Genomic DNA, 72,089 nt, shown 5'->3' on the forward strand with positions numbered 1-72,089 from the left:
ACAGCCTCTTTATTAAAAGTGCTTCCAATAATTAACAAACATAAAAATAAATAACAATAATAACCATAACATTAGTTAACCCATTATGACTAGGGAGGTCTGGCAGAGCACCCTGCAGCAGCACCAGTATTCCTGGCTATCCCCCCAGCCGCACCGCGCCGACTCAGGGGCTGACAAATCTGTCATCTGGCACTGCACCATTTCCCATCCACAAGCCACCAAACAAGCGGGGAGTATCATCCCTCTTATGGGTCCCCATCCAAATTACCACCTTAACGTGCCCTGCAAGACCTCCCTACCGCAGGCTGCCATGACAAAGAAAGCACCCAAAGCCCACACCCGAACACCAAAAGCCTGTAATAGGGCGGGCGGGCGGGCTGAATCAGGTCCGGCAAGAACTGTAGCTCCACCTCTTCCTCCTCTTCTTATAACACCGCGTCCGTTGGTAAGTGACTCACCTAGCAACTCCCGCGTTTTCTCCTCAAACCCCTCACCCCCTCCCAACTGGCTCACACTTAACCCCTTACTGCCCCACTTAACCCTTTAAACTACATTCCCAGCTAACCTAGTCATGCTGGGCCTCCGCTAGGTCTGCGCCTCCCGCTCCGTGCCCTTCCTTGACTTAAGGTATTGCTGAGTCCCTTCGTCTATCCCCTACCGACCACTACCCCCCCACTAAAACCCCGTATACCACACACCCCCTCCCCCCTTTTGCCCATTAATTGAGGACACCTCCTTTAACGTTGGAAAAATTGGCCATAACAGCCTCTTTATTAAAAGTGCTTCCAATAATTAACAAACATAAAAATAAATAACAATAATAACCATAACATTAGTTAACCCATTATGACTAGGGAGGTCTGGCAGAGCACCCTGCAGCAGCACCAGTATTCCTGGCTATCCCCCCAGCCGCACCGCGCCGACTCAGGGGCTGACAAATCTGTCATCTGGCACTGCACCATTTCCCATCCACAAGCCACCAAACAAGCGGGGAGTATCATCCCTCTTATGGGTCCCCATCCAAATTACCACCTTAACGTGCCCTGCAAGACCTCCCTACCGCCATACGATCAGGCGTGACCCCTTACGCCTGAGAGTCCCGCCACACCTGCAGCGCCTTCTCGATACCCTCCTGAAGCCCCAAACACCAGATGTCTGTGCCCACCCCATTAAGATGAACCCCATCATCCAGCATATGGCCAGGAGCAGGAGTTTCCAAACACCTATGTCGCACAGCAATCCCCCCATTCCGAACTATAAAACTAGACACGGCCCTGTTAACCTTGCGCCTGGCCCTATTTATGCAGTCCACGGATCTGGCATAACGCCAATTCAGCCGGGCCACAATTTCCGACCAGACTACCACAATGCCAGGGAACAATGACCAGAGGCGGAGGACATCAAACTTAATGTCCCTAATCAATTCCCGTGACGACCTCACACCCAGGTCATTGCCCCCGACATGAATCACCAACACATCTGGAGAGCGATCCATCCTTGAATAAAAATGGACCTCCGGCAGTAGCCCGCTCCACAACAGTCCCCCTATACCTATCCATCTAATGACGGCCTCACTTCTCTTGAAGCCCAGCTGCCGGCCGTCAGGCCTAACGTCGGCTCTCCGAGCTCCCCTCCGCACATACGAGTGGCCCACTATCCACACGAGGCCCGCACCGTCAGCTAAAAGGAGGGGGGGGGAAACGCAAACAAAACAACACAGTAAGGAGAAAGTCACCACCATGCAAAACCACAACCCACACCAAAAGTAGGGAAAGGACAGGAAAGACAACAATCATGCACACACCAAGTCAGGCCGCACATAGAGTCGATACCGCCTGGATTCCCAGCGCCCGATACGCATCACCACCTCCTCAGGCAGATTCCACCTGGCCGCCTCCGTGGCAGCCCCAATCCTAAAGGAATGAGAATTAAACTCCGACACAGGAAGATTCAAACATTGCAACAATCTCCTAAAAATAGCCACAAACTGAAACCGCGAAAGGGACCTCCCGTCCCGATGCACCAACAAAGGACCCCCAACCATGGCCCGAATACCCAAAAAACTAGCCACACAACGAACCGGACAAGCCACACAATTCTCTACACCGTGTAAAACCACCCGAACGCCTCTCCCCGTCCGTACAGTCTTCGTCCGCCTAAGCCAGCAAACCACAGAATCACTACCGCACTGCACATCAGCAAACTGCAAACCCCCACTACTCACACAAGAACGACTAACCAACTCCCCGATCCTAAACGCCCCAAAAAAGGCCAACGAATAAGCTGCACTAAACAAGCTATGTTCATAATCATCACGACACACCCCCGCCAACTGACCCAACAACTCCAGCAAAACCCCAAACGTCACTGGTCTCCGGCCGTCCGGCGGAGAAGCCCTTAAAGCATACCCCTTCAGGGCCTGCCGCACCAAAAAATGTTTGGTGACATCAACTACCTGAAAGGCCTTGAACCAGAAGGCCAAACCCGCTAACCTCCGCTGCATCCCAGACTTCGAAACTGACCTAGAAAAGGAATCCCCAATCCAAAACAACAAAACAGGCAACACATCCCCATACAACGGATCACAACTCACCTCAAGACAAAGCCCTTCCCATTCCCGCCATACCGCACTGTATGCCCTCCACGTCACCTCACTCAAGGAGCGCCGCAGAAGCCCTAACGCTGTCCGAACGCCAGGTCCCAGAGTCGGGGAGGACAAGGCTCGCCATGCTGCTCCGCGTCCGGCGCCAACCGACGGAACCTGTCCCACTGAAACCGAGAGAGGGCATCAGCAACAGAGTTAGACACACCGGGAACATGTTCCGCCACCAACCATACATTCAAAGATAGACACAACAATACCAGGTGACGCAATAACCGCACTACCGGAGGGGAAGACGCCGTCAAGGAGTTGATGGCATAGACCACAGCCAGGTTATCACAATGAAACCGTAACCGTCTATTACCCAACTCCCCCCCCCAAACCTCCAAGGCAGCCACAATAGGGAACAACTCCAACAAGGCAAGGTTAGTCAGGAACCCCGCCTCTCTCCAAGAAACTGGCCATTCCCCAGCAAGCCACCGACCCTGAAAATAGGCCCCGTAACCCACACTCCCCGACGCGTCAGTATAGAACTCCAAACCTGCATTATCAGCCCACTCCTCCTGCCACACCGACCTCCCATTGTACCGTGCCAGAAAATCACTCCACACTCGCAAATCCTCCCTATGCTCCCCATTCAAACGGATAAAATGTAGCGGGCTCCTAACTCCTGCCGTAGCCAAAGACAAACGCCTACAAAATATCCGCCCCATAGGGATAATCCGACAGGCAAAATTCAGCTTACCCAATACAGACTGCAACTGACGCAAGCGCACCTTCTTAGCCACTCTCAACTCCCCCACCACCTGCACCAAGTCAAGCAATTTGTCCTCGGGTAACCTGCACTCCATAGCCACCGAATCTATTTCGATCCCCAGAAAACGGATAGTGGTAGTAGGCCCTTCCGTCTTCTCAGGAGCTAAGGGGATACCAAAACGCTGCGCAACCTGCTCAAGAGTATGAAGCAACACCGAACACACCCGGGACTCTGGAGGGCCGATGCACAGGAAATCATCTAAATAATGCAAGACGGAGTTCAGACCCGCCTCCTCCCGGACCACCCACTCAACAAAAGTGCTGAAACACTCAAAGTACGCACAAGAAATCGAACACCCCATCGGGAGACAGCGGTCCACATAAAAAGAGCCGTCCCACATGCACCCGAGGAGATGAAAACAGTCAGGGTGGACCGGCAGGAGCCTGAATGCCGCCTCGATATCCGTCTTGGCCATAAGGGCCCCCGGACCCAATCGGCGCACCCAAGCCACTGCCCTATCAACCGAAACATATGTCACTGAACACAACTCATCATCAATACCGTCATTCACAGAAAAACCTACCGGGTAAGACAAATGATGTATGAGACGGAATTTGTTAGGCTCCCTCTTAGGAACGACTCCCAAGGGGGATACCCGCAAGTGAGGCCAAGGAGGCTCCCTAAAGGGGCCCGCCATACGACCTAACGCCACCTCCCTCCCCAATTTATCGGCCACTATCTCAGGGTGCATTCTAGCAGACTTTAAGTTCCTGGGGCGAAAAACCGGCGCATCAACCAAAAATGGGATGCGAAAACCAAAACGAAAACCCTCCTCCAAAAACCGCGCAGCGCTTGCATCAGGATATCTACTTAGGTACGGGACCATCTCGTCTACCCTCACCGGTGTCACCCCTCTTGTTAACAGCGTCCGATTGTCCGCCCTTCGGTTTCCTGAAGCACCTAACTGCGCTGTGGGACCCCCCGCAATGCCAGCATTCATGTTTGAAGCGGCAGGTGCCTGGGAAACGACACTGCCCTTCGTTAAATTGCCAACAGCAAGCCGGTCGGCGAGAGGCCGGGGGGCCCTGTGTCTCGGAGACACCCCCGGCCCCGGCCCGAAACGGCTGCTGAGGCAAACGCGCTGCCACCATGAGACGCATCCAAAGACTGATGTCTTTGTGATCCCAACGAATGGCGGGGCGTACTGCCTTCCGCTGACGAAATTGCTCGTCATACCGAAGCCAGGCCGTCCCGCCATACACCCTGTACGCCTCTGCAATAGAATCTAAATAACAAAACAACCCCGAACAATGCTGCGGGGCCTTCTCACCAATAACGCACGCTAGAATACAAAAGGCCTGCAACCAATTAGAAAAGGTGCGGGGGATAAGGCGATATCGCCGCCGCTCCTCCTCCTCCTTCTTGGACTCCGTCACTTTCACCCTGTCCAAGTTAAATTTTTCCAAAGGTAACAGGGAAAAAATCTCGACGTATTCGTCTTTCCAGATTTTCTCCCTGACCTCCTGCTTCAGGTGCGCCCCCAACGGGCCATCAAAACAAACATAAACCTCACCCCGAGCTGCATCGTCCAAACGGACCGGATCCACCACGGGGTCAGAGGCAGATAACGCTGCCACCGGCGCAGGCGCAACCCCCGCGACCGCATCACCCCTTTGCGTGTCAACTACAGCTGCCTGATTCCCACCCGACGTAACCTGGACACCCCCTGGACCGCCCGCCTCCACCCAAGCACTAACCGGGGATGGCGCCGCTGAGGGAGCAGCGACCAGGCGACTAAACAGCTGACCTATACCCGCCAGTAAAGGACCCACCCAATCGCTCTGCGCAGACACACCAGGGACAGCAGAAGAGACAGATGCTAACGAATTCCCACCCATCCACACAGAAGAAGAAGAAGCAAGCGGAAGAAAAGAGGACATAGAGGGGTTATGCTCACCAAGCTGACTCTGGCCAGGCGCCGGAACAGCCGAATGCCCGGATCCGCGATGACGGAAGCCTTCGTCTCCTGACTCTTCTCCCGAACTCTCTGGCGCCCAGGACCCGGTGTAAGCCGTCTGCCGCTGTGCGTCGTCTCTGCTGGGCCCGGCCGCCGCCACGACCATCGACACCGGTCCTGTCCGACTGGAAGGAGGAGCCACCTGGCGGGACGAACTCCTGGACCCTCTGCGACGTCGGGCTCCCTCCGCCTGGTGAGCGAAGGTAGCGGGCGGAGCTCCTGCTCCCCCACGGACATCACTTGCTGCAGCAGCAGCAGCACCTGCGGCAGCTGAAGGGGACAGGCGCTGGGCACCAGGGACATCATGCAAGGCAGCCTCTCCGCTCTGCAGCTCTGGAGAGGCTGCTGCACTGCTCTGGGAGGGGCCAGGGGAAGAGAGGAGGGAGGAAGGGGAGGCCCGGAGAGAGATCCCCTCCTCAGCAAAATCCACCTGCCGGGACCCTCCCCGCCGCTCCCCACGATCCCCCAGCAGCGTCGGGGTTAAGGCGGAGGGGCCGGCAAGTGGAAGGAGGGACAGGAGAGACGGGGGAGACCAGGGGGCGGGGCCTCCCGCAGCAGCACGGCCCCGCGGTGCCGCCGGATTCCTCCCGGCTCGAGCAGCAGGTGAGATCCTGCCCTGCTCCCCGGAGCCGACCGGAGGGTCCCTGGAGGGGCTCCTTGGCCGCCGGGACCGGGCGGGAGCCCGTGTGCGGGCCGCGTTAGGCCGCCGGCAGTCCGGAGGGGGCGGAGAGAGGCCAGGTGAGGGGGGAGGAGCCGGGGGAGGAGCCGGGCCACCAGAGGAGAAGGCCGGAGCTCCCCTGGAAGACGGAGCCAGCCGGGATGCCAGAGGAGGGGGGACAGCCGCATCCGCAGCCCTGCTGCGACCCCGCCGAGCCGCGCGATTCCTGCCCGGCCGGCCACCAGCAGCAGGGCGGGCCCGGCCGCCGGCGCCGACCAGAGGGCCCTGTGAGGGGCTCCTGGCACGTCGGGACCGCTTCGGGCTGGATGAGGGGCTGAGACGGACCGGCGGGCGGCTCCTGCGCGCCCGCACAGCTCTGGCCGTCGGAGGGGGGTCCTGGGCAGGGGCTGGGTGGTGGGTGGGGGCCGGTGAGGGAGGCACAGGTGGGGGCTCCATGGCTAACCTCATCTGTTCCTCCAGCCAGGAAGCCCCGTGCTGTGCCACCAACCCCCGGAGGGACTGAAGAAAGGTCTGGTCTGCCATCCGGATCCGCGACAACAGCAGCAGCAGCAGCAGCTCTCCACAGACGAAACCAGCAGCTCCTCGTGGGCACCTCCGCGCTGAATCAGGTCCGGCAAGAACTGTAGCTCCACCTCTTCCTCCTCTTCTTATAACACCGCGTCCGTTGGTAAGTGACTCACCTAGCAACTCCCGCGTTTTCTCCTCAAACCCCTCACCCCCTCCCAACTGGCTCACACTTAACCCCTTACTGCCCCACTTAACCCTTTAAACTACATTCCCAGCTAACCTAGTCATGCTGGGCCTCCGCTAGGTCTGCGCCTCCCGCTCCGTGCCCTTCCTTAACTTCTGACTAGTAAATTAGTGGTCTCTAGACTTAACTACTGGGGAGAGGGGGGCATCTGGCAGAGAACACTACATGGGTTGTCTATACCAATGGGTCACTGTTTTTGTGGTCAGCAAAACCAGTATGGCTGTGTGTAGGAAACCTAACATTTCAGCTGTGCAATATCAAGGGCACTTCCAAGGTGCCATGGGCAAGACACTATAACCATTGGGAGAAGCCAACTGAGGGACTAACGTCTCCCACAACATCTTTGCAGCCCCATTTTATCACTTTGCAGTGTACGCTGCAGGGATGTCCCAGGGCCAGAAACGTCACTCTAGCTACAGAGATCTGTGTTAATGTGCGTCACTACAGATCCCAGAAGGCCCTATGAAAAACACCTGCTTTCCTTTCTGTTTTAAGCTGCATGTGTCTAAGCTGCAGGTGTCTAATACTACCTTCCAATATGCATTGTAGCTAAGCTATATTCACACACCACAGCTTTATCCTCCCCACACAAAAACAGTGGTATTGAGCCAAACGTTCAAGTGCCACTAGTAATGAGTAAATCTTTTAAAAGTTCTGCTATTCATCCGTTCTCCAAAACACGAATCACTTGGGTTCACTGTGAACGTATCATTCTGAATCACTCCGAATTTCAAAGAAGAAAAATCAATTCTACCATCTCTACTCATAACATTCAAATAAAGAGCCCACTGGGAGGGAGAATTATGAAAAATGAAGGCATTATTTTCTCAATCAGCCAACTGTTACGGCAAAAAAAAAAAAATGTTTTAGGAACTCAAATGTAAGCGGAATTTGGATTTGATTGTCATTCTGAAATAAAACAACAAATGAAAATATCTTCCTGTGGATAACTCAAAATGCAATGCATGGGAACACAAAAGCTCTTTTTAATCAACCTATTGTGATTTGATTTATTAGAAACCGGAATTAGGACTGAAAAACAGCAGCCTAGTCAGCATACTGAAGTAACCCAATGATTGCACTCCGCAGTTACGTATTATTCGCAGGCCTGGATCAATCATTTCTACATGGGCAATTGTTTGTTTCATGTAAGAAAATAATAATAGATTTTCTGACATGAAGTATTTTATTTCACATTACTTCCATAGATATTTTTTTTATGAAAAACTTCTATGGCAACAATGTGCTGATTGTTCATGGAAATTATTATAGAGTTTGTGACTGCCAGCTGTTTTGTTGGAAATGCTATAGAAAAGCTGACTTCAAGAGGTTAAACCACTGAAGAACATATGTGGAATGCATTGTGTCAGTGTATAGTAAAAAGTGACATTGAAGCCTGTAATCATGTAATGGGAAAGACCCATTCATCTGTTTTATATTTCTTTTTGGGTGTTAAAGAGAAAATGACATAAATAATGATTGTTAATGTTACAAACAGCCTTCACAATATGCAGTTGGTAATGGTTCCTATTATATAAAGATATGTACCTTTAGATGTGAAGCCTTTCACACATTATATTATTAGGCAGTTTAAGTAATAGTTCTTTTCTAGACGTTATTATTATGCTAGGAACTGTATAGTTCCACCACAGGATTGGCTGACACCTTCTATTACTGGCAAAGGCCAGCTTCAGATGAGTATACTATAGGTGCCTATTTGCATCCAATTACAGACGCAAACAAAAAAGTGTCAATGTTATTCTCATCTGAGACTGATGTTACATATTAAGAAAGAAACAGTAGTAAAATATGCACTAGAAAAAATTCATTGGTACACTTTCACTTTTGGTGCATTTTTGTGGGTCCTTAAAGGGGTTGTTTGGGATAAATGCTTAATCTGTTGAAATGACAATGATGTGTACTTACCGTAATGTATACTGTACTTACCGTTTCTGCAGGAGATAGCTGATCAGCATGGATAATCAAGCATTTAGGCCAAACAACACCTTTTCTTTTACTTATTTTTTTTCTCTTTCTCTTCTTTCATTTTTCTTGTCCTGTTTCTGTTTTATATTTTGTTATTCTGATTGTTATACTTAAAAAAATGCTGCATGCTCTAGGTATGATTTTTTTTTTCTGGTATTTTTCTATAGGTTTCTCTATTTGACCTTATTAAAGCATGTTAAAGAGCATGAATGCATAGACTAAAATATATAATCTTATAGATGTATCAAAATACTGTATTTTAGAAAAAGTGAAGCATTTCTTTTCTATTTTAACAATGCACAGTGGCAAGAATATTTGTCATTAGAAAAAACTTTTCACAGGTCACAGAGGCATGTCAAAGGTTTTGACTGGAGGAGAGAACAAGCCTGTCAAGAGAATATCTGGTCAGGAGAACAAGCCAGGAGATGTCCACGATCAGGGCGTTCTTAACAGACATTGTGTCATGTGACCCAGCCACATAATGTACTGTAAGTCTATGGAATTGTTCAGCTCACACAGACACAGAGCAGGGAGAGGAGTGCGAGGTAGCATGGTTGTGATCTCAATACTCAGCATATGACAAAGATGGCTATCTAGATGGTGGTAACAAGCTCACTGATTATATGTTGGAAGAGTCCAGTCTGTTAGGTAGAGCCTGTTAAACATAGGGAAGAACTTTTCTGCTCTCACAGATGCAGTTCAGCTGAGCTGGTAGTTGATTGACTTCAAGGAAGTGAAGAAAACTGGCCTCTGTGCAATCCACTCTGTCTCCTGCTCCCTCTGCTGCCCCCCCCCAGAAAATCATGTGACCATTGTCTCACATTCAGTCTGTTTGCTAAGGAGGCTGATGTGACGGAGCGGAGGGTAGGCAGAGAGGGGTGGGGCATGGAAAGGAGAGCCCAGTAGGGACAGGTCATGGACAAGAGGGGCAAGGTTATTGGGGTGGGAGAAACAAGACGCATGTGTGTTATTACTATTGCTTTATAGATGTAATATGCATATGTTTGTATCTGTGTGTTTGTGGGATACATCAGCAGATACTTGTTAGTGACGATGGTGACTATAGCTACTGCACTTTAGGTAATTCTGTATATAATATTTTTCTGTTACAACTTAAATATCCTCAATGTGCATGCTATAGATTTTTTGGGACATAGCGCATAGGGGCAGGGATTTAGCTATGGCTGTCTTAAAGCCTTGACAATTCCTCCTTCTGTGTTTGTTCAAAAATAAAAACAGAAAAAAGTTGTACTCACTGGGTGCCAGCGCTACCCCAATTAAGTGGTCTCAAGACTGACTAAGAAATAAATAAAAGCGATTTTGCGCTTTGGAAGACTGGTTCTCTTCATCAGATAAAGATGCACTTTATCTAAGGAAGGGAACGTGTCATATGTGCATTTGTGGTGCTCACCTCCGGTGGTGAGGTACGGCCGGTCACTTGTCAGATGGTTAAGCGGGATGCCAGTTCTATGGTGGTTGCTCGAGATATAACATAGAAACAACAGGATTCCTTCAGCTCAGATAAACATTCAAGGTTTATTGGAAATTCTTAAAAGGAACAGCCGAAGCGTTTCGAGCCAACTTGACTCTTAGTCATGGCATCTATGTAACATATATACAAGACAGACAAAGTGTTAATATACAATAACAATAGAAAGGGTTAAAATACATATAAATGTGTAACCGTCACTGTGTATGTGCATATATGGGAATACATATATTTTACAACAAGATACATAAAGGATTTTGTCCAAAATATTGCAATAAATTTACAAGAGAAAGCCCTGGCAGGTACTCATGGGTGCGTTTCTCGAAACATGAAAATTAATAAGGCATGAATAAATCATGAATAAATTATAAACGAGAACATAACAGTGGACGCAAACCCAGACCTTCTTATGTGTATGCAATACTTCATTAGTGTGCATCAAGTGTTGTGTATATATGTATATACATATGTGCTACTATAGAAAAGTACTAAGCATCTCAGTTACCTGAAAATATGGTAAATCAAAAGGAAAAATATGCATCCTATTGGCTGCCAACAGAACTGGCTCTGCAAAGAAAGGGCAGAAAGATAGATTTCAATCCCATTCTATAGTAAGTCAAAAGAGGAAAGATGTATATACAATCAGATCATATGTGGTAGGGACCAGAGTGTATACAGTGCTATATTGTGATAATGGAGGAGACAAGAAAACCTTTGTACTGACCTCACAAAGCCATATTAGCAGTGGAACAACGTGCGCATGGCGCCGCTGGGACAGGCGGCGTCCGTACATGTTCACGGTCCTGCCGAACTATATAGCGGCGAGACTGGAAATGCCGTATTAGATCGTATCCGCTACATGGAACGCATACTGCGTTCCACATCGGTCATGTGTTCCAGATGGAGCGCAAACTGCGTTCCAACAATGTTAATGCTTAAAAAATCATGTGGTGTGAATACACAGCACAGTAAAACTTACCAGAAAACTAATATACAAAGGGCAGATGTAAAATCACTATAGAATAGCTAGCAGAATGGACAATATGAAAAGCAATTCAAATTATTCTTAAATAGTCAAAGTAAATGTAAAATTAAAAAAAAATATATATATACAGGACATATAACATCAACTAAATCTAGGAAGTGCTGCGTAACTAGAAAGAACATTATGGCAATGGATCAATACAGGTACATTAGATCACTTTTAATATTTAATCCGTATGGTATACGGGTACCCAATCTAAAAATCCATTCAGCCTCTTTTTTGAGGACTTTCTTCCTCCAATTGCCGCCCCTCTTGGGTTCTAATACCTTGTCTATGGCATAACATGAAAATGAATTTAAATTGCCATTGTGCACAGTACAGAAGTGCTTTGCTGCGCCCGACAACTGTACTCCTCCATGTTTCATGCTATTAATGTGTTCCGAAATCCTGACTTTGAGTTTACGGATTGAGCATCCAACATATTGTAAATTACATTCATCACATTGGATAATGTAAATAATGTGGTCTGATTTACAATTTAACTTATGATTTATATTGTAGGACCTCATTCCATCACTGGTTTGGAAGTTATGGTGTTGGGTTGTGAATTTACACATACCACACCATGGTTTACCACAGGGAGAGAAACCAACTCCTCTAGGGGTTCTCAAACACATAGTCTGTTTTGGACTGATGTATAAACTGGGGGACAGTAGGGTACCCAAAGAGGGGCCCCTGCGGGAGATAAAATGACACCCCTCGTCCAATATATTCGTCAAGCTTTCATCTTGCCGTAGAATCCTTAAGTGTTTTTGTATGATATTCCTAATGCTCTCATATTCCTTGCTGTATGGGGTGCTGAAGAAAACTCCCTTATTATGTTTTGTATTTTTGTTATGTGCTCCATGTTGTTGACTTTTAAAAAAGTCACTTCTCGATTTCTGTGCAACTGTACTCTTCGCCCTTTCTAACACATGTGTGGAGTATCCTCTCTGTCTTAATCTGTTGACCGTCTCTTGGATTTGGTGGTGTGCAACCTCCGGGTCAGAACAGGCCCTCGCTGTCCTAATTAATTCACCTACTGGTATGGACCTGATGGTGTGTTTGGGGTGCTGGCTGGTGGCATGAAGAACCGTATTCCCAGCTGAGGGCTTTATAAAAATTGCTGTATCCACCTGGCATGTGTTAGTGTTACCTGTTAGCTCTATGTCTAGAAATGAAATTTTACGTGGGGAGATTTCATGAGTAAAACGCAGATTTAGGTCATTGTCATTGAGCATGGCAACAAAGGGTGGTATGGACGACACATCACCGACCCACACAATGAGTATGTCGTCGATGTATCGTCCATACCACCCGATGTCGCCCCCAAACCGGTTGTGATCTGAAAAGGCAAACATTTCCTCCCACCATGCCATAACCAGGTTCGCCAAAGATGGCGAAAATTTGGCCCCCATGGGCGCTCCTACGGTTTGCAAATAGAAGACTTCATCGGATGAGAAGAAATTATTGGTGAGTAAATACCTCACAACCTCCAATATGAACTCACTTAGGTCCTCCGTATAGGAGCTATACTTGTATAGGTGGTGGGCTAAGGCCCTAATAGCGACATCATGTGGGATAGAAGAGTATAGTGATGTCACATCACAGGTCAGCCAGGAATAATTCTCCCCCCATCTGAAGTCATCAAAAATACGGAGAACCTCCTTACTATCCCGAATGTAACCCGGGGTTCGGAGGACCAGAGGCTGAAGGAGAGAGTCCACCCATGAGCATAGGTTTTAATTAAGAGAACCGATGCCCGCAATGATGGGCCTAAGGGGCGGGGGTGAAATCCCTTTGTGCACCTTAGGTAATCCATGAAATATGGGCATAATTGGGTTGTCGGGAACCATGAACTTCGCTTCCTTCTCAGAAAAGAACCCCTCGTTAATACCCGCATTAACAAGTGAAACAAGCAATTTTTTGCATCTCTCTGTGGGGTCTGTAGCCAAAATTCTGTATGTTTGTCGATCATTAAGGACTGTAAGCACACTCGCTTTGTACATGTCAGAGTCCATAACGACTACTTTACCCCCCTTGTCCGGATTCTTGATAACTAAATTCTTACATTCAGTAAGGTCTTTAAGGGCCTGTCTTTGGCTCCTAGTGAGATTGAAACCCCCAAAGTCCTTCTTGGTGACATCATATAGTTTGATGAGCTCTCTCTCAATCACATTCTGGAATACATCAATGCATTTTGACCTGGCTGATACTGGATAAAAGCTAGTGTTACTGATAGTGACCTTAACTTGGTCAATGTGTTTCGGTACTTGTTGGTTCTCTATGTGTAAGTTGGTTAAGGACATCAGGGCACACTGTTCCATAAAGTTTAAATCCGAATATTCATTTATACTAGCTACGCTAGATGTTTCCCTCGCCGTCCCCTGGCTGTCATTACCCAATAGTTTGAAATGTTTTTTGACAACCAAAGCCCTTACCATTTTGTTGACATCTAGTATTGTATTGAACACGTCAAAATGCTTGCTTGGTACAAAATTTAATCCTTTTGACAATACATCCAGTTGTTCAAATGATAGTACATGTGAAGATAGATTAACAATGTTATCATAATTACATACATCTGTTTTAGAAAGATTTTCTGGTGGGACAAGCAGGTCTAAAGAATGTGTTGGCATGAGAGAGGGGTCAGAAGGGATAACGGAAGAGTCTATGTTTGTGTTGCTAGAGGTCATTATTTGGCTTTGGGGGGGCGGCCTCTCTTTTTTGTGTCTGTGCTTCCGTCCCGCCCGCCTTGCCCGTTTTTTGGCTGTTGCATTTGATTGGGGGGATTACGTGAAGTGGAGGTGCCCATCCTAGTTTTGCTCTTGGATCTAGCTTCTGGTCTAGTGTCCGAATCTGACGATTCTGCCTCAGTGGTGGAAAAGGTTACTTTTTGTGTCTCTCTCCTCTTTTTGTAATTAGAGGTTCTTCTGTTCTGTCTCATAATAGATCTCGGTGTACTGGGGTTGCTGTCCTCCCTCCAACTATACACCTTATTGTGTTTGTAATCATTCTGATCCCTAGAAAATTTTGTTTTCTTGATGTCCACTATTGTATCTTCTAATTTTTTGAGTGATTCTTTCATTCTATCATTAAGTTCTTGGTAACCTTGGATGGTTTGGAAGGGGATTAGATCCCTACGAACTTCATCTAGATATAGCCTAGCCCAGTGATGGTAACCTGTTGTGACGCCAGTGTTGGTTGGGCTCACAGGTAGGGTGGCACACCTGCTTTGATTTTAATGGGCCGGCTATATTGTGTTCAACTGTGGACAGTGACCTGCCTGGTTGTTGCGGGATCCCTTGGATTCTTATCACATTGGTCCATAGTGGAGTAGTGACCCACCCGTACTATTGGCACTGCCACGCACAGAAAGGGGAGATAACCCAAGGAGTGTGTGTGTACTGTGTCGGTGCTTGACAAGGAATCACATAGTCTCTTTAGCATAAATATAATCTTGTTTACTCTAAAGATACTTTAGGTAGGCAGTAGATAATCCAGCTTTTTCTTGATACAATACTTTACACTTGGTAAGATACTTAATACTTTAGGATCCAGATCTGTATTAAGAGTAGAGAGAGCGGTACAGTTGTGCTGACTGGGTTGCATGCTAAGAAATAGAAAAAAAAGGATCAGAGGAGTAGAGAGGAGTATGTCGAGAGAGTCCCAACCAAATGTAGTACTGTGCTCTGCCTGAACTTCGGAGGTAGAAATAGAAGAATACTTGAGAAGAGAGTGAATACTTGTGCCTGTGTCTTTTGATTAATTGGTCTTTGCACGACCTGTTGCCTACCAGTGTCGAGTAAATCATCCTAGAGGGTGACACAAGCCCCAAACCTTGTTACCTGAGATGAGCGGAATGATGAGGGTCCCCTGATTACACCTGCGCTGCGAGATAGAGTTCATAGGCTTCTAGCAACGTTGCTCTATCCGGATCAGTTCCTTTATACTTCTTTATAGATACTGTCCTGCACTGTGTCTCTCCTTGTCCACAGCGTGGGTTAGGATGATCCCTGCCTTGTCCTCTCTAGTGAAGGCTTACCGCTGTAGAGAGAGTTGTGGCTTGTGTCCTTCCTCTACAGAGTCTAAAGACAAAAGACCCTACACTTCCTCTACCCATGTGACTTCCTTCATACACCCCCTGTAAGGTATGCTGTGAGTGAGGAGTGTGTATGTGAGAAGTAAACAGAGAGATGATAGGTGAGAAGAAGAGAGAACTCATTGGCATACAGATCCAATAGCCGAGCATACATACTTATAATAACAACATCTTGTAGCGAAACTCTGGTACTACTACATCACCACTTACACTTAAATAGTACAGGGTTTTACGAAGGGTGTAACCAATAGCAACAGCCGTGGTGGGTCACCACATATTCAATAAATCGCTTTTATTTATTTTTAAGTACGTCTTGAGACCACTTTATTGGGGGTAGCGCTGGCACCTAGTTAATACAATTTTTTTTTCTGTTTTTATTTTGCACCTTGCACCACGGGCCCCTTATTGGAGCATCCCGTTTTTAGTACTCCAGTCAGCTTGCAAGCACCACTGTGGACTCCAGACACCGCACCAGTCACATCTTCAAGTAGGGGTGATCCGCACAAACTCCAAGGTGAGCTTTGAATCTGCATCTACTGCCTACCCTACCATCTGCAGTATAACACAAGGCACTGCCGCTTGCCTATTTTTTTCTTTCCTTATTCGCTGTGTTTGTATCTGTGTAACTTGTGTGTATATAATGTGCACTGATGTACAATATGGATGTTGTGTGCATGTGTGCATATTTATGTGTACATGTGTATACATGATAAACAATATGGACAGTCTGGGTGTCCACCTGAGGGTTGGGGCTTAAAGGGGGACAATAGGTTAGACACCCCAGCACTGCTTTCAAGGGACAGAGCAAAGACCCTTCAAAGCCCTTATAACCACAGACACAGTTGACATTGTGTCTTGGTGATGTAATCATTCTGCCTAAATTTATTAAATAAATTCTATTGTGGGGACACTTTTCAGAGATTATCTACTACAAGGAACACTATTTTTGGATTACCATGGGGGTCCCCTGTTCTATGATCAGCCCAGGGTCCATGATACAATTAGGACCCTATGAGCAGTGTAAGCAAACGCTTACTGAGCCTATTACACGGCTCGATATTAGAGTTGTCTGTGCAACCCTTGCCTTAAATTTAAAATAATAAACTTTATACATGCATGTCCATGCTTCCTTTGTTCTTCTAGCTTCTGCTTTCTCCCTGCAGCCGCCGCTGCAACTTCTGAGGCGGCATCTGAAGTGACAGGCTGCTCAGCCAAATACTGGCCAAGAGACTGTCCCATCTCAGCCAGTGACTTGGCAGAGTATCGCTTCATATAATAGGTCCCTTAATCCTATAATCTACATATAAATGAATATGTAAATATGTTGGATTCCATAGAAAAAAGGTCAACACTTTGTTCCAGTGTGTTAAAATTCACAGCTTTATTGGAAATCTATAATGCATGACACCATCACAGTACCTAGCAAGAACGTCTATCATTATGGATCTATAATAAAGCTGTGAATTTTAAAGTTAAACTGACAGCACAGATATGCATATATAACCGCATAAAAGCATTGCATAGGTACGATTAGCTTGGCTCTGTGATCCAATGTCTTTGTAAAAAATATGCTTACAGTGTCACAGAGGTCGGTCTGTGACAATGTTTATGTCTGCCACGCTTTCCGGCCACCGATCTATCTCCAGGTCGCCACTGCCTCCTTCAGAATGATTGACAGCGGACTCATCTTTTCTATTAACAGTATTTTTGCTAAAAATATAGCCAAAAAAAACTCTTCTTCCTTTTGTTCTAGGGATCAGTGGGCCCTCAGCAGCCATGCCCCTACAACTTTGAACATGACATTATCACGTGTAGGAAGTTGAATAAAAGTTGGGGTACACTTTAAGTGGCCGGCCTTTCTTTACATGCAAAAATCTGGCTCTATTTTGCCTTGTAATGTAGCACAAGCCAAATATTTTTTTTTTATTTTTCTATTATTATAGTGGTACCTTGGTTTAAAAGTAACTTGGATTGAGAACTTTTTGCAAGAAGAGCTCACAGTTTTTCAAAATTGCAACTTGGTGTAGAAGCATTGCTTCGGTTTAAGAGCTCCCTGTACTGGGTGGGAGGGCGAGTGGGGGAGGGGTATGGTCTGCATAGCAGGGTCTACAGCCAGGGCTGTGGAGTCGGAGCTAGTTTTTCCTGGAGTCGGAGTTGGATTCGGAGAAAAGTTACCAACTCTGAATCCGGCTTTAAAAAATGTAGAATTAAGTTTTGATATGAATTTTATAAGTTTTGCTCATCAATATATTTTATGAGCAACATTCTAATAGGACACTGGCCCTATTAGATAATGGTGGTCAGGGAAAAGTTGTTGGCCACTATTTGGCAGTTTATGGGGGGAGATCTGTGCAGTTCTCTTCCTGGATGCTGGATGACTGTATATGAGCAGCAGTGTAATATGTAGATATCCTGTGTAATATAGAGAAGGAGGAGGAGAAGACATAAGTAGTTCAGCAGTAAGCTCTGTCCTCAATATGGCGTTTTCTCTCTGGGAGAAGATTGTGTGTTTTTCTTTAGTGTTCTATGGCTGCAGCTGTGTGTGTGTGTGTGTGTGTGTGTGTGTGTGTGCGTGTGTGTTTGTGTGTACGCGCGCTATGGCTGCAGTAGGCTGTGTGTGTGCTATTGCTGCAGCAGGCTGTGTGTGTGTGCCATTGCTGCAGCAGGCTGTGTATGTGTCTGTTATGGCTGCAGCAGGCTGCATGTGTGTGCGTGCGCTATGGTTGCAGCAGGATGTGTGTGTATGTTATGGCTGCTGCAGGTTGTGTGTGTGTGTTTGTTTGTATTATGGCTGCAGCAGGCTGTGTGTGTTTATGCTATGGCTGCAGAAAGCTGTGTGTGTGTGTGTGTGTGTGCGCTGTGGCTGCAGCAGGCTGCGTGTGTGCTATGGCTGCAGCAGGCTGTGGGTGTGAGAGAGAGGCAGAAATTAAAGGGGTATTCTGGACAACAGTTGGAAATTCCAGGGGGGGGCAGGGGGGGGTTGTTCATAATAAAGAAGTCCTATTTACTATCCCCTTGTCCCCACAGTGCACAGTGCAAGGCGTGCCCAATCCTGTGATGTCACGGCCCCACTTAGAAATGCCCACTCAGCCAATCAGTGAGTGAGGCGGGGCACAGCTGCAGTCACTGACTAGCTGAGCGGGTAGTTCCTGTGGGCCCGTGATGATTCAGGAGCACAGGCACTGACAGAGCTGATAAATGTGGGCCTATGTCTGATCCCTCTATATCACTATGGCTGACCCCTCTATATAACTATGGCTGACCCCCTTTGTATAGCTAATCATGTGGCATTATTGTTAAGACTGGACTACTTCAGAAAGAAGATTATTACTTCTTTATACACTGAATACAAGATGCTGGGAAAGCTGGGTGACCTCCATTATACTGACTACTATACAAGATGCTAGGAAAGCTGGTGACCTCCATTATACTGACTACTATACAAGATGCTGGAAAAGCTGGGTGACCCCCATCATACTGACTACTATACAAGATGCCAGGAAAGCAGAGTGACCTCCATTACACTGACTATACCTCCATTATACCAAGAAAAAAGAAAGAGCAGGGGCGCTCCCTGGTGCGATATCATTGGTGATCCTTCTATAAGAGTATATGAAGATGTGGGATAATCCCACTCACCTGAATTGGCTGTGCTAAAGTATAGGCACAACTCTACACAGCGCTTCAATGTATGTGTCAACGCAGCTCCTCCGGGGGTGTAGATAGATTCTTGGATTTGGATCCTAGCTAGGATTGATGGACCGTATTAACCCCTCTGTGCCTGAGCGCAGGAGACTGGTTATTCCAATGGTCGAGGTGTCACAAAACATCCGGTAGAGGACAAGTTTTCGTCATCTGTTTATTCCAAAAATCGCAATTTTTGGAATAAACAGATGAATAGCGGTTTCCTACGTTTTTTTGTGTGGGGCCGGATGGAATCCCGGCCGGAGTGTACAATATGTGTATGTATATATGTACTATGTGTATACGATCCAGCCGGGATTCCATTCATTTCAATAGAACACTCTCGCTCCCCATCAGCCAGTCAGTGCTGCCGTGCAAGGATCGGCTGATGGGGACCGACAGGAGCCGAGAGCCTCACACAGCCACGGCGCCGAGGAGGTAATGTATGCTCCGGGTCAGCGGGATGTGTGTGTGTGGCGGGGGGGGGGGGGGGGGGTGGGGGTCGGGGGGGGTAAAGAGGCCGGGTCACATACTGGCAGCGTAATGAAAATTCCGCTGGGGATATGTAACCCCCATAGACCTTCACTATACCAGTACCCGCAGCAGATTTTGTTGCAAACTTGCAGCGTGTAATCTGCTGTGAATATGGTATGTGTAAAAGCACCCTTAGGGTGTGTGCACATGTAGTGAGTTCGTAGGGTATTTCACGTCGCAAATTTCTCAACAAATCCACTGCAATAATCAGTATGATTATAGTCAATGGCCCTGGATTCTTACAACAATTTTTCATTCTGCTGTGAAAATGTAGTGACGGACATATTTAACTTATTAGCTGCCAGTAAAAATAATAACCAGCCCATGCTTACCTGCTCGTGCTTACCCGCCCATGCTCCTGCCTGAGTCTCCGGGTCCCTGCTCACTGAGAGCCCCTGAGCCATTTACAGGCTGCAGTAAGACTGGCACTGGCTGAGTGCAGAGACCCGGAGACTCATGGAGAAGCGTGATGAGGGAGTGCAGGCAGGTAAGTTACCTCCAGTTAATTAGTTAAGCATGGCGGTCACTACATTCTTGCAGCAGATATTCAGAATGCAGGGTCAGAGTCTATAATGATACTGAGTATCGCAGCGGATTTGCTGAGAAACTGGCAGCGCAAGATCCGCTGCTAACTTGTTACATTTGAACGCACCCTTAAGGGGACATTTACATGTACTATATTTGCTGCAGATTTTACGCTCCAGATTTCACACTGTTGCTGTGTAAATAAATGACTAATCCAATCTACAGCAAACATGGTACATTTAATTGGGGCCCCACTTTTAATTTTGCCCAGGGCTTCACTTAGCCTAAAACCGGCCCTGCGCTCGGCTAATCTCCCGCCCACGGTAAGTGTCAGGGGCGGGGCTTGTTGCGATGGGGAAACATACCCGGTGCATTAATTTTTTAGGGGGTGAGGTGCGGTGGGGAGGCAGCGGCCAGTATCACTTCAGGGGTGTCCAGTGCCAGGAGCCCTGGCTGACCCCTCTCTCTCACTATGGCTGACCCCTCTCTATTACTATGGCTAAGCCCTCTTTATCACTATGTATGACCCCTCTATATCACTATGTGTGACCCTTCTATATCACTATGTGTGACCCCTCTATATCACTGTGTATGACCCCTCAATATCACTATGTGTGACTCCTCTATATCACTATGTATGACCCCTCTATATCACTATGTGTGACCCTTCTATATCACTGTGTGTGACCCCTCTCTATATCACTATGTGTGACCCCTGTCTATCACTGTGTTACCCCTCTCTATCACTATGTGTGACCCCTCTATATCACTGTGTATGACCCCTCAATATCACTATGTGTGACCCCTCTATATCACTATGTATGACCCCTCTATATCACTATGTGTGACCCTTCTATATCACTATGTGTGACCCCTCTCTATATCACTATGTGTGACCCCTCTATATCACTGTGTATGACCCCTCAATATCACTGTGTGACCCCTCTATATCACTATGTATGACCCCTCTATATCACTATGTGTGACCCCTCTCTATATCACTATGTGTGACCCCTGTCTATCACTGTGTTACCCCTCTCTATCACTATGTGTGACCCCTCTATATCACTATGTGTGACCCCTCTATATCTCTATGTATGACCCCTCTTTATCGCTATGTATGAGCCCTCTATATCACGGTGTATGACCCCTCAATATCACTCTGTGTGACCCCTCTATATCACTATGTGTGACCCCTCTATATCTCTATGTATGACCCCTCTTTATCGCTATGTATGAGCCCTCTATATCACGGTGTATGACCCCTCAATATCACTATGTGTGACCCCTCTATATCACTATGTATGACTCTTCTATATCACTGTGTGACCCCCTCTATGTCACTATGTGTTACCCCTCTCTATCACTATGTGTCACCCCTGTCTATCACTATGTGTTACCCCTCTCTATCACTATGTGTGACCCCTCTATATCACTATGTGTGACCCCTCTATATCATTGTGTGACCCCTCTATATCACTATGTGTGACCCCCTTTATATCACTATGTGTGACCCCTCTATATCACTATGGCTGACCCCTCTATATCATTATGTGTGACTCCTCTATATCACTATGTGTGACCCCTCTAAATCTCTATGTGTGACCCCCAGTGCCAGCTCCAGGTTTTTGTGGGCCCTTGTTCGATGGAGCCTTAATGGGCCCCTTTTGGGGCACACCAATCACACCTCGGGGCACACCTACACACCTCTGACAAAATACTAAAAAAAAAAAAAAAAAACTGGCTGACCCCTCTATCACTATGGCTGACCCCTCTCTATTACTATGGCTGAGCCCTCTTTATCACTATGTCTGACCTTCGTATCTCTATGTATGACCCCTCTATATCACTACGTGTGACCCCTCTTTATCACTATGTGTGACCCTTCTATATCACTATGTGTGACCCCTCTATATCACTGTGTATGACCCCTCAATATCACTATGTGTGACTCCTCTATATCACTATGTATGACCCCTCTATATCACTATGTGTGACCCTTCTATATCACTGTGTGTGACCCCTCTCTATATCACTATGTGTGACCCCTGTCTATCACTGTGTTACCCCTCTCTATCACTATGTGTGACCCCTCTATATCACTGTGTATGACCCCTCAATATCACTATGTGTGACCCCTCTATATCACTATGTATGACCCCTCTATATCACTATGTGTGACCCTTCTATATCACTATGTGTGACCCCTCTCTATATCACTATGTGTGACCCCTCTATATCACTGTGTATGACCCCTCAATATCACTGTGTGACCCCTCTATATCACTATGTATGACCCCTCTATATCACTATGTGTGACCCCTCTCTATATCACTATGTGTGACCCCTGTCTATCACTGTGTTACCCCTCTCTATCACTATGTGTGACCCCTCTATATCACTATGTGTGACCCCTCTATATCTCTATGTATGACCCCTCTTTATCGCTATGTATGAGCCCTCTATATCACGGTGTATGACCCCTCAATATCACTCTGTGTGACCCCTCTATATCACTATGTGTGACCCCTCTATATCTCTATGTATGACCCCTCTTTATCGCTATGTATGAGCCCTCTATATCACGGTGTATGACCCCTCAATATCACTATGTGTGACCCCTCTATATCACTATGTATGACTCTTCTATATCACTGTGTGACCCCCTCTATGTCACTATGTGTTACCCCTCTCTATCACTATGTGTCACCCCTGTCTATCACTATGTGTTACCCCTCTCTATCACTATGTGTGACCCCTCTATATCACTATGTGTGACCCCTCTATATCATTGTGTGACCCCTCTATATCACTATGTGTGACCCCCTTTATATCACTATGTGTGACCCCTCTATATCACTATGGCTGACCCCTCTATATCATTATGTGTGACTCCTCTATATCACTATGTGTGACCCCTCTAAATCTCTATGTGTGACCCCCAGTGCCAGCTCCAGGTTTTTGTGGGCCCTTGTTCGATGGAGCCTTAATGGGCCCCTTTTGGGGCACACCAATCACACCTCGGGGCACACCTACACACCTCTGACAAAATACTAAAAAAAAAAAAAAAAAAAACTGGCTGACCCCTCTATCACTATGGCTGACCCCTCTCTATTACTATGGCTGAGCCCTCTTTATCACTATGTCTGACCTTCGTATCTCTATGTATGACCCCTCTATATCACTACGTGTGACCCCTCTTTATCACTATGTTTGACCCCTCTCTATATCACTATGTTTGACCCCTCTATATCACTATGTGTGACCCCTCTCTATATCACTATGTTTGACCCCTCTATATCACTATGTATGACCCCTCTATATCACTATGTATGACCCCTCTATATCACTATGTATGACCCCTCTTTATCACTATGTATGACCCCTCTATATCACTATGTTTGACCCCTCTATATCACTATGTGTGACCCCTCTCTATATCACTATGTATGACCCCTCTATATCACTATGTATGACCCCTCTATATCACTATGTGTGACCCCTCTATATCACTATGTGTGACCCCTCTATATCACTATGTGTGACCCCTCTATATCACTATGTGTGACCCCTCTATATCACTATGTGTGACCCTTCTCTATCACTATGTGTGACCCCTCTATATCACTATGTATAACCCCTCTTTATCACTATGTATGACCCCTCTATATCACTATGTGTGACCCTTCTATATCACTATGTGTGAACCCTCTATATCACTGTGTATGACCCCTCAATATCACTATGTGTGACCCCTCTATATCACTATGTATGACCCCTCTATATCACTATGTGTGACCCCCTCTTTATCACTGTGTATGACCCCTCAATATCACTGTGTGACCCCTCTATATCACTATGTATGACCCCTCTATATCACTATGTGTGACCCTTCTATATCACTATGTGTGACCCCTCTATATCACTATGTGTGACACTTCTATATCACTATGTGTGACCCCTCTATATCATTATGTATGACCCCTCTTTATCACTATGTATGACCCCTCTATATCACTGTGTGACCCTTCTATATCACTATGTGTGACCCCTCTATATCACTGTGTATGACCCCTCAATATCACTATGTGTGACCCCTCTATATCACTATGTATGACCCTTCTATATCACTATGTGTGACCCCCTCTATGTCACTATGTGTGACCCCTCTCTATCACTATGTGTGACCCTTGTCTATCACTATGTGTTACCCCTCTCTATCACTATGTGTGACCCCTCTCTATCACTATGTGTGACCCCTCTATATCATTGTGTGACCCCCTCTATATCACAGTTTGACCCCTCTATATCACAGTTTGACACCTCTATATCACTATGTGTGACCCCTCTATATCACTATGTGTGACCCCCTTTATATCACTATGTGTGACCCCTCTATATCACTATGACTGACCCCCCTGATCGACCCATATAGTAATGTCCCCTGACCCCATAGTAATGTCCCCTGCTCTGTCCCATAGTAATGCCCCATAGTAGATGCCCCTGCACAGCCCCTATAGTAATGTCCCCTGCCCCCATAGAAATGCCCCCCTGCTCTCCCTCAACACAAGAAAATTAAAAAAAAAAAAAAATCATACTCACCTAATCCGGCCGGGGGACGGGTCCTCTTCTCCCTCCTGTGTTCTTCCTTATGTGCGCTGTGGAGATGGATCCTCCAGCAGGTGCAATGAAGTCATCGCTCTGCGCCTGCTGGAGAGATTGCATCCACACAGCGCTGCGGAAGGAGCCCCCCCTCTCTGACTCAGGGTCGGCAGAACCCGCCCCCCCAGATGTCAGCGATGCCGACCCTGAGTCCGGGAGGTTGGTGATGCGGTGGGCGTCTGGCTCACTGCTTGGGCAAGTGCTGGGGGCCCCCTGAGCGGCTTTGGGCCCCGGCACTTGCTGGAGTAAGCCGCGTGCTGATGCCGGCCCTGGTGACCCCTCTATATCACTATAGATGACTCCTCTTTATCATTATGTGTAACCCCTCTATATCACTATGTATGACCCCTTTTTGTCACTATGTGTGACCCCTCATAACATTGCCCATCAGCCTCACCCTCCAATGCATTTTTGTTGACCTTTCTCAAAGAGTGGTTAAGTTGCGGGGAGACAGGAGGGGCTTATACCGTGTATCGCATGCCTTTCATGTTTGGCCAACTGTAGTGTGCATCAGCTCCTTACCTACATAGCGCTCGGCTAATCCTCCACCCGTGGGAAGTGTCGGGGGCGGGGCTTATCGCAATGGGGGGACATACTGGGTGCATTAATTTTTCAGGGGGAGAGGTGCAGTGGGGGAGGCAGCGGCCGGTATCACTCCAGGGGTGTCCAGTGGCCCTGCAATTTTTTGCATTTTAATGATTTCTTATGGGAACATTTGCTTTGGTTTAAGGTTACAAACCCACTTGGCGGGTCTGCAGCGAGTCTCCATGCTGCGTTTTTGCAGCGAGACTCGCTGCAGATCCCGGCCCTATGATTTTAATGGCAGACAAACACGCAGCAGGGATCATCCCTGTACATCGCTTACACGCCCCCGATCGGGGGTGTGTGCGATCGGTGCTGCGGGGGGGCGTGCGATCGGTGCTGCGGGGGGGGGGGGGGGGGCGATCGGGCGGCCGGGGCTGCGGGGGGGCGATCGGGCGGCCGGGGCTGCCGGGGGGCGGCCGGGCGGCCAGGGCTGCGGGGGGGGCGATCGGGTGGCCGGGGCTGCGGGGGGCGATCGGGCGGCCGGGGCTGCGGGCGGCTGGCTGGAGCATATACTTCACCTGGTCCCCGCTCCGGCTTGCTGAAGACATCGGGAACCGCCGGAGCCGGGATCAGGTGAAGTATCAGCTCCGGCGGCCGGGGGGTTAATGGGGTGGGCTGCAGACAAACTCGCAGCAGGGATGTACATCCCTGCTGCGTGTTTGTCTGCCATTAAAAGTATAGGGCCGGGATCTGCAGCGAGTCTCGCTGCAAAAACGCAGCATGGAGACTCGCTGCAGACCCGCCAAGTGGGTTTGTAACCTAAGTGTGATTTGGTTTACAAGCGCGGTCCCGTAACGAATTATGCTCGTATCCAAAGCACCACTGTATTTGCTTTTTGGGAAGGGATTGGGGAGCCCAGACAATTAGACTATGTGGGGCCCCAGAGATTCCTATGTGGGGCCCTATCAATCATTATTGCGCTGGGCTTGTTTCAATATGTCAAAGTCCACCTTACATATACTGGCGTTAAAAGTTTTTCTTTGGCAAACTCTTTGCTTGTATGGCTCTTACCTTGTGGCACCTTCTTATCTGCTATCCAAGGCACATTTTGCTTACAATAAAAGGAATAGCAAGATTTATTGTGCTAATTATTCAAAAATTTAAATTTATATGTGAATGTAATTAAATGAGTGGTGATATAGATTAAGGGGGAGAAAAAGGAAGAGAGAATGTCAGAGCAAGAGACAGTGACAGAGAGAAAGTGAGAGAGCAACAGAAAGAGTGAAAGAGTGACAGAAACCGAGAATAAGAGATTGAAAGAAAGTATCCTACTACTGCATCTTTGAGTTTCCCATAAAATGCTTCCACTGCTACGAATGAACTCATCTCAGCTGTATCAGCCTGCTCAGCCAATCACTGATTGAGACAGCACCACAGCCAGTGATTGGCTGAGCAGGCTGTCATTGCCAAATCTAGCTCTTTTCAGAAGTGGCGTCGGCAGCTTTTAGCGGAAGGCCTGAGGACACTTCAGAAGGACTCTGGGAGAGTGTGGTGAGGTAAGAATAACGCGTTTATTACAGATGTAGCCTGTGCTACCTTGATCACAATGATGCATTTAACTCAACATTCTAATTTACACAATTGTTGCTTCAGGGATCATCTGTATGTTGTATAAAAGGGCACAAATGAATAAAAATGTTTAAAGGGACCCCTTTAACTCCTTAAACAGAGTATAAAGCTCAAACGTTTGCTACCTATTCAAATCAATGGCTGTGATATGTGTGAAAAGACCCTGAATGAACCCTTAGGGTTCTTTTACATGACCTAATATGAGACTGCCCAAGGATGCAAGCAAGCAATGATTCCTGTATTGCTTCTGTACCCATTTAAATATATTTCTATCTACAGCACATCCTGTGTTTACAAAGGGAGATGTGCAGCCGACAACGATAAATTTTGAAGCCACAAAAAAAATGCGATCAGCGACAGTTGGCTGATTGGCGATACTCTTACACAAGCTGATTATATGCCGAAGTTGTGTATTAAGCAATACTCATTGCCCATATTCAGCTTATAGGGTCTATTCACATGTACAGAATCTGCAGCAGATTTAATGTTGCTAATTTTATGCTGCAGATATCAATAGAACTAAATAATGGAGTCAAATCAAGTCCTCTGCAGATCCTGTATGTCAGACTATATCTTTATTAGGCCTATATTTGTTTAGGAAACCATGTACTTTTTAGAGTAGTATGGGATGAAAAGAATGTACTTTTACTATTCCTTTAGATTTGGCAGTACGACCAGCTTCTGAGGCAGCATCTTCTGTACCTTTCTAGGCAATATAACAAACCTCCTGATTAGAAGCATATAGCATAATTTTACACTGAATTCTGGCCCCAGGAGACAGGAAGACACCAGGACCAGTCCTAATGTGATCATCAAGATGGTACTGTCAGTTTTGGGGGGGTGCCCAAGGGTGTGTCCACTTTAAGAGCAGCAAAGTCTTCTAGGAAGTTATCTACTTTATCATTATAATTATTATTCCTATTATTAGATCTGCTTGGTGCATATACATACAAAAGATTTACTTTGCCTTCTATTGCAATATATGCTTGATGATGATTTTGCAGTTGTGTCTCAATTGATATAGGTATGTTGTTATTATTATTGGATTGATACATTGTGGCTTTTGATGCATAACTACTGTGAAAAAGAATCTTTGAGGTTAAAAATACTAAGTGGATATAAGTCTTTTTTATTTAAGTTGGGCATAATATATTTTGGGACTTGGAAATAAAGCTTGACATTTTATACAAGAAGTGCTGCATCTTCTGCTGGTCAGATATTTTGTTATCTTGCAGGCCACAAGTGATCCATGCACCCATTTGGATATGGACAAGGCTCTGACATGAAGAAGATTTGAAACTCAGTGAGCATACTACTCTATATATTTTGTAGAAAGGTTAAAGCTTCTGCATTGCTGATGGTATTCATCTCCATAATACCATATCTAGTGCAGTCAGCTTTCTTTCCACTTCTAAACGCTGTTCATGATATAAGTGCAGTGCTTACCTGGCAGTGGATTTCTTGCATACATCACAGCTAGGAACCTTCATTTCTGCACAGCTTGAACATTGGTAAAACATTCTACCTAGCCTAAGTTTACAACTATGATTGGGCAACTTCCATACTAGGTCTCTCTGGGCTTGTTTTGTAGTTTAAGGACGTTTTAGAAGAGCAAAGTTTTATTTGCTGTATAAACTGTGCAGTATACATGTTATATCAATTCCTTACCGAATTGTCTATTGCTGCTTGTTGACAAAAAAAAATAAAAACATGTATATATTCAATCTGAAGTTTAAAACCTGATCTTATCATCTTAAAACTAAAGCATGACTTTTAGGACCATATCACACAGAAAGATTATTGTGCGAAAAGTCTTTATACTGTTCAAATTTAAGCCATACACTTTAATACTGTAGGGGAGCAGTGATCTCCCTGCAATTTCCCTCTTCTATCCTTAACCTTTCGTTTTTTTCCTCCTTGTGTTTAAAAGGCCATAGCACTTGCATTTTTTCACCTAGAAACCCACATGAGCCCTTATTTTTTGCGCCACTAATTGTACTTTGCAATGGAAGATTTTTAATTTTTGCACAAAATATGCTGCGAAACCAGAAAAAGGTTATATGTGCAGTGAAATTGAAAAAAAAAAACGCAATTCTTTTTCTTTGTTTTTTTTTTTTTCGTTTTTACGCCATTTGTCCTATGGAAAAACTGACATGTTATATATGTTCCTTAAACAAAAAATAAAACCTTCTACAGAAATAAAAACGTTCCTTAAAATTGTTCTATTCCCAGCCTTATAACACTTTTATCCTTGGGGCTGGGGCCCGGCTCGTTAAGACCAAGGGATCGCGCCACTAGACACCAGAGATGGGCTGCAAATAACACTGTTAGATGCAGCTGTCATGTTTGTAAGCTGCATCTAACTGTGTTAATTAGCGGGAGCAGCGATCGGCCACGGTCCCTTGCTGCAGATAGCAGTCGGGATCGCAGCAGTTGCTGCGCGGCCCCCCTCTGAACTCCTCTTCCGGACATATGCCGTATGGGTACGGCATATGTCCTTAAGAGGTTAAAGTTGTTCACTGCATAGTTAAAGTCTCCACATATATAAAAGGGTAAATTAGGTCTTCTATACACAAACTGAATTAAATCCAGTTTAGGTTGAAGGGAGAAAGCAGGAGGGACATAGAGGCACACAATAGTCCTCCTAGAACTATCTACTGCTCTCTAGAGACAGAGATATCATTTTAAAAGCTGCCAGACAGAAGGAGGAAATTTTGTACATTAGCAATCCTGACTTTTCTAGAAAGACCAAGAAAAAAATGTCAATCATTTAAAGAAGTTAAAAACAAGACTACGAAAAGTGGGTGTGGGGTTTTCACCAATTTTTCCGGTTAAACTCCGAATTGTATATAAAGATAATGTTATGTTTTTTGTCACTGCACAGGAAGCTATGGAGTGGATAGAGAAAGAGGGGCTGTGATGTGGTATAAAATATGACTCAGGTGCAGGGAAGGGGGGGCCATTAGGGTTTGTAGCCTTGAAAGAGATTAGATTATTGGGATAGGTTGAGCTGGTCATGTGAAGAGGGGGGAGGGAGGGAGGAGGGGAGGGAGAAGGGGAGGGGAATGTGGGCAGGGGAGAGAGAGGGAGGGGGGAGAGGGAAGGAGAGGGGGAGGGGGAGAGAAGGAGGGAGGAGAATTTTTTTTATTTTTTTTTTTAAGGATGGGGGAGGTTCTTAGGATTTTTTTTGGAATGTAAGGGGGATAGGAGAGAGGGTCAAAGAAGTGTGTCATGAATTTCATGCCACATCTTCTATTTTCTCCTCAGGGGTATCAACTTACTTACACAAGAAGATACAATTTAAACTCCTTAAAGAAGCAGTTCACTTTTTTTTTTTCGCCCCCCCCCCCCCGGGTAGCCACTGTCAAGTATACTTACAGAAGATGATCGGTGTCCCGTTCCCGTCGGTCAGTTCCGTCCCGCGGTGCTGTTCACATCGGGCGCTCGCTCACTTCCGCCGGCGCTGTGACTCCTCTTCTCTCCCTTGTCATTTGAACGCCGGAAGTCACACGCTTCCATAGAGAATGCATGGAAGCGAGTGACTTCCGGCGTATAATCACTGGTCAGAGAAGAGGACGCGCAGCAGCCGGCGGAAGTGAGCGCACGCCCGATGTGAACGGCACCGCGGGACGGAACTGACCGACGGGAACGGGACACCGATCATCTTCTGTAAGTATACTTGACAGCGGCTACCCGGGGGGGGCGAAAAAAAAAAAAAAAGTGAACTGCTTCTTTAATAAAGTGATAGAAAATAGGGGATGCTATATATTTCTACATTGTCAGGTATATGAGTATTTCGTAATATATTTAATGTAGCATATGTGATTAGCTGTACACAGGCATAGGGCTGCAAATCAATGAGCAAACTGAAAAACAAATCAGTGACCTGAGAATTACATCTGTAATTGGAGTCTATTGGGAAATACTCATTGGATTTAAAACTGATAATTACTGAAATTCGGGGGATGTTTTGTCAAATAAAACTTGTTTAATCATGCATTTTCCATTAGGCACAAGAGGCCTATGCCTAAAGGCAATCTTGTTGGAAAGGGCGATTGTTTCTAAAGGCAAGGACTAGATTACATCTTATTCAATAATTACATACATGTAATGTAACTCTATTTAAACACTGAATACGTAGTTGTGATGCACTCAGACAAGTGCTTTCATGCAAATAACGAGTGACTATACAGTATATACTTGTTAAAGGGGTTTAAAGGGGTTGTTCAGCTCAGGTTTTTCATTCTCAGTATAGACCGTCAGTCATAGATCAGCAGGGGTCATATTCTTTGCACTCAATTGTTTAAAGGAAAGTTGGCACTCATGCAAGCATCCTAGCCTCTTTAAGGTTTGTTTAGGCTCGTCCTAATAAAGCCATTAGTAGACATGATACAAGGTACTGCAGCTTTCCCAAATCACTTAAATGGGACAGTTCTGTATAACCTTGTACCATCACTACAAATATATATAAATGCATATATTAGTGCTACCATTTTCTAGTTACCTACTTAGCTGGCCTCCCATAGGTACTGTTATGAAAGTCTTTTACGTATTCACACAATACAGACTGTTATGTGTATTCCCCTCACTATACCTTAGCTTGTCCACACATCATAAACTGAGCAGTTTGAGGGTCTCTGGTCAGGAAACACCAGGCCTGGTTTATTGAGGGTCTCAGGAAACCTGGAGTTCTTATCTACTTCAAAGAATGGATAGACCCACACAAGCACAGCACCCCCATCCATAGAGCAATGGTTAAATTAAAGGACATATGCAATGAGGTGTCCCTGGTCCTTCCCCATTATCACCTAATTAGCCAATCAGGGACAACTCATTATCCTAATCACCTGTTGGACGGCCATGAAATCTAAGCTGAGTTTTGACTGTATAAAATATGGCGGCAACAGCTAAACCTGGGTGGCAGTGTAGGGGGTCAGTCTGACTGAGCTGTGATCCATGATTTCTCCTACCACCTGGGAAGGCAACAACTATTGTAAGTCTTAGATAGTTTCTGCTTATTTCTCCCTTTTATTCTATACTGTTATTGCATGTATGTATGTCACCTTATTTTACCTTTATTTTTGTAAGCACTGTACCTTTTGTCTATTAGAGCTTAAAATTTTAATAAGTTTGGTCCTTGTATGCTCTAAGAATCCATAGCCTTTGGATGTAGTGTTTTAACCCTGTGAGTGCCAGTGAGTGGTGTTGTGGGTTGACAGTGTCCTTTCACACTTAATTTGAAAGGTGGTGGCAGCGTGTGTGTTGAGGTGCTGGGACTGTGTTGGGGTGTGATTTATGCTCAATTTGCCACCTGAGTGGTAGGTGAGTGCAAGATTGAGTGAGTGGAAATAGATTAACCCCTTGCAGTCAGGGGCGTAGCTACAGGCTGATGGGCCCTGGTGCAAAATTTTAGCTTGGGCCCCTCCCCACCCCCACCCCACACATGCAGCGCACAGACAGACACACGCAGGGCACAGGGAGACACACAGGCAGACACACAGAGCACACACAGAGCACAGAGGCACACACAGAGCACAGACGCACACACAGAGCACAAACGCACACACAGAGCACAGACACGCACACACAGAGCACAGACATGAACACACAGAGCACAGACACAGACCCACAGAGAGCACAGACACACACAGAGCACAGACACAGACCCACAGAGAGCACAGACACACACAGAGCACAGACACGCACACACAGAGCACAGACACAGACACACAGAGAGCACAGACACACAGAGAGCACAGACACACAGAGAGCACAGACACACAGAGAGCACAGACACACAGAGAGCACAGACACACAGAGAGCACAGACACACACACACACAGAACACAGACACACACACAGAGCACAGACACACACACACACACACACACACAGAACACAGACACACACACAGAGCACAGACACGCACACAGAGCACAGACCCACACAGAGCACAGACACAGAGCACAGACACACGCACAGACGCACACACAGAGCACAGACACACACACAGAGCACAGACACACACACAGCACAGACCCACAGCAGCTCCTGGCCTCCCTCCTGGTGCCGGACCATGCTCTCCCGCCCCTTCCCCTCCTCCACACGGACACCAGAGAGGAGCAGAAAACAGGTGATGGGGAGGATTCAGGACCCCACACTGCAGCGTTAGGCTTCCTGCAGAATCACAGTGCATTTCTCCCAAATTGGCTGCCGATATCACAGCTGATTTGGGAGAACAGAGAGGCAGGAAGTGGCAAGGGAGCCCAGCCGGCCCCCTGTAGCTAGGGGCCCGGTCGCCACGGCGACCCCTATAGCTATGCCACTGCTTGCAGTGCCATCCATGTCACGTGTTAGTAAGTGTGTACGTGACAGATACCTTCCTCCTTGCTGTGTGATGCTGCATTTTGGGGAAAAAAAGATGTTTGTTTCGCTGTGACAGTGTCTGTGATACTGCCTGTGCCTGCCTTGCTTTTTGGCCACAGCTCTGTCTTCAAACCACCAGCACCTTCTCCACAATTACTGACAGGCAGCTGGTCTTTGGCTGTGTGGCACTTCAACATGAGCAGACTGTCGTTCGTTCTAGAGGAAGCAGGGGTGGCCTGTGGAAAGTGCTGTGGCCGAAGAGCAGGGCAGATGCAGACATTAGCCGACCTCTGTGACGCTGCCAGCTTGAGATAAACATTGTTTTTTCCTGTAAATGCAGGATCACACACTAAGTAGGTAACTGGAAATTTACAGCACAGGTATACGCATATCCATGCTGTCATTATCAGCATGGGATTATCTTGAACATAGGCCATCAATATTATGTCTGGGTAACCCCTTTAAATTGACTTCTCAAATAACATAAAGGTTAAAAAAAAATAAAAATTATATATATATATATTCTTCCTCCTCCTTCATCAGCTTTTTTGACATGTCAATTTTAGTATCTAGTGCCACATAAACATAGTTTGTGAGACTGTAAAAAAAGGACACACCATCTCCATCTAGTTCAGCCTATTGTCCTGCAGTGTTGATCCAGGAGGAGGCAAGTAAACTCTATTCGGTAAAAGACAATTTCACTTACCTTAAAGGAAGTAAAACAAATGTTCCTGGCTTCAAATCTGGTGGTCAGGGGTAGTCCCTGGATCACTGATTCTTTTTTGAGACCCTAGTAACTATTGTGAACTCTTATTTAGTTCACCAAGATCCATAACAATTATGTAGAGTTGTGTTGCGCCATTCTTCTGTTGTTTCTCCTGGAAATGTACTGTATGAATTTGGGCAGCACAGTAGCTCAGTGGTTAGCAATTTGCTGGGGTCCAAGTTTTAAATCCACCAATAAGCAACATTTTCATGAGGCTTATAGGTTCTCCCTCTGTTTTCATAGTTTTCATGTGGGTATTTCAGTTTCCTTTATTGTTCTTGATTCCTAGAGGACACCTTTATCAATGTATCCAAAAAATATATAAAATTTCACATGTGGAGACAAAAAATTGTTGTTCCTACTTACTGCTGTCACCTCTACTGGCACAGGAATGCTAAAAGTTGCATGTAGCAGTCAGACATTAAGCCCTATATTATTCTATCACATTGTTAGCTAGGCAGCCAGACAGCCAGCTGTTGACACTGACCTTTTAAGCGACTCAGGGCACATTGCTGAGGCACTGATGAAGATTAAAACACTATTTGTTTTGTTCATCATCTGTAACTTTCTTTTTTATTTTGCATCACACCGGGGAACAGATGGGCCTTAAAATCATTGTTCTGCTAATGAAGAAGATAAATTATTTTAATGTATAAATGAAACATATACCTCTGTGACTTCACCTTTAAAAATAAAAGGTAGCAAACTGCTCTCATAAGGCACCTGGGAATGGTGGATATGCATGGCATTCTCAAAGGCACTGGATCAAACATCCTGGCAATGATTTGAATGGACGATATAGAAAGAAGAAAGCCTGCATCTGTTTGAAATTTTGTTGACATTGGAAACACGAATTTCTCAATCTCCTGGGGAATCTTTATGCAAGAGCATATTTTTCCCAGAGAAGAGAATCTTCAGAGGAAAATATTTTACTAAATTTTTATTTCATGAAAGGGAATCATTGCGATATTATGGTCTTACGTCAGAGAGAAATCACACTCTAGAAAAGAATGATTATTCATGTGTTTCATTTGATCTTGCAGTTAATATTGTTATATGTTATGAAAGCATTGGCTTTGACCTGTGTGTTCACGCTATGCTGTCACTTATCTGGCACTAGAAGTGGGGTAACAGTACAGGATGAAATTAGAACTGGACCCCAGTGCCAGTGTACTTTCCAATTAAAGACTAGAGAATTATGTTTTTTTTTTTTTTTTTTTGCAGAAATCAATAGTACGGGCAATTTTAAGAAACTTTGTACTTGGGTTTATTAGCTGAAAAATGCATTTTTATCATGAGAAAGCAGTTTGAAGCTCTCCCTCCTGTCTTAATTGTTCTCTATGGAGAGGGGAGGGGTGGAGGGAGATGAGGCACCAAAACAGGACAACAAAGAGTTAATTCACAGCTACATCACTGGGTTATCTCCTCTGAAGTCAGCACTGACCTCTGAATAGAGGCTTTGCCACAGCTGTCCCACTGTGTAATCCTTTGTTCTCTGCTGCCCCCCTCCCTTCTCCATAGAACAGACAGGGGCACGTCTAATGCACCAAGATGTGATTTCCTGATAATGAGCAGTGAATGAGAGAAAGGAGGGGAGAGGAGGGACCTGGGAAACGGTTTTTTGAATGCAGATAATGGCATATTTACCTAATAAACCGAATTACAAAGTTTCTTAAAATCGCCTGGACTATTGATTTCTGCAAAAAAAAAAAAAAAGACGACAGTGACACTTGATAAAGAGACTGGACCGGTCTCGAAACGCGTTGTCGCTGGCATAATTCTTTTAATAAATTTTATGATATTTTATATCACTATTACCTCTTGGACCTGCGCCTGTTTTACCAGTCTTGGAGTGGAGGAGGATACTGACTGTCTTTAATCCCTGTGGGGATTAGTCGGGAGTGGCTGCGGTTCATTCACATGCTATCAGTAAGAGTTGTGCCTTACATCAGCACAACCTACTCAGGTGAGAGTTCTATGTGCTTACTTTCACCACTTCAGCCCTGTCTGAGTTACGATATGGAGCGCTGTCTTATATTTTGTTTCTAGTACTTTAAACAATGTTCCTTAGACTTCTTCCTAATACCCACAGTGTTAAGCATGCCCAAAAGATTCATGTTTTCCAACAGGTTATATAACATATCCTAAAAGTTTTATCCTACACCCCTCTCACTTTTCAGTCGTAGTTCCCCCCGCCCTTTTAAATTTGTGTTCCTAAACACAGATTGGCTGGTGGCTGCCTCATCCGCCTCTATGTACACTACCCTATTTATATACAATGGTTCGGCCATTATACAAATAGAAAAAAACTTTCTGCCTTTTGTCTAATTTGGCTGATAATTGATTGGTGTTATAGCTCCCATTAAAAGGCAACAATCAGGATGGTGACTGATCTTTGTTTTTCAACAAAAGATTTTTGAACGATAATGAAGGTCTGCTGGACGTCGCTCTATCCCTCCAGCAGCTTCCTGCGACAAGGCCCCCCCCCCCCATCTGTTTTTGGGAAAATATACACACTATAAAAGATTGACAAGTAAAGGTAGTGATGGTTTAGTTGTAGACCTCTGTTGTATGGATTTTACCCATTGTTTCCAGCTACATACTGTATTTCGGTATCAGCATTACAACTGGTAAAAAAATCAATTAGTATTTCTTTTTCATTGGAAACAGTGTCGGAAGATTATCACAGGTTTCTAACATGCATACATTTCCAAATCAATGTAAATAATGCACATTGTGTTAAATTTGTCAAAGATATCCACAGTATAATGCATTTTGCCAAAACACAATAGGTTCAGAAAGTGCCTTTAGGGTCCATTCACACAGAGAGGATCTGTAGTGGATTTGATGATGCAGACTTGATGCTGTGTTCAATCATTTAGTAACATAGATATCAGCAGCATAAAATCTGAAGCTTTTAATCTGCGACATCAAATCTGTTGCAGATCCTGAACGCGTGAATGGATCCTAAGGCTATGTTCACACAACGTACGAACAACGGCCATTGTTTGGCATTGAAATCAATGCACAATGACTGGAGATAATTGACATGTCACTTATTACAACCGCCATAGCAAACAATACATTGCATGAACAATGGCAATTCTTTTGCATTGACTTCAATCCAACCTATTTCGCAATTAAAAGAATGGCTGTTGTTTTAATTGAAAAGTACGGTCATTCTTTTTATAAAATGTACATTGTGTGTACATAGCCTAAGGCTATGCTCACACTCGGCAACCGAGTAATGTCCATTGTTAACGCAATCTATGGCCGCATTCACATGTTCGGAACACATACGTGGAATGCCTGTAACAGACTTCTTCCCCCGTCCAGGCAGAATCTGTGATAAGATGCTGGGAGTGGGGGATATGTACAGATGTGCGCCGCGCTGTAATGACAGCCCCGCCCGGCTGATTCATTACAGTGTGGCGCATATCTGTACAGTTCCCCCGCTCCCAGCATCTTATCACAGATACTGCCCGGGTGGGGGGAGAAGTCCATTACAGGAATTCCACGTCCGTGTTTTGTGCGGAACACGGAACGTGTGAATATAGCCTAAGACTATGTTCACACACTGTATATTTTCGTAAAACCATGGCTGTTGTTCGTAAAACCACGGCCGTTGAAAACAATGTCAGTGAACACTATGGAGCGAGCGGCTCCGGCCACTTACTCCATAGTGTGCTGTGGGGAGTCCTGATGCTGGCGCGCAGGGATGCGACCGCATCAGAGCACTGCGGCCGAAAAGATCATCCAGCCAGTACTGCAGTACCAGCCGGGATGATCTTTTCAGAGACTGGCTGTTCCGTTGCCGCTCTCTTACGCTGTATGAACATAGCCCAAGGCTGTGTTCACGCAAAATATTTTTTATTACAAGAGCAGCCATTGTTAGCAATTAAAATAACGTCTGTTTTTGTCATAGAAAAATGTGTTGCATTAATGTCAATTATTTCCGGCCGTTGTGCATTGAAATCAAGGCAATTTTTAGGACAACAGTGGCAATTGTTTGACACTCACTACAACTGCCATTGTTTTTGAGTGCCAAACAAAGGCCATTATTCATACATTATGGAAACATAGCCTTAATGTGTATTATTATTAAATAAATAATTTTCCATCAACGTGCCTTGTGTGTTTGATATAATTCAATCTTATACGGTGTACAGTCTACATTGTATACTAAGCATCTAAGCAAAAAGTTTTCAGAAAAAGCTGCTAACAACAAGATGATGTTGAAATCAATACTTTTCACACAATAAAGAAACTACAAGAGTTATATTGTTGCAAGCACTGTTGTCTTGTATTTATAAAGTAATCGGATGCCACTATCCTAGGTGCACACAGACAAACAAACATGAATAGCATTAATATGCGGAAGGAACATTTATATAAGACCATTGCATTGCATAATCATATGTCAATGACAATAGTGAGCAATAGACATATACAGGCATCCAGCATTATTATGAGATGCCAATAAAAGTCTCCTTGAAAATGTACAGTTTATATTCTTAAATAACTTAGTGGGTGACTGCATTATAAAATACAAAAGAACTTCTGTTTTGGAAATGGAAAGAAAAAAAAATGTTTTGTTTTGCTTTCTTCAAAAAGTTAAACATTTTCTCAAGGTAATGCATACAAATGAATATCTGATAAGAATCAACATTCTGACTTCATGAAACATGCATTATACAAAGAAAAGTAAAAATATATATATACATATATAAGCAAGTCATCACAGGTTTTCTAGGTCAAGCAGATGTAAACCTATTGAATCTTCAATAAAAAGTTGTAAAGAACACTCTACTCCTACTTCGATGACACCTGAACTTCATTAATGATAATTTGGATCATTTTGTTAAAAGGGTTATCCGTTATAGGAAAATGGGTAAGTTATATGTAACCAGTGGCATAACTACCGCCGTCAGGGGGCCCAGTGACCCAATCCTGTAATTGCCCTGGCCCCTTGAGCTGACATCTGTGGCCTCCCGGGTGCTGCCTCTCCGGCCTCCTGGGTTCTGCAAATGTCTGAATCCAGCATTTTTACTGCGAGCGCTCCTCAGGAGCACTAGCAGGTAAATGCAGGACTGTGATTGACAGGATCAGGAGCAACTGGCTCCTGACCCTGTCAATCACTCTTGTGTCCGGAGGCGGCATTCTGCCTCCGTCAAGTAGAGACCGCGCTGTCTCCCAGCGCTCTGGCGCATGGGTGGTGTCATTCATGTGCTCAGAGCAGTGCTGGATGCTGCAGTAATTGAGAATGGTGTTTTTTTTGGGAAGGAGGGTTGTGCTACCTAACAGAGGGATGCCTTCATGGTGGGTTAGGGGGTAACTTACAAGGTGATTGCCTGCACGGGGAGAGGGGGGCTACCTACCAGGGAGATGAGCACATAGGAGGAAGAGGGGTTAAGTACCTGGAAAGATATCAATTTAGAAGGAGGAGACTGCAAAGGGTGATGCCTACGAAAAGGGCCTAACTACCACAGGAGATTACTGCATTTGTGTGTGTCTGTGTGGGGGGGGCAGTGATTACCTACAATGGAATGCCTTCATGGGGTATACTGCACACTAGTGGGCTTACTATTGGGCATGGGGGGGTTACTTCCAGGGGAAGCCGGCCTACCAGGGACACCATGTAGGACCTGCCTACCAGGGACCTATGTGGGAAAAAGCAACATGGGGGATACTACTGCACAGGGTGGCCTAACTACTATACAGTTGCACAGAGAGGGGCCTGACTACTATACAGGAGCATAGATGGGCCTAATAGGGGACACAGAAAAGTTTAATGACTATATAAAGACAGAGACTAACCACTATATGAAGGCACAGACTGGGCAATATAGATGTGGAGGATGATGATGGTGCATCAATGAGGAGCCTAAAATGTTCTTCTGGCAGATCATATGGGAATGACTTGTGACAGAGAGAAGTCCTCATGATGGCCCAGGCCAGATGAAGAGGGAAAAAAAGCAACGCTTATTGGAAAAGAAGACCCCTGTGATTCTCAAAGAAGATACCTGCTGTGCGTTATTGGCTGTAACTGCACTGTAATCACTTATAGGCCATGGTAAAACATGGCCGTGTCACAGAACGGCCTCTGTCTGAGATGCAGTACCAGCCGGGTTAATATTACTTCTTTTTAATTGGGATGCCAGCACTTTCAGGTGTGCACACGCTCCAATTAACCATAGCAGATAATGTAAAGTATGGCTGGAGCTGTACTTTACATTTTCTACACAGTCTATTTCGTGCGGCCGCTGTTTATTGAATAGCAGTCGCACAAAATAGACATGTCAGTTTTCTGTGTGTTTACAGTGTGTATACAATCCGGCCGGGATTCCACAGAGGTTATTGCGGTCGGCTGTTGTGATTAAACAACAGCCATTGTTGCAAACTTGCAACAATGGCAGTTTAATCAAAAAATTAATTGTGCGAATGTGACCATAGTGTGAAGGGCCTCTGTAGGCTCATAAATAGAGTCAGGAAGGGAGGGGGTTGTCAAAAGTTTGCTATGGGGCCCAGCAATTACTAGTTACACCCCTGTATACAGGGACGCAACTATAAATGGCTGGGCCCCATAGCAAACTTTTGATTGCTCCCCTCCCTTCCTGACTAACTACTGAGTTGTCAAGTCTAGTCATAACTGCATAACTGCATATGGTCAGGTAAAGTTTGTTTTCCTAGAGGACTGAAAAAAAGACTACAAATTTTGCAAAGTGATCAAAAGTTATTTTTCTTTTTAAAGGCAAGATTACCTTAATAGGAGAGGTAGGAATATTTCTTTTTTTCAATGACCATAGTGCTGTCCATCTGGCAGATAACCTATTAAGTATAAATACTTGCTGGATAAAATGTCACAACCCGACTCCCAGAGCTGTACGGGCTGTATAAATACTTCTCCTTTAAATATACATCATGTGGGCAACTGCATGGGCCATGATTCCATCCCCATTTCTTTACGTAAGGGCCCTATTACACAGGACGATTATTCTGATATAGTTCGAATAGGACCTTAAAGGTTTAGTTAATAAAAAGTTGAGAAAGTTTGCAATTGTTTCTGATTTCTATTTTAGCTTTACAGTATTTCCCTGCTAGACCCTCTGATGTGTCTTTCATGTTTACACCTGGTTGTCTAGGTGACCTACCACCTCTCTGTGTTATCAGCAGTGGTCAGGCTGGGGACATCACTCCCCGATTGCTCTGAAGGGAGAGGTGGTTGGATTTTAGGCCACACTGCTCCTCAAATTACCACACCTCTAAATTTGCCATAGCTGAACTTAATTGATCAACTATAAAACAAAAGAGTATATGAGATATACAACTCTGCTACATGATTTCTATATAGTTTTTTAATTTACACATAAACATACAGTTAGGAGGTTGGCAGCCAGCAGCTGTGTGGGAGACTGTCAGCTTAAACCCTTTCCCCTGCGCACACAGCTGACAGTTTCCCTCTTATGTCCCCTCCCACACACAGCTGACAGTCTCATGTTGACAGTTTCTCCCTCCCATGCTCTGAACCCTGCCCGATACAGCTGACAGACTCCCTCAGCTGTCGGCTCCCTCAAGTTCTCCCCCTCCCTTCTCCCCCTGCACAGTTCCTTCTCATCCCCACAGCTTAAAAGACTTTGGTAGTGGTTGAGTGAATGTAAAGCACCAATCACTACCAATGTTTATTATAGTGCCTTTGTTCAATAAGTAATTCCAAGCCCACTTTTTGTAAACTATTAAAAAATATATATATGCCAGAAGGTGTTGCAGGAGTATAATGCTAGGAGGCTTTGCAGGAGTATAATGCCAGGAGGTGTTGCAGGAGTATAATACCAGGAGGCTTTGCAGGAGTAATGCCAGGAGGTGTTGCAGGAGTATAATACCAGGAGGCTTTGCAGGAGTATAATGCCAGGAGGCGTTGCAGGAGTAATAATCGTACTCACAAGAGAATAGCGGAGGCACTCAGCGGTATTAGCAAAATATAAATTTCTTTTATTCCTTCATGTGGCAGCAAACATGTGTAGCGGATGAGTAATAGATAACAGCTGTTTTGCACGTCGCAGCGTGCTTCGTCACAGCCTATTTTGCTAATACCGCTGAGTGCCTCCACCATTCTCTTGTGAGTACGATTATACTAATATTGACTGTCTGTTTTGGGAGAGCACCCCCGGTGGCAAGTGGTCGGAAAAGACGGAATAGGAGACACCGATCCTAAGGTCTAATTCAGACGAGTGGGCGTGCCGAGGTTTACATCTCTGTTATATGTTGCAGGAGTAATGCCTGGAGGTGTTGCAGGAGTAATGCCAGGAGGTGTTTCATGAGTATTGCCAGAAGGTGTTGCAGGAGTAATGCCTGGAGGTTCTACAGGAATAATTCCAGAAGGTGTTGCAGGAGTAATGGCAGGAGGTGTTTGAAGGCTTTGAAGGCATATAATATTATATATCATAATGGTTTCACTAATTGCTATTGTCAGGGATTGGTCTGCTCTGTCAGGGCTTCTCTCTTTCAGTTTCAGCTCCAGTTACACAATAAACACAGTCCTGTGTTTACTGTGCAAAGTAGTAGCGACCAGCAGTGGGCTGGAAAGAAAGCTAAGTTGGCGGGTGGGTACACTAAATGGACCAATTACGGAGAAGCACTGCATGATAGAAAATGTTGTTTCCTGGCGCCATCTTGGATATAGACTGGCTTTTAGAAAAACCTGTAACTCTTGAACGGCGGCAGCTAGAAAGATAGGCGTTGGCTTAATGGATAAGTTCGGCAAACATTTTTTTTAAAGTATTGTACTGCCCCTGCACTTACTACTGCATCAAGGCTTCACTTCCTGCATTACCAGCCGGGATGATCTTTTATGACACCGTCTGTTCCGTGATCTTTACTGCTATTTAATTCAGATGTGAACGCATCCGTGCGCGTCCCCATCTGAATTCCCCCTGCTCACAAAAGAGCGAGTGGCCGAAGCCGCACGCTCCATTGTGTGAACTGACAGGGTTTTCATTGAATAGCGGCTGCAGAAAACTGACATGTCAGTTTCTTGCGGCACCGCTAGGGATCCCGGCTGCAGTGGGGTGGCAACCAGGAACATATATGCAAATCAGAACCAGAACAAATGTCAGATAATAAACCAGGGGTCAAAAACCGAAAAGACCATGCAGTACGAGCAAGGTACAAAATCAGAATACAAGATAAAGTCAGAAAAACACTAGTACAGGTCAGATAAACAATAAATCAGAACACAGAAGAAGTAGACAAACCAAAAATATCACAGGTGTCTGCTGGAGGTAGACGCCTGTTTAAATATCCTATCCTGAGTTTGCAGAGAGCATTGGCCCAGGACTTCTGCATCACTGATAGGCTGCATATAGCATATAGGGTCTGCACTACTAGTACCTTCTGAAACCACCCGAGTGGAAAGATATTGCCGCATGTCCATCACCACAAGCAACAGGGAAACGGCCACCGATGGAGCGCATAATTTCCTGTCAAAAGCACTGCATTCTCTTCTCTATCTATATGTCTGGTCTGGGACACATCATAGAATCCCACCTCTATTTAAGTACCACCTCTATGTTGATGATACAGAGTGTCTATTGACTATAGCTTCCATCTCCTCCGGCTTTCTAAAAAATTCATATGGACAAAATAGAATTATCTTCCTACCATCTTGCTCCAGCCAACCCCATCTAATCTGTCAACCACAATCAAAAGCTGCACCGCACATTTAGACCTTGACTACCTTAATCTATCCTCAACTCTTTTACCCACCTAATCCACCTCTCCTCTCACTCTGCCTCTCTCCTCTGCCTCTCCGTTGCCCGACAAAATTAATTTTAAATTGTTGACCATGACATACACGGCTGTCCCCACCCTGTCCTCTCTGTATATCTCTTACATATCCTATAGTATATCCTACTACCATCCCCCTCGCAACCTCTGATTTTCCCATAACCTCTGTTTGTGTTCCACTCCCCCCCCCTTTTTTTTTGGGGGGGGGGGGGAGGTACCTTACAAAACTGCCTTCAAGATTTCCCCTGAGCTTCCAACATTCTCTGGAACTTCCTTCCCCGACTCATCTATCTCTAGTCTTTAGACTAGGGTAAAAACCTACAATAACTCTGAGCCACGCTTTGACTAGCTGTTCTTTCGCCTACTGTCTCCCTTCCCTCACCTTTGTAGATTGTAAGCCCTCGTGGACAGGGTCTTTATGCCTATGTACCAGTCTGACATTTACCTATTTCATGTCATTTGTTTCTTGATTTTGTAAATTTCACTTTGTTAACCCTTATCATTTGTACAGCACTCTGGAATCAAGGGCACTTTAAAGATAAATGATAAGAATACATGATACATGATTTGTACAAAAAAAAATGTAAGGGATAAAATGCCAGAGATAAAAACGCCTATACTTATTTACACTTAAAGGCAATGTTCACACAACGACAAAAAATAGAGTAAAGGTGGCCGCTTTAGCTATTTAAAAAGAGGTCTGTTTTTGCCGCGATTTAATTAACTTCAATGCAATGCATAGAAGTCAATATGATGACGGACATCCAATGCACACAATGTGTAAAATAACGGACGTTGTCTGTGCGGACATCAAAATAATGATCATGACAATTATTTTCGGACGTCTATTGCAAACAGCAAATAATGCAAATGGGTGAATAAATCATCACTTTCATACAATTGGAGTGCCGTCCTCTTGCCTATATTTGGATATTGCAAACAGCAGACGTTATCTTTTTGTTGTTCACACACATTTTTTTTCTCCATCCTTTCACCGTTTTTACCGACTTTTTAAGTAAGCCACACCCAAAGGGCAATTAGTAAATCCAAACTAATATACCAACAGCTGTTGCACTGCATTGAGGGGAGGCCATACAGCTACGTCATTTTACGTTTCAAAAGAGGGGAGGGGCAGAATGGGAGGTAATGGGCGATGAGAGGGGAGGGGGGGGGAAGGGACGGCAGCAAAGGCAACTGGTTATAATCCTAACTGGTGAGTGGCAGTAACATTATAAGCAACCAAACTTTAAAGAATAACAAGAACTCAACAGAAAATCAAACAGGCTGAATTCCAGTGGAAAGGCAAGAAAATAAACCAATAGCAATGGTGAGTGGTGAGCAAATAACAGGAAAGATTACATATGAAGATGAGGCAGCAACCTGAACAATAAACACTTCTAACCGGAAGTGGTCACACAATACTTGCTGAAGGCCCAGGCAGCCCATTGGGTTGTAAAGGAGGAGATAGTACCTTGGCCGTAGGCAATAAGTTGTTCCAAGGCATAGACATGCCTAAGTTCAGAGATAACGTCCATAGCTAATGGTAGGGATTTGGATTTCCATTGCCTGGTAATCAAAGTGCGAGCAATAGTCAAAATTTTGCAAGTGAGAACTCTATGCTTACCAGGTATGGAAGATAGTTGGAGGGATATCAGAGCTTGTGCTGGTGTCAGCGGGGAAGTGAGACCAATAATCTCTCTAAGCATCGGACGTCATTTTAAACGGAGCTAAAAAAGAGTTGTGTGAACAAAGCCAAAAGGAGAAAAGGCAGCGAAAAGCAGGAAAAAAAATTGCTGGCAGTTTTCTGGGCATTTCTGAGCCATTTATTTATACTGCTGCTACATCTAGGGGTGTCATGTAGAGAGGTAGGATAACACATTTTTCTCTTCCCTATATTCTATGTACAGGAGACATCATAGTAGCTAGCCTCCACTCATTCTGGAGCTGAGCTCAAGAAAAAATGACACATGCATGCAAATGAAAAAACTGATATACTTCAGTTTCTCAAGTCACATGAAAGCCCAGGTATGTGGTCAAGAGAATGTGAATACTTATTTCAACAGATACTGTATACTTATTTTTTTGCCATGTTTAATATGAATCCTAAAATGTTATTTCGATAATTTATGGAGCTATTAATTTAATGGTAAACAGCCAAAATAAGCCTGTATGGTCTGTATGGCTATACAGGGAGCATACCTCTCATTCTGTGAAAAGGGTGCCACCATGTGCATGCCAGTAGAGAACACAGCAGATCTTACGGCACAGTTAGAGGTTATGGCTAGTATATGCTTGAAATCAAGTTACACTGTATGGTACAAGCAGCACAGCATGAGCACAGAATATAAAATGAAGCAATTATGGGCTGCTAATCTGTGTATTCTGAAAGGTTACGGATAGTACAGGCAAATATATCTGTGTAAGAGATGCTGCGTTTAAGATCAAGTGTGTAAGATTAAAGGAGTTTTCTGGCCAGGAGCAATTTTTTTTTTCCATATGACATGGTCTGCAGGAAGCATAACAAAGCTGTATACTAACCTGCCCTGTCCTCTTTTTCACCTGATGTGATGTGTGGTCAGGAAATGCCTACTCAGCATAGATCATCCACTGAGCGGGCATTTCTTATAGGCATGGCACAGCTGGTGCGTGGACCAGGAAAGTATGCAGCTTGGACGGGCTGGGGGGGGGGGGGGGGGCGTGACAAGGCGTGGAGGAGGGGTGGCCTCATTTATCATGATTTATGACTGCTCGCAGGCGTAAATCATGATCCAAATCTACATCTGGTAGAGTGAGTATTTATGCATATTGAGCTGAGTGTGGGGAGATAGGGATCCTCTGTATTGTCTATGGGTCCCTTCTGGACATTTTTGCTTTTTGTATGTATTATTATATGAATAAAGATGATAAAGGCCCTATGTAGGTAGGAGCTGCATCATAGGCTGTATTACTGTTATACTGCATGGCCATAGCCATGGAGGGTAAGCCACATGGCAAAAAGATTCTATGTTAGGGCTTTACAATCAATTTAAGTTTGTCTATAAACCTCAGGTTTTACAGTTAGGGACATTAATATTTTAATATTTTGATGCATTTTGAATTTTTAGTGTCTTAATAAGCTATCACTTTATATCACTTTACAGCTGTCATCTCATTTTCATTATAGGCAGGATCATAGTGGAAGTAAAAGTAGAAGTACTGTAAAGATATAGCTGTCAACTGAACCAATTTTCAGCCAACAACTAGAACTCCAGATCGATGCATACACCTTAGCACTGGGCTTAATGCTGCCAGTAAGAGATTAAAGGGGTATTCCCATCTCAACTAATACAGTTATACTCATAGGGCTCGTCAAATTATATACTATATATATATTCATTTAGCAAACTTGCCTCCTTCTCCTGATAAGCTGCTCCTTTTCTGGCTGGTGTACATATAGTTCCAGTACACAGTTCAGCTTTCATTTTACCAGAGCGGGAAGCTGAGCTGTAATTGGTTGCTGTGGGAGGTTTACACCAGTCTATATTTTACACACTATGATAAATATCCCCTATATCTCTATACAGCCACATAAAAGCTATATATACACACAGCCAGACCACTGCTTTTAGAGCAGAGTGGTGGTCTATCACATAAACAATGATATGTCAAAAATGGTAAGGAAAGAGTAGCATATCAGGAGAAGGCAAGTTTGCTTTAAAAAAAGTGTTTGCAAAAATATTTAACTTGATGAGTCCTACGTTTATCTATGTTAGTTGACGAGAATACCCCTGTAAGGGTGAGCCATTGGCAACCTTCTCTCAACAATAGAGTTGGGCAGTTAGGATGATGTTAGGAGGATACTGTAGACATTAGTTAGCTGTCCTTCAGAGATTGGCAGGGTTGGATGACTTTTCTGGAATGTGTATGGGCATCTGGTTTTATTCAGAAAAAACTAATACATTCCTTGTAAAGGACACATAGGGTAAATTAGGGGATTGCGCTTTATATAGGAAAATGACTATATAGAAATATTTCCACAAGATTCATTTCTGAGAGAAACTAAGTATAGATATAGCTAATATATTGCTGTATTTTGCCTGATCTTTTATTACTTATACATATGATACCCTGGCTATACGCTCTTCACGGAAAGTGCCTTATATCTTTATCTCTTCTCAGCCACCTTTCTACCTATACCACAGAGGCCTTCTTGGAAAATCCTTGTGCTTAAAACATAAAAATATATCAGCAAAACCATGCCGATGAAAACCTCCTTTAGACTGCACTATTTCTTAGGCACAGAGGCATAGCTGGAAGCTTTTAAGTTCTTGTGCTTTACCTTGGTCCACAACTTAACAGACAACATCCCATCCTGCAGCGGTTACATCATGTCTTGTAAAATGTTTAAAACAATCTAAAAGTTAATTATTTATGAATAGAGTAAGAAAGCTTTGTATTGCATAAGTACATAATGCTGTAGAAACCAGAATAAGTCATTGTGACTCATCACTGCCAAGGGCGTACAAACCATTGAGGCAGACTATGTGATTACCATGGGACTTTTGGAGAAAGAGAGAGACCAACCCTGATTGATTCCATTTTTCTATTTACTCAAGCTGAAAAGCTGGAAAGTTGTTAACCAGACCAGAGCCCTCTACCCATTAGTCAAATGCTTACTAACCCTGTGAGGTTCTGCTTAAAATAGGCAAAACATCATGTGGCGTATAAACATGGCAGAAGGCTGCTCCAGATCCCAGCTCCGCTATCCATTTCCAGATGGAAACCAGAGCGTAAACATCAGTGAAGGGCATGCTCCCTAGTTGGCACAGGGTGCTGAAGATGAATGTCTGTTACCTTCATCCGTGTTGTTTCTTCTGAAATCCTCTGCCCAGTAACAACTACAACCTTCTAACACCGATCCGGCCGGCACCCTCCATTGATGATCATTGGAGGGGGGCACTTCTAATGATCATCAATAGTGGGCCCCCTGCCTACTAGGGAGCTATCAGAAGGTTAGATTCATCTAATCTGCTGATAGTTCCCCTTTAATGCTGACAGGGGAAAACCTAATACAAGCAGGAGACAGAGGAGAAGCTGAAGCTGCATCACACTGCATCCACAGTGCCAGTTAGGGAACAGATGTTCCATGTAACTAATATATGACTTACAGCGCTGAGATATGACTCAGATAAGTAGAATTAATTAATATTTCCACATATGTCACAAATTCATTTTTAGTCTTATCGGGCTTGTCCTGTGTTTTGAGACTCTTAAATATGGCTTCATGGACTGTTTTTACATTATCAGTCTTGTTCTTGTGTGTTTGATATCTTTATCTTTACAGCTTAAGGCCATGTGCACACTATGTATAACACCGGCCGTTCTGTCATCCGGCCGGGTCACAGAACGACCGGTGTTACTGAAGATCATTCTGACCGGCTGGATGATCTTCACTTCTGCTGAATTCCGATGCGGGTCCACCCGTGTGCGCTCGCACCCGAATTCCCAGCTGCACACAATGGAGCATGCAGCTGGGGCCGCACACTCCATTGTGTGAACTGACAGGTTCTCTGCGGCCAATATATGTGTATACACTCCACACAATATAATTTAAGTATTAATCACGGCCGTGTTGCAAATTGGCAACAACAGCGGTGATTAATACTTATGTTGTGTGAACATGGCCTAATACCTATGACAAACTTAATACTTAATAACCTGACTTGCTTATGGAGAAAATATTCCAAACATCTTTGTAAAAATTGTAAAATAGATAGAAACATGTCAAAAGTTTTGATCGTTACCATTGTGAGAACGAGTGGGGAGAGGATCACCTTGCAGCGTGGTCTTTTACCGGCTGTGTCGGTGAAAGAGTAAGGCTTACATTAGGAGACATAGAGCCAGGAAAGGACTGCTTTTAGCGATTGGTAGAGGTATGAACACTCAAACCCCGATTGATCAAATCTTTTCAAATGTCTCTCCGACATGTCAAAAGTTTCATTTTCATTACACCCATAAACACACATAGTAGGTACCAGTATAGAACAATGATCATTTTGTCCCAGTGAATTTGCTTATTTTGGTTAAGGGAATCTCTGGTTCTGGGGGAATAATTGAATGTGAACTCATTGCCAAACCTCTAGTATACAAGCAATCGTGAACTGTTCATGTTTTCTCTATTGATTATGATTTTCTTAAAAGAATTATCAAAAGGGATTGAAGATAATAAAATAATAAATGACCTCAAGGTTGACCTTTCCAAAGGTTTTTAGTCTTAAGTCTAAAATTGAATTACCTTCCATTATTAAATAGCTGACCAATTAAAAGTGCACCTTCACTTCTAAGGACAATATTCACAAATGTAACCTGCTTAATTCTCTGACTATGTAAAGGACAGAGGGGACACAGATTAACTAACAAAAACATACCTCCCTGCTGTGCTTTGACTTTGGATGAAATAACTCGCTATATTACAGTATTCTGCAGAAATATATTCAAATACTTAATGTGAATTTTAATGGGGATCTTCAAACAGTGCATTTACCTGTATGGTCTGATTTTTAATATTATTCTATTACTTACTCATATATGTACGTGAAATCTGAAAACCTGTGAAAAGTCCATTTCCCTATCTTACTATAATGGATTCTATAAAGAGTAGCAGAGATATTGGGGCTCATCTCCATTAAGGTTTAAAGTCACATATCTACAAAGAACAAGTCTTCAGGTCTTGGGAAATGTAAAGAAGAATTCAAACTTACATCCCTTATGCTCAGTGTTTATAAAGAAATACGTCATAATACCTTATCCTTAGAATTTTTGTTTTTCATTAAGGTCAAAATGAGACATTCAACATGTTAATATTATAATGCTGTACATACACTGTATTATAATACATCACTTATGGCCTTCAAATGTGCAAACAGCAATTGTGCAAGTTATTTTTTATTTCGATATAGTTCTTATGCGACTTTGTAAAGAGATTAGATATAACCTTGGATACAGTAATGCCCTTGTATTATGTTATTAACATCAAGTAAGGGAAGAAAATGTATTCTGAAACCTTCATATAACAACCTTGCTGCTTCCTACACGAATAGCAGAGATTGCATTTTTATTCTATATTTATTCTATATGTACATGAGAGTGGACAATAATAATACACTGACATGCATACATGTTATTTTTTATTATGTAAAGGTTGTTTCTGTAAAGTATAATGATTTTCTCAATATAACATACAATTGGGATGGGTAGAGTTTCAGACTGTCCACTTTATCTAGTTTACTACTTGAGTGGGTTATTATTAGCAGCATAGTCTTCAGGTGATTGTAGCTTAGAGAGGTTATCTTCATCTTGTTGGCTCTATGAAGAATATCGACCTAAATGTTATCAGTGAATATATTTTTGCTTGCCTCTTAAAGGGGTACTCCAGCAAAATAATTTTTCTTTCAAATCAACTGGTGTCAGAAAGTTATATAGATTTGTAACTTATTTCTATTTTAAACATTTCCAGTCTTCCAGTACTTATCTGCTGCTGTATGTCCTGCAAGAAGTGGTGCTTTCTTCTCAGTCTGACACAGTACTCACTGCTGCCATCTCTGTCCGTGACAGGAACTGCACTGAGCAGGAGATATTTTCTATGGGGATTTGCTGCTGCTCTGGACAGTTCCTGTCACAGACAGAGGTGGCAGCAAAGAGCTCTGTGTCATACTGAAGAGAATACACCACTTCATACCGGAAGATTAGAGATTTTTAAATAGAAGTAAATTACAAATTTATATAACTTTCTGAAACCAGTAAATGTGAAAGAAAAAGATTTTTGCTGGAGTACCCCTTTAAGGGTAAAACTATACTTATTGTGTCGAACTTACAAAAGCATCAGACATGTAGATAGGAAAGTACAGTATGCGCATTAAAGTCACTTCCTCACCATTCAGTGTAATTACATATTTTAAGATACAGTACACCATCACTATCTAATGTGTGTACCAGGTGTGGACCTAACCTTTGTCTTATATTAATGTCTGCAAAGGTGGCTGTCAGTGCTGACATTGGCCCTGATGTACTGATCTGTTTGTGCCAGAATTCTGTCCAAAAACAGGGGCACAGGAATTTTCCACATTTATAATGCACTATTAGGTTATGTTCACACAATGTCAAAAAAAAAGAAAAGGCGGGCGCAATGCAATGCATTGAAGTCAATGGAATGACGGACGTCTAATGCCCACAGTGTATTAAATGACGGACGTTGTCTATGAAGACATCAAAATAATGATCATGACAATTATTTCTGGATGTCTTTCGCAAACAGCGGACGTCATTTTTTAGTTGTTCACACACAGTTTTTCTTTTTTTCTCCTTCCTTTCACTGTTTTTACTATTAAACTTAAAGGACTTTTCAATTAAAGGCACCCCAAAGGCCAACTAGTAACCCAAACTAGAATAATGTACCTACAGCCGTCATTGCACTGACTTGCTGCCAAATTTTAAAGCGACTCTGTACCCACAATCTGACCCCCCCCCCCCCCCCCCAAAACCACTTGTACCTTCGGATAGCTGCTTTTAATCCAAGATCTGTCCTGGGGTCCGTTCAGCAGGTGATGCAGTTATTGTCCTAAAAAACAACTTTTAAACTTGCATCCCTTGCCAAACGGGAGTATCTGTGCCCTAACTTTGCACCACCCCTCCGTCCCTTCTCCCCACCCTCTTCATCATTAGGAATGCCACTGGAACATTTTCAGCATGCTGAACATTGCACAGGTGCTTAACGATCCAGTCCATGTGCGGGGCTGACACAGGTGAGGAATAGGAGACAATCTGCCTGGAGCTTTCCTAATGATGAGGAGGGTGGGGAGGAGGGACGGAGGGGTGGTGCAAAGTTCGGGCACAGATACTCCCGTTGGCATGGGCTACAATTTTAAAAAATGTTTTTTAGGACAATAACTGCCTCACCTGCTGAACGGACCCCAGGACAGATCTTGGATTAAAAGCAGATATCCGAAGGTACAAGGGGTTTGGGGGGGTCAGATTGTGGGTACAGAGTCGCTTTAAATTGAAAATGACGGACGTAATTTTAAGCAGAGAGGAAAAAATGCTGTGTGAACATAGCCTTAGACATTTTAAGGGCATTCTGCAGTTTTTGCAGCCTTTTTTGTCAAGTTAAAAAAAGAAAAACACAAAAAAAAGAGTGTGTGCAGGAAGCATTATGCTTATTTAATATTTTACTGTGCACTTACATTTACATGCTCCATTTGCAGCTGATAATACATCTTGAAAGCCTTAGTAACTTTCTGTCCACCTGCAGACCTGTTACTACTAATACTAGATTTATTAGTAAAACACACATATCTATCTATCTATCTATCTATCTATCTATCTATCTATCTATCTATCTATCTATCTATCTATCTCCTATCTATCTATCTATCTATCTATCTATCAAATTTGAAATTCTGCAGATCTTAGAGCAGCACTCCAAGGTAGTTTTCTTTGTTTCTCCATGGTAATCTTGATATTCTGAATATCAGTGCTGGTAATCCCCTAAGTGGTGGCTGTCACACCACGTGACATCAGATGTGCTAAATCCGATGGCATCTGTTGTATGGACTGGAAATAGCACTTCCGCTATTCATTCCTATAAGACTGATGGTGAACGTCCCATAAAAATGAATACATAAATTGACTTCCGGTCCACACAGCTGTTGCACTTAGTTAATCCAGTGTGCGATCACATGATGTAACAGCTGGACTGTCTGGCTTCCTAACTTACAAATAAAGCAGCCACTAAGGGAATTACCGCATTGGTTTATTGTCTGAGAATGAGAAGAAAAAAGATCCCCAGTGCTGCTTTACCAATTGGGGAGGGGGGAGAATAATGGCAAACATCTATAAGAGCCGTGGACACCAAGACATTACAAGTTCAGCTGGAAACAGACAGAACTATTTTTGCCAACACACATAACAAGAAGTAGCTCATAGGTTATAACTGTAATGGCTACAAATATAATTGGAATCTAATTATAATAATTACAAATAATTGCAAGCTTTTAATGCATTTACACTCCGGTTCTAGCATTCTCCTCACACGATAAATTAGAAAACATAATACATGGAAACAAATGTTTAAATATTGAATTCATTTGTCATATGCATATAACACTCCACCCACCACTATTGTTTGTGAGCAGATCTTTTCTGGTTTTTCTCCCTAAGCCCTACATGTAAGACCTCAATTGCTTAATAAAGATACACACAATTAAACAGCCTGACTGTGCTTTATGGTCTCAGCCAACATCTGTGCATAAATCACAATCTTTTGGTGGTATTTTATGGGGAAGGTCACTGCCCTGACACCTGGTGTCGCCTAGGCGGTACTGCAGATTTTATAATAATATTACAGAAGCAAATCACAATAAAACTGTTACTTTTATTATGTGTAGCTAATTAAATGTCATTTCTTTATTTTCTTTGTAGCTTTACAATTTTTTAGATACATCGAACATAAAGTGAATTGACAGCACATTATTAATTTCTAATTTATGATCCTTTAAGGGTAAAAATAACAACAGTGCCCCTTGGTGGAAAAAAATAAAATGTATCTTCTTTTTTTTTTTGGTAAATATATGAACAATGATGATTATCATTATAGATGGCCAACAAAACTGTACCCTCACATAAGAAGGCATACTTTATAATATGCTTTCTTTGTATTCACAATAATTTTATAGCAAGTCAATCATTCTTAAAGTGAGACTCCACATTACACGAATGTGAAATAATGCATGGCAAAATCACTGAAATAGCCATTTCTTTATATTACATTATTATCAGAACAGCTCCAGCAGAATCATTACAAATTTAACATGCAGGACTAAAGGAATTCCTAAATACAATGCAGCTGGTTTACATGCCCTTGACTGCAGAAAGCAGTATTTGGGGTAAAAAGAAAAGATCTATGGGTGGACTGCAAGAGTTCTGTGACATGTGAGAAATCTGTGAGGAATGAAAAGTGGAATCTGATTGGTTGCTAGGGGCAACTGAGCCAGTTTCACTTTACACCAAGATTGATAAATCTCCCCCCTTATTGCTGCAAACATTCTACTACTAAATGGAAGTCATATATATATATATATATATATATATATATATATATATATATATATATATATATATATATATAATATTAAAATGATTATAACAATATAGAAAGAGTATGGCACAGCATCAAATCTGACAAGAGATGACCACACACTAGAGATGAGTGCAATTCGAGCATGCTCAGGTTTGTCCAAACCCAGGCATGGAGCATTTGAGTAGCGGCGACTACACAACAAAACAAAGCTAGGAGAGATTAAAGGGGTAGTTCACAAAAAAATTTTAAATCCACTGGTGCCAGAGATTTGTTAGTGACTCAAAAAATAAAATAAAAATCAAGCCTTCCAGTACTTATCAGCTGCTGTATGTACTGCAGGAAGTGATAGTCTTTCCAGTTTGGAGAGTAGGAGAAGTTTTCAATGGGGATCTGCTACTGCTCTGGACAGTTCCTGACATGGACAGAGGAGGCATCAGAGAGTACTGTGTCCGGCTGGAGGGAATACGCCACTTCCTACAGCTGATAACTACTGGAAGATTTGAAAATTTGTAATAGAACTAATCAGTTGAAAGATTTTTTTGTAAACTATCCCTTTAACTTTAACTACCCCTAACAAAAACACAGTAGCAGCTCCAAATAAGCACATTATGAATGAAAGTGCCTGATCATGGAATGCAGAAAAGGGTCTTAATGGAGAAGAGTACAAAAAATAAGCAATTTCTAAAAAAAAAAAAGCACTTAATTTAACAGCAATGATTCTTACCCCAGCAAAGGAACCAAAAAGGTTAGACCAGTAGGTCTCATTTCCATGCAGTTTGCTGTCCATTTTAACTTTCTAAGGGAATTTAGTGTATAAAAGCAAAGAAACCAGAATGGAACACAGGAAGTGGGGTGAGGATTAGTAAGTGATACACACAGGCCTGAACATGGACTCTTTACATATATCCAGGGCCGTTTTAATACATTGGTGGGCCCAGTGCACAGCCCTCAAGAGTGCCCCCCCCCTGTTCCCTTTCGGCACATGGTATAATGCACTGAATTTGCCCCCACACTGTATTAAGAGCCCCAATACATACAGTAGTTACCTTATAACACTATTTCCACCATACAGTGATTACATATTACATGAAAACTGCACTGAACAAAACAGAAAGATATCGCCAATGATACCATTACATAATACCGTCACACCATGACCCTTATCACTAAAGACCCTATAACAGAGTGCAGTTACATCCAGTGACTCACAGGGGGCGTCTTCTCTGATCAGAGTCTGTCACCTTTTCTTTTTCTCTCCATCCAGCCTGGGCCACCATGAAGTCGTCTCCTGGCTGTGAATCTTCTCTCTAGAATCTGCCAGACAAATATTTTATAAATATTTCTAAGCCCCCTGTGCGCTCTTCAGTAGTCTATAGCCCCTCTGTGCGCTCCCGCAGAATTATATAGCCCCCTGTGTGCTCTCCCCAGTAGTATATAGCCCCCTGTCCGCTCTCCCCAGTAGTATATAGCCCCCCTGTGCGCTCGCCCCAGTAGTATATAGCCCCCTGTGTACTATCCCCAGTAGTATATAGCCCCCCAGTGCACTCCCCAGTAGTAAACAGCCCCTCTGTGCGCTCCCCCAGAAGTATATAGCCCCCTGTGCGCTCCCCAACAGTATATAGCCCCCATGTGCTCTCCCCAATAGTATATAGCCCCCCTGTGCTCTCCCCAACAGTATATAGCCCCCCTGTGCTGTCTCCAACAGTATATAGCCCCCTGTGCTGTCTCCAACAGTATATAGCCCCCTGTGCTCACCTCAACAGTATATATAGTCCCCCTGTGCTCTCCCCCAATAGTACATAGCCCCCCTGTGCTCTCCCCAAGAGTATATAGCCCCCCTGTGCTCTCCCCAACAGTATATAGCCCCCCTGTGCTCTGCTCAATAGTATATAAACCCCATGTGCTCTCCCCAACAGTATATAGCCCCCCTGTGCGCTCCCCAACAGTATATAGCCCCCATGTGCTCTCCCCAACAGTATATAGCCCCCATGTGCTCTCCCCAACAGGATATAGCCCCCATGTGCTCTCCACAACAGTATATAGCCCCCATGTGCTCTCCCCAACAGTATATAGCCCCCCTGTGCTCTCCCCAATAGTATATAGCCCCCATGTGCTCTCCCCAACAGTATATAACCCCCCCTGTGCTCTCCCCAATAGTATCTAGCCCCCATGTGCTCTCCCCAACAGTATATAGCCCCCCCGTGCTCTCCCTAGTAGTATATAGGCCCCCCCCTCCTGTGCTCTCCTTAATAGTATATAGCCCCCCCGTGCTCTCAGCAACAGTATATAGCCCGCTGTGCTCTCCCAAACAGTATATACCCCCCCTTGGCTCTCCCCAACAATATATAGCCCCCATATGCTCTCCCCAACAGTATATAGCCTCCATGTGCTCTCCCAAACAGTATATAGCACCCCCTGTGCTCTCCCCAATAGTATATAGCCCCCATGTGCTCTCTTCAACAGTATATAACCCCCCTGTGCTCTCCCCAATAGTATATAGCCCCCCTGTGCTCTCCCCAACAGTATATAGCCCTCCTGTGCTCTCCCCAATAGTATATAGCCCCCCCTGTGCTCTCATTAATAGTATATAGCCCCCATGTGCTCTCCCCAATAGTATATAGCCCCCATGTGCTCTCCCCAACAGTATATAACCCCCCTGTGCTCTCCCCAATAGTATATAGCCCCCATGTGCTCTCCCCAATAGTATATAGCCCCCTGTGCTCTCCTTAATAGTATATAGCCCCCATGTGCTTTCCCCAACAGTATATAGCCCCCCTGTGCTCTGCTCAATAGTATATAGCCCCCATGTGCTCTCCCCAACAGTATATAGCCCCCCCCTGTTCTCTTCCCAATAGTATATAGCCCCCATGTGCTCTCCCCAACAGTATATAACCCCCCTGTGCTCTCCCCAATAGTATATAGCCCCCATGTGCTCTTCCCAATAGTATATAGCCCCCCCGTGCTCTCCTTAATAGTATATAGCCTCCCCTGTGCTCTCCCCAATAGTATATAGCCCCCATGTGCTCTCCTCAACAGTATATAACCCCCCCCCCCCGTGCTCTCCCCAATAGTATATAGCCCCCATGTGCTCTCCCCAACAGTATATAGCCCCCCTGTGCTCTCCCCAATAGTATATAGCCCCCCCTGTGCTCTCCTTAATAGTATATACCCCCTCCCCTGTGCTCTCACAACAGTATATAGCCCGCTGTGCTCTCCCCAACAGTATATACCCCCCTGGGCTCTCCCCAACAGTATATAGCCCCCCTGTGCCCCCCCCCCCGTTCGCTCCCACTCCCCCTCCCATATAATATTAAAAAAAAAATACAGTTAAACTCACCTAGGTCCGTGCGTTCCTCTTCTCTTCCCTCTTGTGGCCGCACTGCAGCGGTCACAAGAGGCTGCACTCCCCTTACCTCTAGCGCTGACTCTCCAGTGACGTCGGGCGCTAGAGGGAGAGTGCGGCCTCTTGTGACCGCAGGAAGTGCGGCTACAAGAGTGACTGACAGGGAGGGAGCCAATGGCGCTCTCTCTGTCAGTACCGCTGCTCCTGCTGAAGCGCAGCAGCGGGCAGAGGGGGGCAGCGGCGGACGGGGGGGGCCTGCAGGGGGCACCATGGATGGGTAAGTAGATTACCCATCCATGGCGCTCCCCCCTGACAGGCTGGTAGCCGGAGCCCTGTGCGACCGCATTGGTCGCACATAGCAACGGCCGGCCTGCTCGGGGTGTGCCCCTTTAACCAGTGGGCCCGATGCACGTGCACCATGTGCCCTCTGGTTAAAGCGGCCCTGCATATATCTTCACACTGCCCTCTCCAGAGGGTCCAAAATGGGCCTTAAAGGTAAAATTGAGGCTTCCCTCTAATCTCCGACCACCTATAAAGTTCTTGGCAGCTGTCTGTTGTGTAATTTGTCACCATCAGCAGCAGCTCACTGCTTAGACCAGAAATGCTTTTCTGATGCAACCTATTATTTCTAACTTACCTTCATCAGCGGTAGCAGAAGTAGCTCAATGCTTAGGCTAGGGCTAACAAAGTACATTTACAAGGCACCATATGCAGTTTTTTGTTTATTGTGGCATTAAGAGCAGTAACTTAACCCTTTGAGGACCAGGCCCAAAATGACCCAGTGGACCGCGCAAATTTTGATCTTAGTGCTTTCGTTTTTCCCTCCTCCCCTTCTAGGAGCTCTAGCACTCTCAGTTTTCTATCTACAAGCCATGTAAGTGCTTGTTTTTTACAGGAATAGTTGTACTTTGTAATGGCGTCATTCATTTTACCATAACATGTATGACGGAATCCCAAATATATTATTTATGAAGATATAAATAGGTGAAATCGTAAGAAAGAATGCAATATGGTAACGTTTGGGGGGTTCCTGTGTCTACGTAATGCACTATATGGTAACAGCGACATGACACTATTATTCTATAGGTCTGTCCGAACACAACCATATGCAGGTTACACAGATTCTCTAATGTTATATATATTTTTTTTTATGAAATCCTTTTTTTTGGCAATTAAATATTAATAAAATGGGCCTATTGTGACGCTTATAACGGTTTTATTTTTTCACCTATGGGGCTGTATGGGGTGTCATTTTTTCCGCCATGATCTCTAGTTTTTATTAATACCATATTTGTGAAGATCGAAAGTTTTGATCACTTTTTATTGATTTTTTTAAATATATAATGTAACATAAAATCGGTAATCTGCGCACTTTTTCCCCTCTTTTCGTGTACGCCGTTTACCGGTTGCAATGACGCTAGTTATATTTTAATAGATCGGACAATTACGCACGCTATGGTATATTATATGTTTATCTATTTATTCATTTTTATATGTTTTATTTATATAATGGGAAAGGGGGGTGATTTAGACTTTTATTGGGGGAGGGGTTTTGGGGTAGTGTGATAGTGTTTTGAACTTTTGAACTTTTTTTTTTTACACTTTTGAAGTCCCTTTGGGGGACTTCTACATACACTACTTTGATTTCTACACTGATGATTGCTATGCCATAGGCATAGCATTGATCAGTGTTATCGGCGATCTGCTCATTGAGCCTGCCTGTGCAGGCTCAGTGCAGCAGATCGCCGATCGGACCGCACGGAGGCAGGTAAGAGACCTCCGGCAGTCCGTTTCAACGATCGGGACCCCCACAGTCACACTGCGGGGGTCCCGATCGGTAAGTGACAGGGGACTCCCCCTGCCACTTACACTTAAAAGTGGTTAATGTCACGCGGCAGCACGATCGCTGCAGCGTGTCGTTACCGGTGAGGTCCCGGAGCGCGCTTCATAGCGGGAGAAACACCCAGGACGTAAGGTTACGTCATGGGTCGTCTGGGGACAGACTTCCATGACGTAACCCTACGTCCAGGGTCGTCTAGGGGTTAAAGGGGTTTTCCCATCTTCACTTCTTATTGCATACAATACTACTACTGCTACCACTACTACTACTACCACCACCACCAGCACCACCACCACCAATAATAATAATAATAATTATTACCATTTTTGGTTAAGACAGGACATTAATACAGACAATCATCATTCATTACATTCCAATAATAATCGGGATACATGTACTTATGTGGGAAAAGTGGCACAATGAACTCTACAAATGGACTGTATTTTAGGGGGGGGGGGGGGGTCAATCAAGCAGGTCCAACCAGAGAGGAATGATGTTGGTTAATCCTGAGTGCAGCATAGTCTATAATTCTGTGCACACTGAATGTCAGCCAAACAACTATAAAACAGTAAATTAACTAGCAAACAGCAATATAGGCACTGTCTTGTAGTGAGTTAATGGACCCTAAACAACTAAGGGTTGTGAAAATCTTTCCATTTGTCCAAATATTTAGAAACAGTACTTAGGTTTCTGAGGCTAGCCCCTATAGCAATCTCTATAATACAATTAAACTGAACTGCATTAACAATCTCAAGGCAAGTGAACACTTTTCCGTTTTTGCGCAATCTTAGTTGCAGTGAGCAGATGAATAGTAATGAATATATCGTGTCCATAGAGGTCAGATTCATATGTATAAGTGCATTTTCTGGACCCCATGTAGGAGGGATCTTTAGGACCTTACATAAAAGAGAGTCTGGCTATGTTCACACAAAGTCAAAAATGGAGAAAAAACTTCAGATTTCGCTATTTAAAAAAACGTCCGTTTTTGCCGCGATTTAACTGACTGCAATGGCAATGCATTGGAGTCAATGGGAAGACGGACGTCCAATGCACACTATGCATTGAAAAATGGACGCTTTTGCTGCGGACGTCAAAATAATGAACATGCACATTATTTTCGGGCGTCTTTTCCAAACAGCGGACGTTTTTTATTAGTTGTTCACACACAGTTCTTCTTTTGTAACCGTTCTTTCTCCGTTTTTACTATTAAATTCAATGGACTTTTAAATTAAGACACACCCAAAGTCCAATTAGTAAACCCAAACTGAAATAATGTGCAAACATCAGTCATTGCACTAAGGGGAGGCAGGCTGCTAAAAAACGTCCGTTATTTTAGACTCAAAATAACGGATGTAATTTTAAACTGAGCTGAAAAAGCGTTGTGTGAACGTAGCCTATATTTGGTTCCATAGTGGCTTAATCACTGTACAGTTTCACCATACATGAAGTGTACCTACTGTACTTCACTATTACAGTACATCTCCAGCACATCCTAGAACACATGTGAAACATTAAGTTAAATACCACTTATGAACAATTTGTGTGATGACTCTATGTGGTTGGCACATTGTGAGACATGCTGTTAACATCTTATGGATAAAGGATAACAAGCTGATTGCTTGGGTTCTGACCACCAGGGGAACGGGGATGCAATTGCCCTGCAATGAATGGTGTGCTAGAGCAGTGATTTTCAACCTTTTTTGAGCTACGGCACACTTTTTATACTTAAAAAATCCCGGGGCACACCACCAAACAAAATGGCACAAAATGACACTAAAACAGTACATATTATACATATAGTTAATAATACAGATTCTAAATATATTTATACTCACTTAGTGTGAAACCTTGGCCTGTTTTCTTCTCCCCCCTGCGCTTCTCTCCCCCATGCTTCTCTTCTGTGCTTCTCTCCCCCATGCTTCTCTCCTTAGCTTTTTTACCCCATGCTTCTCTCCCGTGCTTCTCTCCCGTGCTTCTCTCCTGTGCTTCTCTCCATCATACTTCTCCCCCCTGCTTCTCTCCTGTGCTTCTCTCCATCATACTTCTCCCCCCTGCTTCTCTCCTGTGCTTCTCTCCACCATACTTCTCCCCCCTGCTTCTCTCCCACCTGCTTCTCTCCTGTGCTTCTCTCCACCATTCTTCTCTTCTGTGCTTCTCTCCACCATACTTCTCCCCCCTGTTTCTTTCCTGTGCTTCTCTCCCCCATGCTTCTCTCCTGTGCTTCTCTCCACCATACTTCTCCCACTGCTTCTCTCCTGTGCTTCTCTCCCATGCTTCTCTCCACCATACTTCTCTCCCCTGCTTCTCTCCCGTGCTTCTCTCCACCATACTTCTCCCCCCTGCTTCTCTCCTGTGCTTCTCTCCCCCATGCTTCTCTCCTGTGCTTCTCTCCACCATACTTATAATCCGCCACTGATCACTGCGCATTGCCGGGGAACAAAACACAGGGGCACCATAGTTTGGGGAACTTTCTCCGCGGCACACCCAACCATGTGTCAAATCACTGTGCTAGAGCTCTATTCAATTTAAGTTCAACATTGGGAATCATTTGGCAACCCCATATTGAATAAATAGAGTGCAGACTGCGATGGTCATGCAGGTGCAATGAATTCTTCATTCATTTTAGGTTAATTGTGTCCCTGTTGCTGTGTTTAATGGGGTCCCGATGGTTGGGCCCTATGGACAAGCCATTTTAAAGTTATTGAGGACTAACTCCAATTCCTAACTAGCATACATTATTTATACTACTGGTTTTCTTACAAACATTTTGTCCATGGCTAGACACTACCCCTGAATACGAAATATCAAGTTTTAAACATAAAAATCTGTCAAATCATGTAAAGCTTGTGATATCGGAAGGTTACTGGATAAAGTGCAGTAAACGGTAAGCACAGGCAAATCAATATTAGCTATGATCATCCTTTCATAGCATGTGTCTTCTAAAGTACATTGTAGTTTGGATTTCTATGGAAAACTGCTACAGGGTTATATACTGTAAATATCTCGCAGAACTTTTCTCCATTCCTCCCTAGACTGGGGATATCCCATAAATTCTCTGTGATATTGAGTCTAGGGCTCTATTGAGATATTTTAAAGTTACAAAACTCATGTCTATCTTTTGCTAAAATAGTTTTTGACCTTGTCTGTGTAGTTGGTTTATTTGTCCTGCTGTGATAGGGTATACATTGCTAACTTAAAAGCAGCTAGCAAAGTAATATTGTGTGTTCACAATGACCACTTGAGACACAAGTTGGTTCGCTATTGTTCAATGATGAGCTACTGAAGAGCCAGGGGGCTATTTGCTTTTCTTGCACTAGGGCCCATCTGTTACCTGCGTTCACCTCTGCTGCTACAGAGTGAGGTTGGGACCAAACAGATGCTTTCCTAGTGGTGATACATGGAAATGTGCTTGTACTTATCATCATTAAAACTTTTTTTTTGTAAAACTATTTTTCAAGAACACACTAATCACTAATCACTAATCTGAACTTCTCCCCTGAGCCGGTGCAGTTTTACTATTGTATCCTGTGAAAATTGATACTCCTGCAGCCCGTATGTTAAATTTTTGTGAATGACACCATCACGTGACCTGTGAGCTTCATTACAACTGTTGGATCAGGTGAACTACTGACCAGCTTGTGCATAATGAGAGTGAGTTCGGGAGTCCATGATCCTTTTTTTGCTACAAACTGTTTCCTACAAGTTTATCTCAAGTTACCAAGCGGTCTCTCCTGGGTATTCAAGCTTATAATTTTTATGGACACTTTGCACACCTGGGACTTCCTTCGCATATACTGCGATCTTACTTGGTTGTGTTCACACTGAATGGACTACACACTATCCTACACATGTGATGTATAATGCTAATTATGTTTGACCAATGATATGCTATCACTGATTATTGCACCTGTATATATTACCTGCATTGTTTCACTATCTGCACGCTTAATAATAATGGCGAAGGCCATCGAAACGTCGCGTCCTGCCATGTGCCGTTTTTTGTTATTGCACGTTTGATGGAATAAGTAATGCTGCGGAGTATATACTATTTTATATCTATCTATCTATCTATCTATCTATCTATCTATCTATCTATCTATCTATCTATCTATCTCAAGCAGAGGAACCGCAGCACTCAAATGTAGTAATCCACTGCAAACAATGTTTATCTCATCCCACAGCATTTGAGAATAGGTGAGACATTTCCCCATTCCTCTGCTCACCTAATCGGCAGCTCTCCTAAATGCTGTGGGTGTCTACAGGAAGTGACATCACAGCATGCCGAGTAATGGCAGGAGTACTTTATGGTGTACAGAGGGCTACTTAGTCTACAAACTAAACTGTCAAATATAGACTGGTGTAAACTGCCCACAGCAACTAATTACAGCTCAGCTTTCAGCTCTGGTAAAATGAAAGCTGAGCTGTGATTGGTTGCTGTGAGCAGTTTGTACCAGTCTATATTTTATAACCTTTGATAAATCTGGACCATATATATATATATATATATATATATATATATATATATATATATATATATACACACACCACTGTATGTATATATATATATATATATATATATATATGCACCACTGTTTCTAGAGCAGAGTGGTGGTTGGTAACTTAGACAATGAGCTGTTACTAATGGGAGGAATAGAGCAGCATATCAGGAAAAGGAGACAAGGTTGCTAAATGAATGTATTTGCAAATGTAGAGTCCTACAAGATTAATTATATTAGTTGAGAATACCCAGTGGCGTAGCTACCATCGAAGCAGACTATGCAACTGCTATGCGCCCCCCCCCCCCCCCCCCCCCCTGACACCACCCATACAGTTTTTTGCTATGGGGCTTTATGAATCCTAGCTACGTCACTGAGAATACCCCTTTAAGCAAGTGTGTTTGACAGCTGTGTTCTGAATTTACTAAACCTACTGTCTGTCACCTATGACTCCAACTGCTGCTGTGTGCCCCATCACTGAACACACCATTATCAAAGTAAAGTGCCTTTTTGACATACAGAAACACATTCACAAATTTAATAATGCTTATGACTACGGAAGGTGATCTTCCGATATGTGCAATAAAAAAACCACACAGCAGATCAAGTTAGCTGTGATGAGATAGGAAACAGAGATTTACAACCTGTCCTCCATGTGCAGGACACCTATAAACGTCTAACCTGAATAGCAGACTATAGTATTAAGTGGCATTAGAGTAAAGAAATGTTGCAAAACTACATAAATCTTGGGCATTCACTAAATTATACAGAAAGATTTCCAAAAAAAAGGGTAAAAATAGATTTTTTTGTCTAGCAATGAATTATGGTTTGACCCTGCCATGCCCTTAGATTGGATCATGTCCTTATACATTGCTTTAGCCTGTCAAAAAAGTTTACTGTCTTAATTATATTTAATCATTTTACAAGAAGAGATCATCATGATTATGAGCTTGTTCTACTGCTGGACTTCCAGACAAAGGATAGCATATTAGCATACTGCTTGTTTGTGAAGGTCAGCTTCTAATACTGTACAAGATTTTAGCACAATATTACAGATGCAGACACTCTGCAATTTTAATGCACTTTTTGATGTGCAATATTAACCCTTTAAGGAACACAGCATGTGCTGCATAATTATTTTTTATATAAACATTTTTATTTTATTTTTTTTTGCAGTGAACTACTTTAACCCTTCAAGGACCAAGCTCAAAATGACCCAGTGGACCGCCACAATTTTCATTTTTCCTTTTTTTCCCTCCTTCACTTCCAACAGCTTTAGCACTTTTTCTATCTACAGGGCCATGTAAGGGCTTGCTTTTTTTCAGGGAAAGGTGTACTTTGTAATGGCATCTTTCATTCTACCATAACATGTATGACGGAACCCCAAAAATATTATTTATGAAGATATAAATTGGTGAAATCGGAAAAAAGAATGCAATATGGTAACGTTTGGGGGGTTTCTGTGTCTACTTAATGCATTGTACAGTAAAATCGAAGTGATAGCATTATTTTTAGAATTTTTTGCAATTAATTATTAATAGAATTGCCCTATTGTGTCTCTTATAACGGTTTTATTTTTTCACCTACTGGGCTGTATGGGGTGTCATTTTTTGGGCCATGATCTCTAGTTTTTATTAATACTGTATTTGTGTAGCTCGGACGTTTTGATTACTTCTTATCATTTTTTTTAATGTATATAATGTAACAAAAAATCTGCATTCCTGGCACTTTTTTCCCTCTTTTCATTTAAGCCGTTCGCAATGACGATTGATCAGTGTAATAGGTACTCTGCTCATTGAGCCTGCCAGTGGCAGACTCAATGAGCAGATCGCTGATTGGACCGCATGGAAAAAGGTAGGAGACTCCGGCGGTTTGTTAAAACGATCGGGACCCCCCGCAGTCACACTGCGGGGGTCCCCATCGGTAATTAACAGAAGCTGCTTCTGTCACTTACACTTAAACACAGCAATCGCGATGTGATCGCAGTGTTTAGGGGTTAATGGCAGGCTGCAACGATCATGCTTCATAGCACCTTCGAGACCCATGACGTAGTTACGTCAAGGGTCATCTGGTGACAGACTTCCATGAAGTAACTGTACATCATGAGTCGTCTAGGAGTTTAAAAAAAATCATTTATTTATTTTAAAAAAAAACATTATATGTTTATTTATTTTGGGGGGAGTCTTTTTGTAATGAAGCTTTGTCATGCCCAATTTTAATTTCTATTATACGGTTACTGTACAAGCAGCGATCATTTGATAGTATTCCAAAGCATTATTTCTTCTACATCCCTGCTTCCACCTACTGTATGACAGGTGCAGGTGCATTGAAAAAGCCCACACTATAGTTGTATCATAGTGTGGAAACAAACAACCACCCATAATGCACATTTTTATCATAGGTCTTTAAATATTTAAACCAAAAGGAGGAGTGGATCCTACAAAAAATAGAAATATAGTTGGGAGGTTTAGGAGTCTTCTTTTTTTGGTATTATACAATTAACACTCTCCTTGTCTACTATTGGAAATTGCCTTTTTAAAAGCTGATCTAACACAATGATTACTGTGAGAAAAATTCTTCCTGTTTCTCTCCAAGATATAATAACAACATAAAGGAGGTGATTAGCACTAGCTGTGCACTTTTAAACATGGTTTCCAACACAGCAAACACCCAAAGTACCAGATACACCAGAGACCAGAACAATGGCGGAATCTACTAATGTATGTGCCTAGTGTAGATCAGCAAAAAGTAACTGGTCTGCTCGCCAAATGGGCATGGATTCTCACAGTGGGCCTGGCTTCCCACAAAGCAGACAGAATCACCCCCATGCTCCTAGTTAGCATAAAGTATAATGAAAGGCTACTTGAGTGCTCTAGCAGGGGTTTACTTTTGAATAAATACAGCCAGGGGGGTGGGAGGAAGAAGGATGAGAGGCGTTGCAGGCCTAGGGCGCAGACGCCCTAGGCCACACCACATTGACACAGCTACTGTTGAATAAAAGAACGTTTTTCACCCCAACCATGGCACCAGGCGGATTTTGAGTCACATGACTGTGAAGAACTTACTCTCAGCAATTGATCAGTACCAATGGTTGGGGGGGGGGGGGGTGAGAATGGAATCACTTTAGGACCTACATATAAAAACCACTGTTCTTTGTAAATTCCCTCAATGTCTGGTGCTCCAGACCCAGCTCTAAGGATTCTAAGTAGTGGTTTGGAATAACAGATACAGCCACAGACACATGGCCAGCAAATACAAGGGTTTCTTCTTTCTATTGAACCCTCACAGATCACATATTGGCAGCTTATCTTTGGATGAGCCCTCATTTTTTTTATCCTGTAAAAATAACTTTAAAGGCTATAGAAATCATCGACATGAAAAATAAAAAAGTAGTACATGTTAGATGTCACTTTTGTGCATCCATGATGCTGCAGCCTCAACTAGCTCCCATATACACAGCTTCATTCCTTTATTATTTTTCCGACCGTAAGCAATCTCTTCTTACTTATTCTGACAAACATTATGCTTGGGAGTATTTGATTTCCAAACACAAATCCCTTTGGCTAATTGCACGGTGTATGGAGTGTACAACTGATATGATGTATGCGATTTTCCCACTTTCATTTCAGAGTCTGCTTTATTGGTTAAGAGGAACCCATAAGGGAGGTATCCTCATTTACACTCTATAGTGTATATATAGCCTGTGTAAGCTGCCTTCTCTAAAAGTTGTATGTCTTTCCCACTCTACATACTCAAATACGATATGTACAACCTTCTCTGCTGCTAGGAAAGGGCAAAAACTAGCACATCCAGGAGTAGTGTGATGTGAGATTTATGAAACAGCAGGACAGCCAGCTATGTGATGGAGTTCCACAGACTCTACAGTATATTAACAAACAAGTAGGAAATTTTAATGATGATTCTATTTTTTATTTTTATTTTTTGTAAGTTGTTTAATTTTGCTCAAAGCAAGTGAATGATTAAAAAAAAAAAATCAGCGCAATGATGTATATACCCCTTAATGCAATGCTCTTATATCCAGTGGCGGTCTTTGGCACCAAGCACCCCAAGCGATCGCTTGGGGCCCCCAACATCCAGGGGGGCCCCCACGCCCCGCTCTTGTGCTCAAGACCGCTGGACATCTGAACTGTAACTATGAGCACTCGTAATGAGCGCTCATAGTTACATGCAGCAGCACTGACAGGGCGGGAGACATTGGCTCCCTTCCTGTCAGTCACTCTTGTGGCCGCAGGAAGGGTTTTCACAAGTGGCAGCTTTGTCCTTGTGGTGCCGGCGCTCCAGTGACATCACTGGAGCATCAGCGCCAGGACAAGGGGAGTGCGGCCTCTTGTGATTGCAGGGAAAACCCTTCCTGCGGCCACAAGAGTGAAGAGAAGAGGAGACGCCCGGATCCAGGTGAGTATAAGTGTTTGTTTTATTGTGTTATATACTATATGGGAAGGGGAGCACACAGGGGTCTGTTTAACTGGTGGAGCGCACATCGGGGGTCTATATAAATGTGGAGAGCACACAGGGGGACTATATAACAGGGGGAGCACACAGGGGGTCTATATACTACTGGGGGAACATACAGGGGGTCTATATACTACTTGTGAGGCACACAGGTGGTCTATATATAACTGGGGGAGCACACGGGTCTGTATACTACTGGGGCAGCAAACAATGGGTCTATATAATGCTGGTGGGGCACACAGGGGGTCGATATACTACTGGGGGAACCACACAGGGGGTTTATATACTACTGGAGGAGCACACAGGGGTCTATATCCAAGTGGGGTAGCACACAGGAGATCTATATCCAAGTGGAGGAGCACACAGGGGGGCTAAATACACCTAAGGGAGCACACAGGGGGCCTATATACTAGTGGGGGAGCACACAGGGGGTATATACAACTGGGGGCAGCACACAGGGGGTCTATATACAACTGGGGCAGCACACAGGAGGTCTATATACTTCTGGGGAGCACACGGGGGGGCTATATATAACTGGGGGAACACACAGGGGTCCTATATAATACTGGGGGAAGCAAACAAGGGGTATATACTACTGGGGGCAGGTTACAAGGGGTATATACTATTGGGGAAGCACACAAGGAGTATATATTACTGGCGGTAGGGCACAAGAGGTATATTCTACTGGGGGCAACACACAGCGGTCTATTGTTTTGGAACGCGTGTCGAGGGGGGGGGGGGGGCAGACATAACTTCGCATGGGGCCCCAGAAATGCCAAGACCGCCCCTGCTTATATCTCTCTCCAGCCAGACAAGTACTGGTAGCTTAAAAATTCTATAGATTCTGATAATTGGAGAATGGAGATGCATGGATTACCCAATAAAAGATTTTTTTTGGCTTGATATTGTGAATCTTACTATCAGATTTATTTCATATTCGGAACCCCAATTTGGATTTAGTATTTGGAAGTATCATGATTGCCATTCTACTATGAATGCAAAGTGTGTAAATCTGCTTCTACAGTATGCCTCAGACTAATTACACTGATCAATGCAATAGCGTTCAATTGATCAGTATAATTAATCTTATGATTGCATATAAATGGTCCCTAGGGGGTGCCTAAAAAGTATAGGTTCCTTGCTAATATAAGTAAATAAAAAAGAAATGTATCTAGTGTTGAGAAAAGCTGAATTGTACAAACTATTAAAATAAAATATTATTGATCCTGTACAGTGATCAGTGTAAATAAAAAACAATGCAGCTGCCAGAATTGCTGTTATCAGGGGATAAAAAGGACAAAAAGCCCATCTACCCCAAATAGTAGTCATCAGACTTCTTTGTAGTAAAAAAACAAACAAAAAAAAAACCTCAAACTTTGCTGGACTGCGGGTTTTTTTGTCCTTAATTTCATCCCACCAATGCTTTTGTGGTAATACAAAGGGTGTCTTTAAAAAGTAATATTGGTCCCACAAAAAAGAGCCTCCCCAAAATTACTCTGTATATACTGTAGAAAAAAATAAAAGTTAGAAAACTTAGAAAGTGCAGAGTTACAAATTCCAACATTTCTCAACCGGGAAAGAGGTTATGGCACGTTCGTAACTCAGGCATTATTGTTTAGGGCATCGGTCACCAAATAGTAGACTACAATCTACCAGTTGACCTCAAAGCAGGGATGAGTATATCTTTGTTCACTATTCTAGCTATTGTCTTGCTGGCCTCAACAAAAAAAGAGGAAATCTGTATTCTTTATACCTTGTGCTTCAGTGTCAATGTCATTTTCTAATGAATCATATAGAGTCTTGTGAGCTCTGACTGCGTGACTATGTGATTAGCTGGTATGGGAGTCACACATTCTGTCATAGCCAGTATACAGTGTAGCACAGATCAATGCAGTGTAGACAAGCAACATGGCAGTGCTGTGGATCATGTGCAATTATTGAAATACATTAACTATGGGGGCATAGTACTAGCCCATTGGTACATCACCTAGATTATACTTTACTAAACATAGATTATTAGGGGCATATTACCTAGTTTCCTTAAACACCTATTTGTATATGATTTGGGAATACTATATTAAAACAGCAATGTTCACCACAGTAAATGACTGCAAAATATATCAAAAGGTAACCTTTGTCTCTCCTGATCTTGCTGAATGGCTTTCCTGTGATTTTCAGTTGTCTAGACAATGACCCCACTGAGTGTGTTAAAAAAACAACAACTATAATTTCCTAGTTATGGAAGGAAAGTGTCTTGCTGAAAATAAGCCTTGATTATGAGTTGATTCTCTGGGCATGGTCTGATATTCATAAACTACGTCCAATTTGCTCAATTTGTAGCTTATTGAACTAGCTGGTGTGATTACATTTCACTATACTACACTAGGTAATACTGTGAGTATTATGATAACATAAAAAATAGATTCCACTACGGCGTTTTGGCACAATGTTTTCAGACTGCAGACACAAAGCAGCTTTGAAGAAATGTGCTGCAAGTCGTGAAAATCAACCTGAATGTTTGCATTGTGAGCCTGGAAATTTATAGGCGAGAGGATAACCTGTCTAACTTATTATGATATATTTAGAGCATAGGTGGCACAACAGACAGTGGGGGCTGCAGTATTGCTGGTGGAGATTCATTAGCATTCCTTTGTGAATTCCCAGAGAAATTAGCTTCTTACATAAGGTGTAAAATTTTCTATCCTATAATGGAAAAGTTTGACATATAATTGCACTTACGTTCTTCCATTCAACCATCATATTTGTTTACGTTTATGTTGGTGAAGATTGTTCAGATTTCCTACCTCCCTCACCCAATGTCACCATGTTGTCCTTGAGTCAAGTTATATCAATGCCACCTGACAGGCTGCATTACTGTAATTTAAATACCTGAAGAAATCCATCTGGACTCAGGTCACAGTGTTACAATCCAGATATTTGTTC

This window comes from Dendropsophus ebraccatus, chromosome 6, assembly GCF_027789765.1.
Source record: "Dendropsophus ebraccatus isolate aDenEbr1 chromosome 6, aDenEbr1.pat, whole genome shotgun sequence".
NCBI classification, from domain to species: Eukaryota; Metazoa; Chordata; class Amphibia; order Anura; family Hylidae; genus Dendropsophus; species Dendropsophus ebraccatus.